The sequence below is a fragment of the Petromyzon marinus genome, chromosome 2, assembly GCF_048934315.1.
Source record: "Petromyzon marinus isolate PM22_M1 ecotype Great Lakes invasive population chromosome 2, UKy_Petmar_22M1.pri1.0, whole genome shotgun sequence".
Classification (NCBI taxonomy): Eukaryota; Metazoa; Chordata; class Hyperoartia; order Petromyzontiformes; family Petromyzontidae; genus Petromyzon; species Petromyzon marinus.
This window is the reverse complement of record NC_133668.1, coordinates 8,655,009-8,718,841: the sequence shown is the minus strand read 5'-3', so window position 1 is coordinate 8,718,841 and position 63,833 is coordinate 8,655,009. Positions and strand designations below refer to the sequence as shown.

The 63,833-nt window shown below is 49.1% G+C and overlaps 1 protein-coding gene across 3 annotated transcripts; it reads right to left on the bottom strand.

Annotated features, from left to right (window-relative positions):
* Positions 1-27,254: 27,254 nt before the first annotated feature.
* On the bottom strand, positions 27,255-57,687 carry ETV1 (ETS variant transcription factor 1). Of its 3 annotated transcripts, XM_076069293.1 has the most exons (14): positions 57,173-57,687; positions 55,060-55,118; positions 54,230-54,293; positions 54,048-54,095; positions 51,404-51,457; positions 46,426-46,555; positions 45,816-46,136; positions 44,824-45,137; positions 39,308-39,373; positions 37,840-37,908; positions 36,689-36,867; positions 35,295-35,396; positions 30,430-30,623; positions 27,255-29,726 (listed from the first exon to the last, which is right to left on the bottom strand). In XM_076069293.1, exons 2-14 carry the CDS (start codon positions 55,102-55,104, stop codon positions 29,699-29,701), a joined length of 1,614 nt encoding a protein of 537 aa, XP_075925408.1. In that variant the 5' UTR covers positions 55,105-55,118; positions 57,173-57,687; the 3' UTR covers positions 27,255-29,698. The 3 variants fall into 3 exon arrangements, with proteins under 3 accessions (XP_075925408.1, XP_032820757.1, XP_075925410.1); XM_032964866.2 differs by having other exon boundaries at positions 27,255-30,623; XM_076069295.1 differs by lacking the exons at positions 54,048-54,095; positions 54,230-54,293; positions 55,060-55,118; positions 57,173-57,687 and adding an exon at positions 52,122-52,413 and having other exon boundaries at positions 27,255-30,623.
* Between the last annotated feature and the right edge of the window lie 6,146 nt (positions 57,688-63,833).

Here is a 63,833-nt window from a genome sequence, read left to right as displayed (position 1 = left end):
TACCAGTATGCTTTGCAGTGTAACTTGCAAATTAACCTTGAACAGACACAAGTAAGGCCATTATACTCACGTTGTCCGAACAACGCACCTCGGAAAATGTGATAGACAGGTGGCTCATAGCAGCCATGCGGCAATGCAGACCATTGCGCCGACATGCCATCCTCTTCCACACGCGTCTCTTCTGCGACAGTGTTCATGGAGAAAGTGGAGTGTTTACCTTGATTTGAAGCGTTCGTGACTGCAGGAATCCATACTCTTTGGTTCTTTCGGTAAAGTCACGTAGGTATAAAATAAAATAAGTCACGACGTTTCGGGCGCAACACAAGCGTCCGTCATCACCCATTTCAACAGTCTGCTTTCCCACCTGATGATGGACGCTTGTGTTGCGCCCGAAACGTCGTGATTTATTTGATTTTATACCTACGTGACTTTACCGAAAGAACCAACGAGCATGGAGTGTATATTTATTAGTTTTTACATAAATTCATGCTCGTGCACCGGCGCCAACGCAGTCGCTTGAGTTTTGGTAAAATTGTGAGCTACATGGCACAGCTGAGATTCAGGGTTTGAATCTCAGCCGTAGATATGAAACTGGGTTCTCGAGTGTGGAGAGTTGATAATGGTCCCTACCATGACCGTTATAACAGATGGACGATGTTACCTTAATTCGAATTAATCGACCGAGGACTACATAGAATCGGTGTGAATGCCATACGAGGAATATAAAAATAACGCCAGGGCGGGTGAAAATGCGGCGGCAGAATTTCGCCTGTGATGTCATCTACCAGAAGCCGTACTCTAACACGGACAAATGTTAGAGAGCTTTCTATGAGAGCTCCACATCCACAGCTATCAGTCGTATGACATAATGTCGACAGTATACTTGGAGACTCAGTCAGTATTCTTTATTTTACCAGGAGATTAAATAAACCCATTGAGATGCATGGAACAAAAATGGCTCCTTTGCAAGGCCGACCTGGGTTACATCGAGACTCATGCTTTCCTTACGTACCTGTATTATAGGTTACCCGATCAGTGTTATCCAAGGCCGGCTTTAACGGTTAGTGACAACCAAAGTGATCAGTGCTTGCCCACTTCGGTCAGTGTTAAATCTACAAACGCTCAGTAATAACACAAGAATGGTAACTACCATGGCAGCTTTGTATCCAAAGTTGTCACAGCAGTCGCTGTTGCTCTGTATACCCTGTAACAACTATGCTGTACACTAACACGTACATGACACAACCCAATGGTCAGTGATAAGATGCACGTTAAAATAGGGCCCTGGGACTGTTATCTCTGGCGAAGCGAGCCTGTGGAACTGACGGTGGCGCCACACGTGATGACACCTTTGCGCATGTGAGCGGCCCTGTCACTGACTCAACATAGCCATGTGGAATGGCATGGCCTCGTACAATTATTTTCGTAGCCAGGCGCCTGGGAACCCTTCCGTCCCGTGGCCACCGGCGAAGTTGCACCGCCTGCACACTCACGAGTTTAGCCACTTACACGGGCACTTGTCTCCACGAACTTCCATTTGTTGCGGCGTGGCAGCCGCAAGCAATAACCACTGCAAGAGGCGATGTCGTTCATAACCTTTCCAGGTCTTGCTTGCAAAAGCAAGGCAGACCTTGCCGCTACCTCGTCTGGTATGCGAGAGGTCGATGGGTTCGATCCCGACCCTGACGCCTGCTGCTGTATATTTTGGAGTTTGCGTGTCTCTCTCCCCGTGGTCGCATGGATTTCTCTCCGGGCCCTCATATTTTCCCGCCATATTGAGAAGCATGCTTTTAGAGTATTTGGCTGCTATAAATATCCATATACGCCACTTCGTTGAGCTCATATTTGTGGCCAGGTCGCTTCTGAAAAAGAGTGTTATATCGGCTCAGTGGGCCTCAATTGGTAAAATAAAAAGTTTAGTTTTAGTTTTAAAAGCGGCATTGTTGTTTTCATCGTTTCTCAATGGGGTTATGTAACCTCCTAGTTAAATAAAGGATACGTGCGTACATATGGTGTGCCTTACCATGGAGGTAAGTAGGTCACTGTTAACGTGTGCGTGATTTATTTGGGTGTATTGTTAATGTATGTTTTCCGTCATGAAAAATGTTATTTTACGAATTACTATTTTATTAATTTGCGGATTAGTGTTTTGAGAGTAGATTAACAGCCTTTGTTTATCCTATCTTCCTTGATGCTTTACCACTGCATCTTCGTTTGCTGGTGACGGTGGAGAAACACGTGTTCGCCAAAAACAGGAGCGGTGGCGCAGCGATCAACGCACTACACTGCGAACCCGACGGGCCTGATTTGGATTCACAGCTGACGGTTCGGTGGTGAACGCGACCTGAACGGCTCCGAGAGGCGGGTCCAGACGGCTCTCGAAATCGTCGCGGAACTTCACCACCTGCTCGTGTGTGGACATCTCTGCTCGCAGAGACTCCGAATTGGAGCGAATGCTGCTCCATCTGGTCAGCGTGGGCATCAACGGTGGCGAGATGTTAACTACCTCGCCAGGTACACAGGTGACCGCGAGTTCTATCCGGACCCTGACGCCTGGATCTTTCTCCGGGTCCTCCGTTTTTTTTTTCCCTCCACATTTAGAAACACTCGTTGAGAGTATTTGGCTGCTCTAAATGTCAACCGAATAAGCCACTTCGTTGAGCTATCATTTGTGGCCATCTCGTTTCTGGAAAAAAGCTCTATAGCTCAGTGAGCTTTCTTCTCTGGTAAAATAAAAAAAATATTTGTATTTTATTTTTTAACCAATGAAATATCTACCCCCCCCCCCCCATTGCCGCTGTCCCCATTAACCATACCCGCCAGACCCCGTCATCAAGTTGTTCCCGTTCCCATAACAAAGCCCTTAAGAGCCCTGCTTTTGAGCTCTCGCCATCTCCGAGTGGCAACAATAAACGCATCTTCCCGGCGCATCACGAAAGGGTCACGTCCAGTTCAATGGCCACTGTATACCATTGTAGGAGTACCGTGTAAACAGTTCAGTTCATTTTCAGTTCAGTTCATTTATTAGGTATAGCCCTGTGAGCCATTCGGCTCTTGAATCGGGTGCAACCGCAACAAACAAAAACATGAACAGGAAACATCTTAAAGTGACTACGCGCAAACAGAAAAATCCAGGAAAAAACAGCAAAGCCTTCCAGAAAAAGCACTGTATATCAACGCTGTGTGCAAAAATCCCAGTGGGATGCAAGTCAAACAATAATAACCATAAGACAATTTAGATTAAAGATATCAGTCTAACTCTGTACAACAACAAACAAATATGGCTAATCCAAAACGTTTTCGAAATCACCAAAATAAAGCTATAACAACCTAATAGTGTATATTCTTAGTTTTTTCGGTAAAAACACGTTGAAGAGAAACAACAAAATAACAAAATATATTGTTTTATATATATCTTGTTATTTTGTTGTTTCTCTTCAACGTGACTTTACCGAAAAAACTAAGAATATGAATTACTGCAGTCACGAAAGCTTTAAATCAAAACCTAATAGTGATCATAGGAACTGTGATTCAAATTTAACATTAAACGATATATGTAACATGTACGACCAAACTTTGCAGCCATAGCTGGTAGCATGAGTCACTCCATAACAGCTGGAGTATCAGTAGGAGTATCAAAATGTTTCAATGCACCTTTAAAAATCAGCACACTATAACAAAAACACAAGATCATACTTTGCAGTGGTCATCCGGAGAGATACATTTGATTTCAGGCCATTCTGAATAGCAGTGGCAGCTAGGGGTGTACAACTCCTCCAGAGCAGTTTTGAGTGAAGATCTCACAGGTAGTGATTCAAGTTGCAGTTTATTGGCGATAGCATTCCAGACCCTGGGGGCATCAATAGCAAAGGCCCTTCCTCCACTATTTGTACGGCAATAAGGAATGTGAAGCTGGTAAATGAGCGAAAAGCTTAGGTCACATTTGTTCTTCGAAACAGTGAGGAGATCCAGCAGGTAGTCTGCGGATTTTTTTGTAAGTACATCGTGAATAAATAAGATCTGATGCACAAGCCGTCGATCATCAAGTTAAGTTTGACCCAATGTATAGATCGCAGTGGTGGGTCGTATATGGGCAATTCAATGCAAATCTTAAGGCCGAGTGATAAATTGAGTCAAGCTTCTTCAGTACAGTACTGGGGGCTGATTTATATACGATATCACAGTAATCAAGTAAAGGCAGTATGGTAGCTTTTATCAATTCCAAACGGAACAAAGGGGGGAAGCATTCCTTTCGTCGATACAGAAAACCAATTTTTATTTTTGTCTTTTTACCAACATAATCAATGTGATCTTGAAAATTCAGTTTTGTATCAAGGATGACCCCAAGATACAGCAGTAGCATGTCTGTCTTTTACAGCCATGAGCCACCTAGTGGATATTTCACAATCCTTATGCCTTGGACCACGATTTCCATAGTATGTTCGACATTCATGATAACTTGGGAAGCACTAATTTACAGGACCTTACATTTTTTACTCCAACATTGTCGCGATTCGGCACTAAATTCACGTAATACGTAAACTAATTATATGCTCTTCACAGTGTTTATCCTAGAGGACCCCGCAACTGGCAGACTGGCCCTGTAAACGGTACAAAATATTGAACCCTAAATTAATTATACTATGTCAGCCCTCTGTCAATATGCTGCTTGATGAATGCCTCCCTACGCCGTGTCAATCGTGGGGGGTTTTGTGACCATACTTCACCACCCACGGTCAGCGTGTATCGATGAAGCAGTCGGTAAGGGGAGGTCATCTCAAGAGTGGTTGGAGATATCACTCACTCACCCCAGTGATGTTTGGCCAGTGTGGGCACCCACGGTGGAGAGATGTTAACTACCTCGCCAGGTACACAGGTGGTCGTGAATTCGATCCGAGCCCTGACGCCTGGATCTTTCTCCGGGTCCTCCGTTTCCCCCCCCCCCCTCCACATTTAGAGACACTTGTTGAGAGTATTTGGCTGCTCTAAATGTCCACCGACAAGCCACTTCGTTGAGCTATCATTTGTGGCCATCTCGCTTCTGGAAAAGAGCTCTATAGCTCAGTGAGCCTTCTTCCCCGGTGATGTTTACCGTGGTGTGGCGGCCGGACATGGAACTCAGATCGCCGGGGTCACCACAGTTCACGCAGATCCTTAAGCCCCGCGCACCTCCCACTTCATCCCCGATTAGCGCACGCACGCACGCACGCGCACCTCCCACAACCTGGCACGATATGGAAACCCTCGCTCGCGATCAGATGCGAGTCCCCTACCCTCTGCCAGCTGACTTTCCCACATCATTGACTCTCTCGTCTCCGAGGCAACCCCAGTGCCGTGACTGGACAGTCGCAGCCGCTGCAATGCATCCTCACGCACTCACACGATTTCGGGTACATGGCCGTGGGGTCTTTTTTTTAACGGGCTGCTACGAGGTTACATTAGACGCGGCGACGTTGCCTCCGTCTCTTTCTGTACACACGGAAATAAACCCGTCGTGAGCGGTGGCAATTCGGGGTTCGAGGGGGCACGCGTTAATCAGGGGGCAATATAGTGGGGCCACCACCTGGACGTTGCGGGCGGGGGCGTTCGTAAGCCACACTCTGCTGTCTGTGAGTGCTAGCGCCGCTAGTGGCTGCAACAACCAAAAAGTAACGTTGACCGTTAACAAATACAAATCGACGCGATCCCATGGATGTAGCTTGAGCTTCAGTGTCGATATGTTAATACCGGTAGGAACCTCCTGGTTACACCAGCAGCCCACAGGGGATTATTGTGTCCGTCCGTCGGAAATCCAAATATGGGAGGGGAGGGGCTGGGTGGAGAGGGTGGGGCTGGGTGGGGCTTGGTGGAGAGGGGCTGGGTGGGGAGGGTGGGGCTGGGTGGGGGGTGGGAGGGGTGTGGCTCGGTGGGGAGGGGCTGGTCACCCCGTGGTGCCCTTATAAAACTCAACGTTTAACCTACTCACGCCGGCTTGTGCCCGCCTTCACAGTCGGGCATATTTGCGGAATACACCACGTGGGGCCGCCGTTGACTCTGGCCATTGACCGAGCAACCCAACGTTCCTACCAGCTCCCTCCGCAGGAGAATCTGCTTGAGGAATACATTCGTTGTTCCACCCGTTATTTACAAGTAGAGAGACGAGAACTACATTTTAAGTCCATCGGCGAACACAGCCAAGCTCGCTTGCAAACAGCGAACCTTGCTTCAAGTCAAACGGCCCTATGTCCGCTCGTCTCTGCACATTAAAAATGCAACGTGTTTAGCCCATGAGCCCAAGGGCTTTGCAGACCAACCTTATAGAGCAAGTAAACTCTGCTCCGGTCTCGATAGCCATGATAATTATGATACCCTTTAGCCAGTAAAGAGCCTCAATGAGTGTCTCTTTCAAGAGTGTACTGCCTTCAACCGTCAAGTAGACATATATCACGTGTGTTTTCTCGCCAGATTGAGGGGTGGATATATACAGTTATTTAGTAAATCCATTTCTGGACTAGGGCCTCCCCACGCTGTGCGGGTCGACAGGTTATTTGATCATACTTTACTCTGCTTGTTGGTGAAGGGGGTGGGGGGGCATAGACACGGAAGCATAGAAAGTACAGCACAACAATGGATGTTTCTGCACCGCCCATCACATAGCCCATCCAAGCACTATCCAGGCAGAAACCTGTTTAGCTTCAGAGATCGGGAGAATTCCGTGTGATTTTATAATAATCGGTAGAATTGGGGTTAGGTAGACGTCGAAATAAAACAACACAGGTTAAGGCCGAGCGCTTCAGATTCGGTCATCCCCGGACACCCAGCCAAAACGCCTTGACTCCGGGTGTCCCCAACTCCAGCCCTTGCTACCTCACACCTGCACGCTACCAACGTGCGCCCCGATCGAAGCACGAATGAGCTCGTTCCACGCGGCACACGCCCGATGATTGTTAAACACCTCAATTTTGGTGTTGTCCTCCCACCACCCCCGACTAGTACGATAGGCTGCGTACGGTGCGAAAGAAGTTCAACATACATCCATACATTCACTTACAGTCAATGCACACGTTATTAAAATGTGTTTACCCCGAGAAAAGGGGTGGTGGGCGGAGTTTGACTTCTCGATTTGTGGGAGGTGGAGGGGCAGGGATTCGCTTTGTCCCTCGCATTACGAATCGCCGGTGCATATAATTTATTTATTTTTAACCTTAATTGTAAACTACTAAAAATAAATTAATAAAGGTGTCCCGTTTGGGGAGGTATTGCCACCACCCCCCATCCCCCCCCCCCAAACTCCACCCATGGCGGCGATTATTGATATGTACATTTCAATTTGATGAAGTTGCGAGTAATTTTTCAAATATTGCCTCCTTTTGGAGCCGTGACGCCGGCAAACAGTGGCCGGCTCTCGACGTCACGGGATCACCGACGTCCCAATGTGAAGCAAACAACGCGTGTATTCGTGTTTTTTTCGTTGCGGTGAATTTCAACCACGCCGCAGTGTTAATCGGGGGCGGACGCTGGACACGAACGGTGAACCTCAGCAAACACAGCGAGAGGCGAACGCGCTGGGTGTGCACGCCACCCGTGGCATCGTCTCACGCCGGCGGCACCTGCCGTCGTATTTAATTAAACGCGGCGGTGATGTGCGTGACCCTCGCGCTTTGCGGGAACAAACAGACGCGATATTCAAGCGTATGCCCCTGCGATCGTGAGATTATTAGCGGCGTTTAAATCCGACTCCGGGGCGGGGTTATGAGTTGTGTGCGTGCGCGTGAGCGTTTGTGTGTATGTGTGTTCAGTGCTCGCTAACAGCACTCGCCCCAATGCAATACGGAGGGACGGGGCGGGGAATCGTTGTCTTGATGGGGAGCGGCAGTGTATTGGTTAGTGCAGTGGTTAGCGCACTATCCGGGCACCCGAATTCGAGTGCCACTGACGGCCAACACCATGTGGCGATCATTATCTGAACCAGTACTGGGCCTCCCCGAGGAGCCCACGTGGCTTCGCGAGCGGCGCCCGCCGTGCCCTCGTGACGAACCGCGTCGATGCTAACCGCGTCACGCTCAAATTAAGCTCGTTCCGTGTCAGATGCCAAATAATGTAAGTGTGGATTCGGTGTCGCACAGTAATGTATTTGGACCCTATTTGTTTTAAGGTTAATCTTTGCCGGCGTGGCGAAGCCTCGTCGTACGAGTGCGAGACTATGTGTAGTCGCATGATAGTAAAAAGAATACGTCCATAGGGATAACAATACTACATCCACGCGAGTTCCGTGGCTTTTTCAAGAGGGTACTTGGATATTTGGGCAATTGCACTTCTGGGTAGTTTATCTATTTAAAACATTATTTACGCAAATAAATACGTTATTCCATTTAACTATTTGCGTGTACGGTATATATGAAGTCGTTAATTATATTGTATTTTTAAAAAAAGCCTCACTGAGCCTCAATATTCTTTCTGCAGGAGGATCCTGTTCGGTTATTCTCAGTCAGGGAGCAACAATCGCTGCGTGTTTCCAAATTAAGTAATTTGCGAATCACGTGTCCAATTGTGCAAAATGTGGACCATCACGGTGCACGATGGACGACTTCTCCGTGGGATGACGTCACAGGATCTTGGACGTCCACTTGTAAACCAGATGGCGCGTTTTTTGTATTGTTCAAACACCCATATTATTAACCAGCTGGATTTGAACCGAAGACCTCGACAAAAAACACTGCCGCTGGGCCATGTCACCGCCCCCCAATGGTCACAATGGATAATTTTGGTGTCTAGAAACCGCGCTTTTGCGTGTATATAACTGCTCACAATAAGAATCCTTAGCCATTGAGCTCATCCCAACACGCGTTTGGCAGGGAGAGAGACAGCGAGACAGACATATCTGATGTCGTTGGCATGACAGACTGGGTTATGGTTATGGTACTCTGATGACATGCTATATTCACAATCATAATGCACAATCTTTGTCATAACGAGAGATTGACAGAGAGACTGGATGTTGACATTAGCACAACCGTTATACTAAACATGAACAATCACTGACGCATTCCTAACATTCAGATAAAAATACAAAAAAAACATCACAGTGGTACACAAAACATGGGCAGCACGCAAAATGTGTCGCAATACCTATGTTTCCCGCCTAGATATTCATAATAATGTTAAATACATCATTTTCACTTTCAAATGATACGTCGTGGAAAGAGGTAATGCCACGTGGTAGAGACTAGTGACGGAGTAACAGCCAAATGAGGGAACACGCGCGGAGGAGGAGGAGGGGGAGTCGGCATCCACAATTGTAGCTATGCAATGAGTTATTGTGCCGTTGCTGGGTGGATCGTTGACACCGCAGCGCCATGCGGGATGGTGCCGGCTTGGGGACGCCTGCCATCCAGCAGTGGATTGATCATGGCCGATGATGATAAAAAAAAATGTTGTATCATTGAACGCTTTTACGCGTCACTTGCGCACAGTTAAGAGCACCAGATACACAAGACGCGCAACGAATTAATTAATTACGTAAATACATCCGCATGTCGATGTTATGTTGCGAGTGGACGTCAGCCCACGTAGCCACAGAGCCATGCGACAGCCTCTCCCTACTACAGCACGTGCAGGGCAACAACAACAACAACCAGCACCACCCGATATGCCCTGACGGACTTCGCAGCCGGAGACGAAGTGCACCATGGTCTCCTGGCTAACCCGCATTCACGTAGCGGGCTGATGACATATGACGATGGCAACACAGAGTACGGCTTGACCTCTTCGCCCTGGACGCACTGATTATTATTCTTATTATTTGTACGCTTATCTATTGGACCCCCTTTTTTGCATTGCAAATAGGTGTCTTGTTTTTGTTGTTGTAATAAAAGTGTTTTTGGGTTAGATCGTGCAAATATATAAATGCGTCGTTAGACCCGCCACCACCCGACACAGCCGATTAGTAAGGTTTGTCACGTCAACAAAACATGCCAATGAGTTACTAGTACAGCACACCGGTGTGTTGGAGAGTAAACTCACAACATTTACAATTCGAGTACGACGTATCGCCAGTAATAACAATTACAACTCGCATCATCAGTCGACAGCATCATCTGGATGATGCTAGTTGCAATTACTGGCGAAATGTCGTATTCGAATTGTAAATGTTGCGGGTTTACTCTCCAACACACCGGTGTGCTGTACTAACAACTATTTAGCACGTCCTGTTCACGTGACACAACATTGCTCATTGGCTGTGTCGGGTGGAGGCGTGTTTAACGACACATTTAGATTTACGCGATCTAACCCTAGACACCTTAATTATGGATAATATTGGTAGCGAAAGGCTACGTAATAAACTTGTTTTTTGGTGTTTCAACATCTTAACGTCTGTATTTATGCCAGAAACACAGCGTTTATTGTGCCATTCAGTTAGTTTGCCCAGGGACGTCTCACAGAGTCTCTTGGCCCTTTCTCAGTATGGTCTTGCCATGTTTTTATCTTACAGTAGGAGCCGGGAGGGGGGGTTGTGTAATAATTGCTATATGTACATCGCAGTTGAGTAATTCTCACATCCGCCACGCTCGGCGTGAAGATGAATGATTAATTACACGGGCGTAAAACGTGTAAATACGCACTCGTGACAGCAAATATACTTCGCTGTCACTCGGAACAACCGCGCGTGACAGTCAGCAAAGCTCATATATATAGAGTCACGTGTAAATCGTGCTCGGCATGACTCTAACAATGATTGACAAGAGGAGGAACAGTTGGATTATAGAACATCGGCGAGCTGAATACGGCGCATTTGGGAACCTTGGATGAGATGCGCCTTACAAATGTAAATGATTATATACCCCGCATATATAGCTTGTTAATAAAAGTAGCGGGGGGGGGGGGGGTGTACGGGACACGTCGCTCGAACGTATGATGAACGGTGGTCAAGTATTAGTGGTAGCAAAAAAATGGAACTCGTTCCAGAGGATGTCAACAGAGGAGATGGAGCGATGACATTAGTTCGTTTGTAACATCGCAGGATCGATCGCTAGAGGTGGCAGCTATGGGGAAGCGTCATCCAGCAGTGAATAAGACAATGGCTGATTATTGATGGCAATTACACATCAGTCATCATCAACCATGATCGATCCACTCGCTGGATGAAGGCATCCCCCAAACCATCACCATCACACCCGGTCCTGTGATGTGACAATCCACCTAGCACCTGTAGTGGTGCCGATTCCATCGTTCCATCTTCGCGAAATTTGTCCTTTTGGACTCGTTCAATTGCTTGGCATCCAACGCGGTCATTATTCCTTTATCAGTACACCATAATAATAATAATTAGCATTTATTACTTTTTGGTTCTTTCGGTAAAGTCACGTAGGTATAAAATAAAATAAATTAAATCACGACGTTTCGTGCGCAACACAAGCGTCCGTCATCAGGTGGGACAACCACAGCAAGAAACTTCAGCAATTGTTTTTTGCTGTGGTTGCCCCACCTGATGACGGACGCTTGTGTTGCGCCCGAAACGTCGTGATTTCATTTATTTTATACCTACGTGACTTTACCGAAAGAACCAAAGAGTATGGATCCCTGCAGTCACGAAAACTTCAAATCTAGATGAGTATTTATTATTATTATTACATAATCCAATCGCTTCTCGGTTGTAATTTTAACAACGGGACAGACAATATATATGATTAGACGACGTAACGTTAAAGTTGCTGGGGCTGTACGATGGGCACAGTCCGCGTGGGCTGGGTCCACGTTGAAATGGTCGAGGTTAATGAGTCTTCCCCGCAAGAAATCCCAACAGAGAGAGAGAGAGAGAGCGCCGGTCGGCTGGCTGCTGCGATGCTTTGCAGTCGCATGCGGCAGCTCAACGCATCTGATCATTAGCAATTACCCTGATCCTACCAGCAGCCGATCGCACTCACTGAGGGTGCCCTGCACGTGCGCTGTGTTCTCCCAGGTTATGGCTAAATCAATATTGAAGCGTCCTGACTGCGAGTGAGTCATTATTCCATTAGACTCGCAATGGTGGTCATTAACGCTTAAAGCGTGCGCGCAGAGCGAGCGACGCCGCGGGGTTATGGCCTGTGGCTGGCCGGCAGGGCTGGCATACGAGGAGGTAATACCATGGTATCGTCCATCTCCGAGCACGGCAGTTGAAACAATGGACAAGTTTATATCCCCCCCCCCCCACACACCCGCCTTTGTGTATTCAACAGTATTAACATCAATACTGAATGTGGGCTATTGTGTGTGCCGAGGTCGAACCTCCGTTCAATGGGTTGTCTGGGGCCCTTTTCTCGTGTTGTTCCAAAGTTGTGGAATTGACTTCCATCGAATATTCGATATTATGAGTCCCTCGGTTTAATTAAATCCCGCCTTAAGACATTTTTTTTAACTTAAAGGCCCTTTTCTCCTAATTAATTTGGTTATGTGTTTTGGGAGCGTGGAGGGGGGGTATTTGTGTCTGTGGTTAAACAATGAGCCTGCATGCTTATATTAGGCTTTGGAATTGCGTGAGTTATTTACTTACTTGCTTTTAGCTCTGTGCAGCGCCTTGCCACCTCTAGGTAAAACGCCCTTTATAAGTGTAAATTATTTTTACATCTCGTGCTTAATTCCAGCCGAAAGCGTCTGGAACATTATTCCGGGAATAATTTTGCCACCCAACCAAATCCATCGCACATTTGTTCCTCCACCTTGCACTTCGTTTGCTCGTTTCTCAGCTTACTTGTCTCAGTGAGGGTCCCGGCGGCAGCACGTTGAGTAGGGCGGTCCAGACCCCCCTTTCCCTGGCGACAAACTCTCGCTCTTCCTCATTGGATTTTTTCGGTAAAGTCACGTATGTAGAAATACCATAAAATTTTATCAAAATAAATCAATCACGACGTTTCGACCGCAACACAAGCGATCTTCATCAGGTGTAAAAAAAACAAATAGCGAGGGAGCATATAGGATGACATCAACGCAACACATAGAGAGCGTTAAACTGCACGGAGGTAAATACAACAAGAAGATGAGAGACGAGAATTCAACAAACCTAAGAAAAAATTACTTGATGCAAAACCAGTCAGGCCAACAACACAGTTAGACACTTGCCTGGCGGACCACGAATTTCACAAGAGTGCTAAATTTCGTGTTCATCCTCTGGGTTGAACATACCAGCATAGACAGAGTGAACAAATACGAGGTACAAGGCTCTTCCTGTGGAATTCCCAGGCGTTCCCAGGCAACCCGAGCGACATCATCCCGCCAGCGTGTCCTGCGCGGTAGAGTTTCAGGGGGAGTCTTCCCAGGGGCCATCCTTACCAGGCGCCCGAACCACCTCAACTGGCTCCTCTCGATCCGGAGGAGCAGCGGTTCGACTTTGAAGCTCTCCCAGATTACCGAGCTCTTCACCCGATCACGAAGAGTGAGCCCGGCAACCCTGTGGAGAAACCTCATTTCGGCCCCTTGTATCCGCGATCTCATAATTTCGGCCATTACCCAAAGCTCATAGCCATAGGTTGAGGGTGGGAATGTATATCGACCTGTAAACCGAGAGCTTTGTCGAGGAACTCAGCTCCCACTTCACTACCACGGAATGGTATAGTGATCGCAACACTGCGGACGTTGCACCGATCCGCTGGCCGATCTCCCGCATCACACTTACCATCACTCGCGAAAGAGATCCCGAGGTACTTAGACTCCTTCACTAAGGGCAGCTGTTCCCCTCTCACCTGGAGAGAACAATCCACCGTCTCCAGGGAGTGAACCGTGACCTCAGATTTGGAGGCGCTGATCCTCATCCCAGCCACTTCACACTCGGCATCAAAGCGCTCAAGTGAACGCTGGAGATCACAGGCTGACGAGGCAAAGAGGACGTCATCTCAAAAAGCGGCGACGCCACCTTCATGCCACCGGACTGGATACTTTCCATACCTCGGCTACGCCTTGATATCCTATCCATGAAAATTACAAGCAGGAGTCCAACATCCACAGTGAACGACGTTGATTTGACACCAAGAATACGGACACAGTTCACACTCCGGGAATAGAGGGACTGGATAGCGCACAAAAGCGTCACCAATACAGCATGCTCCCGCAGCACCACCCACAAGACATTGCGGGGAACACGGTCATATGCTTTCTCCACGTCTACAAAGCAGAGATAGACCGGAGAAGCATACTCCCATGACCCCTTAAATATCTGTGAGACGGAAAAGAGCTGGTCCATTGTTCCACTTCCAAGACAGAATCTCCATTGTTCCTCCTGAATCTGAGGCTCGAACACCGGGCGGAGCATCCTCTCCAGCACTCTGGCATAAGCCTGGGACGCTGAGGAGCGTGATTCCTCTGTAGTTGGAGCACACCCTCTGGTCCCCTTTTAAGCAATGTGAACCACGACCCCAGGGAACCGTTCGTGGGCACCCTCTTCACCAACTCATATTGGCCATCGCAGTGCAGGATGGATCAAACAACTCACATCACCAGCAGTTGATTGTTAAATGGCTGTAAGATTATTTTATCTATATTCTTAGCAACCTCCCAAATGGCTCTTCCGTCCTCAGTCTTGACGTTCCTGACATCATCCCTTCCAGCGGCTTGTCCTGTCCAAGCCCCCACTTGCCTTTCTTCGCAGTAAATAGGGTGTCTCCAACGTGCTGCGTTCTCTTATCAAAATGCTGCTCTTTCGGTCTCTGGGTACAGCAGTTCCAAGAATGCATCACGTCTACAATCTTTCTGTGCACTATTTTTCAGCTTTTGTTTCATTTGCATCACGTCCACGTTTCTCGTGTGCATGAGCCAGGTGACAGATTGTCGCTTCACAGGACGGCGAGGGATGGCAACAACTTCGGCGAGGTCTGCATCCAGCAGTGGATAGAGTTATGGCTGCTGCTGATGACTTTTTTACCCCCTGCCTCATTGGAAATCAATGCCCCCTAATGACGCGAGGCAAGCGCGTTCATAAACCATGCTGCTCCTTCGCAGCACTTAAAGCGCATAATTAGTAGTCCCGTTCTTCCATCTGTGACAATGATGCCTGCACCTCTGCAATTACTGCATTCAACACCCGGAATTAAAAATCGTGCATAATTGTATTTTTGTGTGTGCAGTACTTTGCATTGTTGCTTCCAGCGCCTGGCCAAATCACTCTGAATGCGCCCGAGTGATTTGGCTAAGCGAAGCGGCGCTGCGCCTGAGTCGTGCTTGGACGGGTGGGTGAGTGATCAGCGTGCATGAAACAGGTGGTCAGCGATTGTTGTCAGCTTCGGGGGCTACGCGTTCGGATAGCCAGAAGAGGGCGGTGCAGAAAAATCAATCGTTGTACTGCACTACCATACTCGCACATCCGTGCTGCCCGCCTTCATCAACCAGCACTGACTAACGTGAAGCGCAGTCAACCTGATTTAATACCAAACAATGTACTTGTATGAGAAAGCCATGGTTTCAGGACTATTTTAGCAGCGTTCTGCATTGATGTGTTCGGCCAAAGACCTCTTTCTGCAGCGAGTGTACTGAATCTGAAGAAAAATGAGTACCCGGGGAAAACCCACCACGCGAATGGGGGGAGTGGGCGGTGGGGGCGGGGGTGGGGGGTAATGTTCATAGGCCACCACAGACTGATTCACGAACCTACTTTCTGCACTACCTCGCAGTTCAAGCGGGATTGGGAGTTCTTACAAAACCGCATGATTCATCAACCCTCGCCTCCAAAGGCGTGTGTCATAATTTCCCGATAAGTCATGCAACGTATCGGCAACACACCGACCCAGCAGGAACACGGGCAGTTCGTATAAAGAAATCGATGACTTAACCATGAATAACCACTCCACACACTTGTCCATAATTGAGGCTCGGAGAGAGATGGAATCAGAATAAGTATACTGGAGGAATCCGATGGGCTATAGAGCTTATTTTCAGAGCTGCCCCGTCGTACACGATGCACAGCGGGTGCCCCCCAATATAATTCCGTGTACAGGGACCCATGCCGTCCACTGGCTAACCGCAAACAAAACACACTTACCTTGCACCTGGCGAATGCACTGGTACGGTACTACCCCACGATTTGAACCCGGCGCACTGAGGTCAATTCTCACCGTTCACATCAGTGGCCAGTGATATGTGAACCATCGGTCCTGCACATACGCGCCACCCCCCACCCACCCACCCCAATCTTCTACCGCGGTGTCAACCCGCAGTGACCAACGTGGCGAAGTGGATGGACCACCTGTGACAATGACCGGAGATGCAGTTGCATTCGACGCTATATCGCATGATGCCGGAATTTCCTTTGAGTCACAGTCATGATGGCTAACATTTGACATACTTCACCGGCGTGATGATCTTGCATCAAAGCAAACCGCTCCGAACGGCAGAGCTGGGAGAGGAGGCCTTAATCCAGCAGTGGAAAAAATGTCTACCATGGTTGTTTGATAACACGCCGTGACAAATTTCGATTTAAAGCTTTCGTGACTGCAAGGATTCATCTTCTTTGGTTCTTTCGGTAAAGTCACGTAGAATGAGGATAAAATAATAAATTAATCAAATTTAAATAAAATAAAAGTTGACGCGCTTGCGTACGCGCCCACGCGGCAGGAAACACATTTACACATTTCCAGTTTTCGTAACTGGGGGAAGGGGGGGGGGATTAAAGCCGGCAAGGGTGAGGCAAGATGCCTACTCCTGCGTCTTCGTCATCATCATCATTAGCAGGCATGATCAATCCACTGCTGGACACTTAACAACAACAAAACATCATTTCAACACACTCGCCAACAACGTTAACTTTCAAGAAAGCATATAATCGACGACGCTTCGGGTCATGGACCTTCTTCATCGCATACTGCAAGGCGAAGACTTCCCCAAAGCCGTCGCCTTCTCACACGATCCTGCGAATGTTGGTAATGGACATCTGTGAAAAAGAGTTTTATGGCTCATCCAGTATGAATACATATTCTGATAATCCACCCAGCACCTGCACATGAGCCGATTTCATCGCTCCACCTCCTCGGTGGACGACTTCTCTGGGACGTGCTCCATGCGTTGCCTACCACTCCGTCATTATTCTCGACCATCCTTTGTCTACGACGTGTCCTGTCCAAGCCCACTGACTTGTATTAACAGTTTGAATGAGCATATTCTCTGCATGTCCTGTACGTTTAACTTTTTTTTCGCACCGTACGTAGCCAACCGTGCTAATCGAAGGTGCGGGGCAAGGACAACAAATGAAGCACAAAAAGCAGTTTTAAAGAAATTAGTTTGTCAAATCTAGATGATTTAAAAGTGCATAGCTCCAGTGGCTTCCTAATATCGGAAGGAAGAGCGTTCCAGACGGCCGCAGAAAGCGCATGTGAAAGCGCGCGATGCGGTGACCACCGTCTTTGTCCGATGATTCGCCAATCGCCGCAGCTGCGAGGATGGTTCATGCTCCTTGACAAGATCAGCAAGGTACTGTGGTAAATTTGTGGCAGGTCCTTTGTGTGAAATCTCTGGATTATAAGACGCTCCGGGAAGTAAGGCGTACCCTAACCGCGTTCCCGGTGTCCATAAAGTTAACGATGTATGTGTCACACGCACGCACGCACGAACACCGACCGAAAATAAGACGCATCCCCAGATGGTTCGAACGCACAGGCGAAAAAGCGCGTCATAATTCGGAGAATTTGCTACCTTATTCACCAGGGTATGTTCTCTAATCCGCGTGTTCCTCCTTTATATAAAACACATCGTTCACAGCATGCATATCTCCACGCGTTTTTGCGCGCTTTTCAGCTCCTGGTCCATCATTTTTTGGGTTAACGACCACGTTTATGAACCATGATGTTTACCATGACTCGCTCGATCATCCACGCTGTGCGTACGCGTGTCTTCCTTTTTTTGCAGCAGCAGCAGCAGAAGGCGGCGCGAGCTTTAGTAATTGCTCCTTCTGCAGCAACGGCAGCTGCCGTGTGGCCCGCCTGCCCGCCTGGGCCCTGCACTCAGGGAGCTCCCGGCGGGGGAACGGTGACATCAGAGCGCTCGTGAAAACGCACTCCGATGATGATGATGCAGGCGGGAGGTAGAGAGGTGATGATCGTGACGATGACGACATCAGCGCCCGCCTGCACGATCCAACCGAACTACAGCGTTAGTCACATCTGGTGCCGCATAGTGTGTATGTTTTTTTTTTACAGAAACCATATGTATGTTGAACTTCTTTCGCACCGTACGTAGCCAACTGTGCGAATCGGAGATGCGGGGGAAGGACAACAAACTGCTTTTTGTGTTTAGTTTGTTGTACATCTATGAACACACAACATTTACAATTCGAATTGTAAACAATTGTAAACAATTCGAATTGTAAATGTTGTGTATTTGAATTGTAAATGTGAATTTTTATGGTAAATATTGTGGATTTACTCTCCAACACACCGGTGGGCTGACGTAGTAACTAATTGGCGCGTTGTTTACGTGACAAACCTTACTGGCTGTGTCGGGTGGTGGACGGTTACGACACATTTATACTTACGCGATCTAACCTAAAAACCTTTATTATTAATTATAACTTATCTTTGCCAATCCACAGCTGGATGAAGGCTTCACCACGCCGAGTCGGTCACGGCCAGTGGTCGGCAAACAAAATAACAAGAGACATTTTTTTCGAATTCGGTCAACCTCCAAACCCCACCCCCCCTCAATATTTCAAGAGTCGCCATGCAATTTCATAACGAGACGGTGGTGGTGGGTCCTTAATAAACAACGTCAGTAAAGAGCAGCGTGCCGCTCCGGAGTCGAAGTTTGCCGGCCCATAACTTCACCACGCTGGTCATTGCATGTTGGTGATTGGGGGACAGCCAAGACCGGTTTAGTCAGACACCTCTGATGTTAGCCGTAGCCGGAAAATCAATCGCGGCTGCAGGATTCGTGGCGCACAGTGTGTTAACGACTGCGCCATCGCTCCACTCGGTCGTATACAGTATACGTAAACGTTGCTGCTAAGTCCAAGTCCACGCGTATATTTTTGGCTAAAGGTGACGGGCAGCATTGCATACTGTGCCTCGGAGCTTCTCATTGGCTGAGGACTAATTTCCCAATTCCATTACTCACGCGTCACACAGCCCAGTGGCAGCACAACACTGACAAGAGAAGACACGAAGTTAGGTGACCCCCGCACCTCGCCAGCCCTCGCCTCGTCCTTGAGCCAGACCCCCACCACACCCCCTCCTCTCGGCATATCTGGTGGAATCATTGCTTCGTCAACGTTACTTGCAGCAGTAGGAGCAAGCTATCCATTATGCACTCATCATCATCATCGTCGTCATAACAGCCCACTACGACCTCGTCAGCCGGAGGAAGCGTTAACGTCTGCTGGCATTACGCACGCGTCCTGCGGGCTACGTGGTGGTTCCGTTTACAGTTTTTGTTTAATGCATGAACAGGCTGTCAGGGAAGTTGTGCTTGACAGTGAAGAAGATGGGATTTGTGCGTGTTTGTCCGTGTGTTTTTATTGTAGTTCCAGATGGACTTTGGTTGCTCCAGGTGGACTTTTCATCAAGTGCAGAAATGCCCAGATATGAAACGCGAGGAGTCTAAATTTCAGATGCGGAAGTCACATCGCCAAACCAGTGGCGTATGGAGCAGGTTGGCACGGGCCCTGGTGCAAGGAATGAAATTCCAATCACCCGGTCCAATTTTCTCTGCTCTCTGTAACCCGGCGCCTGGGTGCCTCCGAGCCGTGGACCTCCGTGCAGTTGCACTATCGATAGCTGATGCCACTGCACCACCGAACGCTGCGAATGGTGACAAGAGGCACTTAATATATATAAAAGTCTTAAGGGGCGAGAATTGGTGATTGCGTTTTCAGGGTAGGCATTGAACAACAAAATACTGTTAAATTCTAATCAACTTAAGATGGCTGCCAGATGGCTGGTTGCTTTTGAAAATACGTGGTCAACCAGCTTTAGTGTCTAACTGTATTGTTGGCCGACTGGGTTGCATCGCATTGTATTTCTAAGGTTTGCTGAGTTCGCGTCTCCCATCTTCTTGATGTATTTGCCTCTGTGCAGTTTCTAGTTCTCTGTGTGCTCTGTGTGTGATGTCCCTCTGTGTGCTCTGTGTGCGATGTCCCTCTGTGTGCTCTGTGTGTGATGTCCCTCTGTGTGCTCTGAGTGTGATGTCCCTCTGTGTGCTCTGTGTGTGATGTCCCTCTGTGTGCTCTGTGTGTGATGTCCCTCTGTGTGCTCTGTGTGTGATGTCCCTCTGTGTGCTCTGTGTGTGATGTCCCTCTGTGTGTGATGTCCCTCTGTGTGCTCTGTGTGCGATGTCCCTCTGTGTGCTCTGTGTGTGATGTCCCTCTGTGTGCTCTGTGTGTGATGTCCCTCTGTGTGCTCTGAGTGTGATGTCCCTCTGTGTGCTCTGTGTGTGATGTCCCTCTGTGTGTGATGTCCCTCTGTGTGCTCTGTGTGCGATGTCCCTCTGTGTGCTCTGTGTGTGATGTCCCTCTGTGTGCACTGTGTGTGATGTCCCTCTGTGTGCTCTGTGTGTGATGTCCCTCTGTGTGTGATGTCCCTCCGTGTGCTCTGTGTGTGATGTCCCTCTGTGTGCTCTGTGTGTGATGTCCCTCTGTGTGCTCTGTGTGTGATGTCCCTCTGTGTGCTCTGTGTGTGATGTCCCTCTGTGTGCTCTGTGTGCGATGTCCCTCTGTGTGCTCTGTGTGTGATGTCCCTCTGTGTGCTCTGAGTGTGATGTCCCTCTGTGTGCTCTGTGTGTGATGTCCCTCTGTGTGCTCTGTGTGTGATGTCCCTCTGTGTGCTCTGTGTGTGATGTCCCTCTGTGTGCTCTGAGTGTGATGTCCCTCTGTGTGCTCTGTGTGTGATGTCCCTCTGTGTGCTCTGTGTGTGATGTCCCTCTGTGTGCACTGTGTGTGATGTCCCTCTGTGTGTGATGTCCCTCTGTGTGCTCTGTGTGTGATGTCCCTCTGTGTGTTCCCTCGCTGTGTGGTTTACGACATTTTCACCTGAGGACGAGCGATTGTGTTGCGTTCGAAACGTCGTGATCTATTTTAATTTGATTTTATTTCTACATACGTGACTTTACCGAAAGAACCAATGAGCGTTGTAATTCATGCAGTCACGAAAGCTTAAATCCTATATGAACTTAAGAGTTATTTATGAGTCTTAATAGGTGCTCGCTAACAGGATTGGCCCGTTAAGTCTACACAATGCAATAACACGAATATTGTATCTCACTGCGAATACTATTTGGCTTAACAAATATCAATAAATTGCAGTCCTTTGTGGAAAGCCCCAGATCATGTATCTCTCGCCACTAATTCTAATCCCACTGGGATTCATTGCACGGTGCGCCAACCACTGTGCCACCACTCGCCTGTAAACATGATCATAACAATACTCTCACTCGTAATAAAAAATATACTGAGAAATGCCTCGATTATACATAACAGTCTACTTCTGGAGGGTCCTGCATTTGTGTAGTGACATAGAATTAGCTATGTAGCAGCATAGTGCTGGCTGCTGGCAGGGAAGGGGATCTGCGGCTTACAGCAGCCCTGACGTCAGCAGGCCACGTGATACACCAGAGGAGGATATCTGGGGGAACCCGCTAGTAGGTTCTAGAGAGGGGGCGTGGCCGGGGCGGAGCGATGCCACGCTGAGAGCATAAAAGGGGGCCCTGAGCGAGAGCTCGGGGCTGTCGTTTGGAGTGGGATCCTCGTTGTGCTGTTGAAGATCGTCACCATCGTCGCTGTGGTCTTCACTCGACATTGCGCTGCTAGACGGTAGTTGGCTGTCTCGGTGCAGCGCCGTCAGTGTTAGACGGCTCGTGTTGTGTGTAGGCGAGCAACAGTAGTAGTGTGTACCCACGTAGTGTTGTGTGTAGGCGAGCAACAGTAATAGTGTGTACCCACGTAGTGTTGTGTGTAGGCCAGCAACAGTAATAGTGTGTACCCACGTAGTGTTGTGTGTAGGCGAGCAACAGTAATAGTGTGTACCCACGTAGTGTTGTGTATAGGCGAGCAACAGTAATAGTGTGTACCCACGTAGTGTTGTGTATAGGCGAGCAACAGTAATAGTGTGTACCCACGTAGTGTTGTGTGTAGGCGAGCAACAGTAATAGTGTGTACCCACGTAGTGTTGTGTGTAGGCGAGCAACCCACGTCGAGTTGTGTATAAGCGAGCGACAGAAGAGTGTGGACCAGCGCAGGGTGTGTGTTGTGCAAAGGGCGCTCGGTTAAACAAAATAAGTGCCTCCAAGTCTTAGCGTCTCCGAGTAAGTCGCTACATTTGTATATATATATTTTTAAAAAAACCCACAATACAAACGAAATGGTAAACAGGGAAGAAAAACTATGCACACGCACGACATCTGTAACGCTCTCCAGCATGCGTTTATCCTCGGAAGGATTTTCCTTAATAATCAATGCGTATTCGATCAGAAACAGGAGGACATATCGAAGACTCTGGGGGCTTTGCCACGTGATGGCCAGCAGAGGACAGCGATGTACATTGTTGTTGTGTACTTCTGCACTCCCCCGCCTTCACAAAACCCCACTTGACCAGCGTTGGTGCAGTTTGGTCGAACACCTGCCCCACGTCACGCACTGCGCGTGAAGGCCCTTATCCAGAAATGGATTCGGGCAAACATGACAGTTCCACGTAGACGCACTGTACTCGCCAGTACAAATGCAAAGATCCCCCGTATAGATTTAACCGACCCTGTTGACAAGTGCTGCTGGCGAGCAACTACAAATGGATCGGTGGCCAGTAACCACGCCCGGCCTCCTCTCCCTCCCGAGTGGCAATAATTCACACATCGCATCAGGTATTCATCTGAGGCTGATTCGACCGAGGAGGGAGGCTCGGGACCGGTTCACGTAAGCGTCACTGGTGTTGTGCGTGAGCGAGAATCGAACTCTGGTCGCCGGCTTCGTAGGGCAGCGAACTGACCGCGACAAACAACCCCTCGCCAGGCACTCGCCAGTTCACACACACACACGCGCGCGCGCACGTTCACATCAGGGCTTGTCGCCCGTTCGTTTGGGAGCTCGTGTTGACGTGCGATTGAGCTGCCCCCGGCTGACAAACATTACAAACGAGCGAGCCGCAAGGGGGAAGAGAGGAATGTTATCTAATCACAAATCCTTGTCGCCCATCATAACAAACAGTGAGCCAATTCACCCGCTCGGGGTGAGGGTTGGAGGGAAGTTACGGCTGGGGGGTGGGGAAGGTTGCGTGGCAAGAATTGAAAAACAAATAACAATCTCTCCGATGTGTTTTCAGGTTGTACTGCGTGTTGTTTGGCATAATGTACGACGTTTTGCTCCACGAGCCTTCTGGAATTCTGTCCCTACAGTTCTTCAGAAACTGAACTTCGCCAAAATGCTGAGGCTTATTTCTTCCCGAACAAGCTTCCCAGCACGTGGAGCGAAACGTCGAATGTAGTGCCGAAAACAACGCACAGTGGTACAACCTCTAAAACACACCGGAGAAGCTTTGCAGCACAATGCGAAAACACCGACGCACTAAAAAGTGCAATTATTTCACCCTAAACGAGTGAACGAAAGCGTTACAAATGCAATAAGAATATCATTATTGCGGATTGCACCACCTTCACCGGTGTTTTTTGCTGGCCGCTTGGGCGGCTTTTGTGCGTTGATTTTTATACCCAGTCACGGCAAGCACGTTGCGCAGTTACGCCCGCTGTGAGTACGCGCACGTGTCCGCTCGACTCTATACAACAACAAAGAAAGCCACGGCGAGAAGAAGACTTCCTCTCCATCCCTTTGACTTGCTAATGAGCCATCGCGGCCGAAGAGATGCGGCGCCGCTCTCCCCAGTCTCATGCTAATAGCTGGAGACAACAAGATCCCTTTCCTGTCGCATTCGCTCGCCCATCACCCACGGGGAAACGGGCGCGGGGAACAACTCCGAGCCACCGCGGGGGGTCCCCGCCGGGTTGGCCGCCGTGCCGCCGGGGAGAGGAGGCTTCCAAACGCATCTTGTTCGCTGCACCTTCCTCGCTGCTTGCTCGTCGTGTGGCCGACGTTGTACGCAGAGCAACAGCTGCGACTTTGCACGGTGGTTCTTTTTCGTGGCGCGTATGATGGCGATGCGTTCCAGGAGCTGCCAATTGTCACGAGGTCTGCTAATTGACGACGAGAGGGCTGCAGGAAGGAGAGATGGTTCGTGTCTTGGTTGCTGTTCCTGCCTCCGCTGAAGGAGCGCCACGCTCCAGTGGTTTACTCGATGGTGCACGGCCACTAGTCGCACTACTGTCGCCTGTTTCTTTCATTTTGAATTCATGAAGGAGATGCGCTCATCGGGCTGTTGATGTTCTGAGGCATTGAGGTGCTCAAGCCAGATAATTGCGTCAGCAGTCGTGGAGGGAATCGCTGTGATGCCGCCTCACTTTCGTATTTGTGAATCGGGCATCGAGTCGTATGTCCCATTGTCTGGTCTGGATATCCACAGTCGCACACCGGAGAATAAATAATTAATCGTAATTAAAATCAGTATTGCATTTATAATATTAATAAATGTTAGACACATTCGTCAATAACACTGCTGCCTTCAAAGGGAAAAAAATATATTTATCCAATGTTTCTACCAAATGGTCCTTCATAGCACGTAAATTAATCACGTGCTATGAAGTGTCATTGTGCGAAACGTCGCCTATTATAGCTTGTTCCTTTTCAAGGCTAAAGTGTTGACAAAATGTGTTGAATTTTGATTTAAAGCTTTCGTGACTGCAGTAATTCATATTCTTAGTTTTTTCGGTAAAGTCACGTTGAAGAGAAACAACAAAATAACAAAATATATATAAAACAATCAAAAATTCTCACGACGTTTCGACCATAACTCAAACGGTCATCATCAGGTGTGTCGGTTTGCAAACCGACACACCTGATGTGTCAGGTGTGTCGGTTTGCAAACCGACACACCTGATGTGTCGGTTTGCAAACCGACACACCTGATGATGACCGTTTGAGTTATGGTCGAAACGTCGTGAGAATTTTTTATTGTTTTATATATATTTTGTTATTTTGTTGTTTCTCTTCAACGTGACTTTACCGAAAAAACTAAGAAAATTCAGTGGAGAGACAGGGAGAGACAGGGAAGGCGGTTTGCAAACCGACACACCTGATGATGACCGTTTGAGTTATGGTCGAAACGTCGTGAGAATTTTTTATTGTTTTATATATATTTTGTTATTTTGTTGTTTCTCTTCAACGTGACTTTACCGAAAAAACTAAGAAAATGTGTTGAGTTTTTATTATTTGTACTTGTGCACCACTGCTAAACGCAGTACCACCAAACACTGCAATCCACAAATAAAATGTAATTAGTCGGACGAGAGATACCGACTGTCAAAACCAGGCCAGAGTTTAAGTTGAAGCGATGCGACTAATATTGTTTGCGCACTCCCAGGAGGCCGTAATGCTGATGTGTGTAAAAAAAAGATTCCAGTGGAGAGACAGGGAAGGCGGTCTGTTGTTTGCTTTTTTAGGCATTCATAATTTACAACTGTGCTGTGCACTTTTTGTTCACTCTCAGAGAGAGAGGGGGGGGGGGGTACGGGAGGTGGACAAGCGGACCGGCTCCAAGCAGCGTATTGGGGATCCAGATTAATTAAAAACGGGGGTGCATACAATACTAACATTCTAACCGCTAATAAACTAACAAAAAAACTATAATTAAAAACAAAACTATCAACATAACATGAAAATTATTCTGTCTTGTCATCTCACGACATCTCTACTACGTATGCTAGTATCCTATTTCAATACATCTATGGCTCTTGTCTATGGCCTTTCATTAAGATTCTATTAAATGTAACGGCGAGGGGTGGGGGGCAGGGCGGGACGGCACGTGATAAGGCGACTTTGTTGAGCTATCATTTGTGGCCAGCCGCTTCTGAAACATAAGTTAACACCTCAGTGGGCTTTGCTTGGTAGGATGGAGATGGTTTCGTTGTATGTCTGTGTTTTTGGGTGATTTGTGTGCCTTGCCTGTACGTTGCACTACGATCGTGTTGTTGTACTGTTTGTTATTGTACCGTTCTTACCCGCCCCTACTATGTGAAAAGAGCTTTATAGCTCATCGCATTCCTCCTGCATGATAAATATTCGGATTCTGAAAACACAATTATGCCGAGTACCCGTTCCACAATAGCCTATTATTATAGCACCTCACTGATACAGCCCTGCAAGTCACGACCAATGGGTTTCCCTATTGGTGCCTAATCCATTGGGCCAAACGTTGGCTTATCATCGGTAACCAAGTGGGGTGGGGCAAAAGCTATCGGCAAGTTTTCTTAAAGCACTATCTCCAGATCACGAATGTGCCATGGAAAGGTCACCCGTGGTGTTTGATACCGAATATGGTCATGGAAATGATAAAAAAAACGCGATATGAAACATCTACTTAATTTAAAAATAAATATCAAACGTGCATAACATAAAAAAGCGGGTATACACGCGAAGCTTTCCGCTCATGAGTGGATACTTGCCCATGGTGGATACAGGGAGCATTTGCCACCGCAGGTGGTAACAACAAAGCCTCCTTGGCTCGTGGGTGGCACAAGCAGAACTCGGCACTTAATAATCATGCCCCCCGCCTCGGTTGTTTCCAGGCGCTGCCGTTGCGTTGGTCGCCTGTCAGCGCGCGCGCCCCAAATCGACGTCGAACATCGTGTCCGTTCACTAAAACTGGCGTTGTTCCCTCTGAAGCGACCGCTCCTGGCGTCGCGTGTGTCGATTCGCGCGTTGTTTTCACGATTCGAAGCATCTGCGATCGGAATGCATGAGATCTGTCACGTGCGGCTTCATTGAAATGTAATTTGTTGCATCCTTAAATTTACGCCACAGAATATACAATACGTGTACAGAGTTTGGACCGATGGACCAAAACAAAAATGAAATTTTATTTTCAAAACAAACAAACCCCGAATCAGGTGTTTATTTTATTTTGGTACTGCATTATCCAGTTAGACACACATTTCTCTGTTTTTAAAAAAACATTGGGGGGCAGAGGGTGGGGGGTCTTTATAATCCATTCGCCGTGTGTGATACCATCTGTATAACTTTATTGACACCGGGCACAAGTTTGGGTGGGTGCGTCTTATTTTCCAGTCGACTGAAATCCTGGAAAATACGGCAACTCACGATTTCTCCACGTCAAACGGTTTCCGTTAGTTCTTTCAATGGCAATTGGGGAAAAAAGCCCGTGCGAGGAAGAGAGGAGAGGGCCTCGCCCCGATCACAAAGCGCAACCAATAAAACCACAGAGACGATTCGCTTCTGCGTAACTCATACTTTTTTTTTACTGTAAAACAAATGTACGGAATGAACAACAGATGTACCCAAGGCTACAACACAACAGAAACGATACAACGCACTCGCATGTAATGCTGAGTGTCTGTTAATCATGTATGTACAGAATACAAAACAAGCACTATCAGTAGCATCATTATGGAATATGGTCAGAGTAAATATAACATAACGCGTACATACATGAAGGCCATAATGCCGCTGGTTATGATTATGCTGTTAATACGCAAAAGCCAAGGAAACGCAAGCGGAACAGATATCAACGTCGCGGATTTATGCGCTGTATTATCTGTTGAAAACAGGACAGCTATGAATTTGGTAATTATACGCTGTTGTAGTCATTATACGTATGAACTTGATACAATATCGATGAAAAGCGATGGCGTAGGTGTATACAAAATTACGAAACGTTATGTTATATATAAAAATTAGAAAACAGTACAAATATTTCAAACATTCCAACGTACCTGAAAACGAATTACACTTTTTTTAAAACGTCGGGCAATAGTGTAAACAATCGAAATAAATGCGGAAAGTATACACACACCACCCCACAATGCTGCGGACAACCGCATCTGCCCGACTCCTCACCCTAAAAGTCCATAAAACCCAGGGAAGCTTTAAGTGAATGTTGGTCTCACACTCGGCGAGGCAACTTGGCCGTGTTTTTGTTTGGCCCAAATCCCACAGATGAAATTTATGCCATACACCAAATGTGTGTGGGGGTAGAGTGATCACACAGTGGCGAGCACACCGTGCTACAAATAGTTCGGTTAGATTCCTGGCCCACGGCTAACAGCGGAGAGTAATATCTTAACCGATTCTGGGTCAGGCCCCAACTTTCCTCCCTCCTAACTTGACCAACCCACATAGACCAACCATCGTCGAGAATGGTCATACAGATCCATGACCGACACAGTGCGGGAGAATGCCTTCGACCCACGGTGGATTGACGGTTCAACGTTATTCGGATGATTTAGTTTCACAGGGCTCTTGCAATTGTTTGTGAATTACATTTCCAAGGTTGGCAAGTTACAATGAAAAAATGTTAATTAAAAGGTTGTTTCGCAAATTCACTTTATTGTGGTTTTAATGGCCATATTAAGGAATAGGTATCATGGGACCTTAGTGCCAGAATCAAAGTATGAAAAATAATAGATTTTACCCTTTATGGCAATAAAACAAGTGTTAAGATGGTCAAACATCGAGGGTAAAAGCGATTCTAATTTTTCATACTTTAATACTGGCAAAAAGGTTCCATGATATAGCTACTCACCTTAGCTATAAATGCTCTGATACGTGCATTGTCTTTGTGCTGTTTGTCTTTGTGCTGTTCGCCTTTTGGCGTTCTCTGGTCTGACACTGCTGAGGCTGAGCCCTAAAGAAGACTGTTTCTGGTGTAGGCCAATCAGTTTCAAATACAATGCATATATTATCAGTTTGTTTGCATGTTCACCACAAGTACGTGTGATTCATACTTGATTCCTTGATAAAGGAATAGGTATCACCACTAAATCATTACCAGTTCAGGTGGTACCAATCTCTGCTCTATCCAAAGCCCTAAGCCCGGTGCGTTAAATCTCTTAAAAACATTGGCAAATATCAAACCAAGTTCTGATCTCCAGTTTCAACGTTGAAACAAATGCTGCTGGTTAAGTCTGGAAGGCCAAAGCCTGGATGGCCAAGAAGACCGCGAGATAATCAATATGCGGAGACACGGGAAGGCAAATATATTACCCAGAATGCGTAGGTGTTTTAAAATATTCCGCAGGGCTGTTCTATCTTCATCATCGCAACTGTGAGGATACATGCCGACAGAGCTGTCCATGTCCAAGGGGTAGCAAAAACAACAACAAAGCTATTAAGTGGGCAAACGCCAACTTAATTTAGCGACTAAAAAAAACCCAAAACTAAACGTTTATATAGATTTTTTTTTTGGGGGGGGGGGGGGGGGGGGGCGGTGGGTAGGAAATGTGACAATTTATCCAACCGTAAAAAAAAACCCGTGTTTAATAGCTACTTGAACTAAATTACAAACACTTTCTTCCTGTTCTTCGGCGAAGGCTGCGGCACAGTTCCGCCTGCTCGCTCCTCAGGAGCTTCTCGTCACGGCGGCCATGACGACGACGACGACGACGACGACGACGTACAAAACGGGCGGGACTACAAAGTTCGCTTTACGTTACATGCGGTATACAAAACAAACATTTTGCTCAGCAAATTATGCAACAGATTGTCGTTAGCTTTTATTGTATTTGCAGCCTGTGCGCAAACGCACACTCATTCAGTTGGCAGAGAGAGCCAGAGAGAGCGAGAGAGAGAGAGCAAGTTCGTCCTCGCGTCTAAACCCATCCATCCCGTCACGGGGCGTGATGAGTTGAGGGGACCACGACGCACGACTGGGTTGGGGGTTTATTTCAGCGGGCGCCTGAAGACAACACTGCAAGCCGTGTGGTGAGAGAGGGCAGGGTGCGCCGCATTAGCCAAGACACGCGTTCAGTTTATGAGCAATATATTTATTTATTCGGACGGCCGTCCCTCCCCCCCCCCCGCTTCACCCCCTCCTTCCCCCTCCTCGTCATCCTCTTCGGTGGGCTAGGCATATCGCTCCGCTAACCGTGGTTCCAGCGGTCACGTGAAGCACCGCGAGAAAACTCCATCGACGCGGGCGACCGCGTGACCGTGCTGTCTCCCCGCCGTGCCCCCCCCCCCCCCCCCCACCAGCAGTAGGGAGAAACCCTCTTTCGCCTACGTGAGTGGACGGGGCCGTAGGAGATAGACCAGTCAGGTGGCTGAGGGGTCGGGGGGGGGAAGGACCCACGGAGGGACCTACAGACCGAGCGGTTTAACGGAATTTGACGTGGGCCCCGATGCGAGGAACCAAATGGGGCCTTCCTCCCTACTGTCCAATATCCCCGAATCTTCATATCCTGGCACCTGGCCCCCCCCCCCCCCCCACCACCCCGGGCCCAGGGGGCTGCAGCGCGGCACGACGCGCCGCCTGCACCGCTCGAGAGGGCGACACCACCGAGTGTACGGAAGAACCTACGGACGGAGAGACCCACGGAGGGGAGCCCCTGAGCGCACGTCAGTAGCTGTAGGCATCTGCGTAGGTGGCGGCGCTCGCCAACTCCCCGACGTACGTGGGGGGGGGCGGCGGCGCCGTGGTGGTGGTGGTGGTGGAGTCGTCGAAGTGCGACAGCGGCACGGTGGTGCCGTCGCTGGGCGCTCTGCGGCACTCCGACTTCACGAGAGGCCGCTGGCCGTCCAGGAAGGCCTGCGAGAAGACCACCTCCGGGTCGCACACGAACTTGTAGACATACCGCTCGCCCGCCACCTGCAATGGTGGGGTCGGAGGGGGGTGGGGCGGGGGGGGGGGGGCTTTAGGGGCTGCAGTACAGGTCCTTGGAATTTCAGAATCAGAATCTTTATTTAGGCAGGAGGAATTTGATGAGCTATGGAAGCTCTTTTTTTTTTTAATAGATGCCCAGTATGGGACTGCACCCCTCCACACCTACAAAATGTGTGTGTGTATATATATACTGCTTAAGAATGGTTGAAATATAATGGAGCCCCCGTAATAGATCCTATTGGTAATTCGCGACGCTATGGCTCTATGTGTAATGTTACCAGTTATACAGTGAAATGTAATCGTTTGTTATTTCAATGTTGACTTAGTCTTACCATTCACGTAACCAAGGTCACTTCATAATTATTAGTGTTTGTTTAGTCACAGAAAGCGTCATGGAAAGCATCATGATTCTTATTTCAGGAGGGTGTTGTGGATTAATCGTGCACCTGAGATTTTGACAAATTAATAACTCATGAATTTTTCCCTTAAGCCCAAATTAATAATCTAAAAACAGTCATACATTCATTGTTATTCTTGGAAATGCTTATTACAAGTTACGTGCTTCGAACCGAACAAATGAGCTCTGGTTAATCCGAAATCCACGTGATCGCCTCTATAGTACAGTAGTTACATATCTTTACAACAGTGGGTGGAGATTGATTGATGTTGATTGGAGTGGCTCTTCTATAATACACTTCGTGGGCCGAGTCTTCTGCGTGGGAGGAGCAGGAAAGTCTTATCGCTGAGCACGCGCATCATAGACCGGTCGATCGTTCGCATTCGTTCTCAATCGAAAGAGTACAAATCGAAATCGTCAGTTGTGCTTCATTTTGAGTCATTTATCCGACCAAGTTTAAAATTCACCAAGATGTGCGATGGCAGAGAAAAGTAAATACTATTGATACCTACATGGGGAATTTGGCATACATTGATATTTTTGGATTGTTCGCAATTTTTTTATTATTCACGGCAGTCCTCCTCGTCATTTGTGTGGATAATCGAGTCGACTGCACTAATTAAGCACAGTCTCTATTATTTAACCAGGAGAGGAAATAAACCCTTTGAGACACGCGGAGCAGCAGCAGGATCTGCAAGGGAGCGAGATCCTGGGTCAAGACATTTTAAGTACAGGAAAGTACTTACAAACGTCTTAAATGTAACCAAGCTAGCCCAAGTGTTGACAATAATCTCATACACAATTTTAACAAGGCAAAGTAAAGAAGGAGCCAACAGCACTTTAATATTATAAAGAATGGAAGGCAACTTGTGGAAAGGAAAGTGACTCGATGGGACAATTAGGAGACAGTGCCATTTTAAGAAGGTTCTGAATCTACAAAGAGACCATCCCTAAAACGGTAACACCCATGCCCCCCCCCTTCTCCACCCACCCTTCCCCCCCCCTCCAAAAAAAGTAACATGGCCCAGTGTGCAGGCACGACGCGTTTGAGCAGTAATCTCGCGGGAACTTTCCAATTACGAACACGTGCAACAAAAACATTTAAGCTGAGAATTACAAAAAAAATGTATTGAAAATCGACATTTTTGCACGAGATGAAAAGGCGCCGAAACAACTTTTAATTAGTGATAAAAACTTAACCAAATCACAATAGAATTATCATTATCGTCGTTATTATTCTTTATGCAAGTGTCAGCGGCAGAAAAATAGCGGAATGCCTCTGGTGTCGCCGTCAAGACGCACTGGGGGGGGTGGGGGGTTCGTATTCTCACCGAATATATTCTGGGTCGCTAACATTCCAGGTGGCAGGTGACTAATAACACCGGTGTACAATTTTTTTAGACGTCGTCTGCTTCAGAGATGCAATGTGCTGTTTATTATGGATTTTGATGTGCTGAATTCAAATGTGACAATTAAAACAACTGATTAGCTACTGTTCCCAAGATATTTAAGTTTTTACATTTTACGTGTATGTATAGTGTAGATAGTAAGAGTTTCTCATAAATTCAGTTTAACACGTAGGCTTTCGTGACCAATATTATTCATAATAAAGGTTCTTGGGTTAAATCGCGTTATTTATAAATGTGTCGTAACCCTCCACCACCCGACATGGCCAAACAGTCAAAAATGTGTCACGTTTAAGTTTTCTCATAAATTGTAAACCTTTTCATGTGTTTATGGTTGCTTTACATGACAACGTGTCACGTGTCCTGTTCATGTAACACTTTAAACATCAGCAAAGGGGTTGTAGAGATAAAATGTATTATTAAACAAAAGGCAACAAACTATGACGTGTCTATAAGTACATAGTTTAGTCCTTAGTCAGTGTCTACTCGGAGCTTCTTGGCCTGTCTCTTGTATTCATTACATGGGGCATCTCTTGTCACTGTCCAGCAATGGTCTGCAAGCATTGATGGGCTCCGTTTGCCCTGAGAGCGTTTCTCCATTGTCGCAATGTCCTGGTGAAATCGCTCGCCATGCTCGTCGCTCACTGCTCCGCAGTTCGGTGGGAAAAAATCTAGATGAGAGTGCAAAAAATTTATCTTTCGTGACATGTTAAAAATGTATCTTTCGAGACATGTTAAAAATGTATCTTTAGTGACATGTTGAAACCAAGGCTTTTGTATGCCTTGAGGAGGTTTTCCACCAACTCCCTGCAGTTGTCTGCCTTGTTGTTTCCGAGAAAAAATGTTGCCACTAACTGGAAGGCTTTCCATGCCGTCTTTTCCTTGCCATGCAGTGCACTGTCAAATGCATCATCTCGAAGTTCACGAATCTTAGGACCAACAAAGACACCATCCTTTATCCGAGCTTCACTTAACCTTGGAACTTTTCAATGGAGGTACTTGAAAGCTACTTGTGTTTTGTCCATGGCTTTGACAAAGTTCTTCATCAGACCCAGCTTGATATGTAAGGTTGGCAATAAAATCTTCCTTGATTCAACAAGTGGTGGATGCTGAACACTTTTCCTCCCAGACTCCAATGACTTTCAGAGTGGCCAATCTATCTTGATATAGTGAGAATCTCTCGCACGACTATCCCATTCGCAGAGAAAACAGCAGCGGTACTTTGTGCATCCAGTCTGCAGACCAAGCAAGAGAGCAACAACCTTCAAATCGCCACAAAGCTGCCACTGATTTTGGTCAATTTATGCACCTCAAAAGTTGTTTCATGTTGTCATATGTTTCCTTCATATGGACTGCATGACCAACTGGAAATGATGGCAAAACTTTGCCATTATGCAGCAAAATAGCTTTAAGACGCATCTTCGATTAATCAGTGAACAGTCTCCACTCATCTGGATCATGAACGATGCTGAGGGCTGCCATCACGCCATCGATGTTGTTGCAGGCTACAAGATCACCTTCCATGAAGAAGAATGGGACAAGATCCTTTTGACGGTCACGGAACATGGAAATCCTAACATCACCTGCCAGGAGATTCCACTGCTGCAGTCTGGAGCCCAACAGCTCTGCCTTACTCTTGGGTAGTTCCAAATCCCTGACAAGGTCTTTCATTTCACATTGTGTTATGAGGTGTGGTTCAGAGGAGGAGGAATGGGAGAAAATCTGGGTCATGTGACCTTGATGGTTCAGGACCAGAAGTTTAATCCCTCTTCCTCGTCTGACTCAGGTGAGAATGATTCTGGTGCATCAGGAACGGGCAGTCCTTCTCCGTGGGGTACTGGGCGTATGGTTGATGGAATGTTTGGATAATGCACAGTCCACTTTTTCTTCTTTGACACCTTTCCCAACTGGAGGTGCCATGCAAAGTAACAATTGTTGAAATGATATGTTGACCCTCTCCAAATCATTGGCACTGCAAAAGGCATATATTTCCTTTTCCAGTTCAACCACTGGCGAAGATTTATTGCACAAGTGTTGCACAGCATGTGTGGGGCCCACATCTTGTCCTGATCTCCAATTTTTCAGCCAAAATAAAGGTGATAGGCTTTCTTCACCATAGTGGTTTTCCTGCACTTTTGTGATGAGAACGTCACTTCACCACAAACATAGCAGAAGTGATCTGCTTTGGTCACACAAGTACGAGGCATCTCTGCTCACTTTGGCTCAACAGAAATGTGTCCCTTTGCAAAATCAAACACTGACAAATAAGAGAGCACGACACTGTATGATTTCTAGAGCTGATATAGGGCAATTTGTTCAGCAGAGGGATGTAAGCCTAGTTATGATTGTATCATCCATGACTTCGAGGAATAACATGATGCAATTCATATCATGTATGACACAATACCAGGTTCAGATTGCATCATTCATTGTTTTGCTCAAAAAGCAAGTACTGTCATAGATTTATTCATAGATCCAGTCAAAGATATATTTGAGTCATTTCTGGTTTAAATTGAGATCCCTTCACTTTATAACTCACGTATCCATACTCTCACGTATCCTCCGCCATTTCCAAGTCAAGTGTCGTATATCCTGACCCAGTAGCATATCTTGAAAACTAGAGCCAACCAACAATTTTAAGCATCATTTTCATTCTTAGCGACTCAGAATGAGTAAAGTTGGACTACATTTATTTCGGAAGCATTTTGGCTGTAGACCAGTGCAAGTAATGGGCGTAGCGCGATAAATGCGCTGGATGACGTGTGGTGGGTGCGTAAATATTCTCCGGGTTCCCGAACCCCGCTGAAATTAATCTCTTTGATGAGGACGCGTGTCGCCTGTGCTTGCACGTGCCTTCTGCATGATGCCCTTCTCGTAGTAGTACCGCAGGGAACGGCTCAGCTTGTCGTAGTTCATGGCTGGCCGATTCTTCTGGATGCCCCACAGCCGAGCGACCTGTGCAGGATGAAGCCGTGTTTAATTAACTGGTCACCAAGCATTCAAGGGGAGATACTAACATCTGGAAAAAAATTGCTGCGTTTAGTAAGTCTCTCCTTGCTTTTATCGATTCTTTGTCAATACTCCGACCGCTCCCTTCGTCGAAAAACAAATTCCTTCCAAAAAATTAAGCACGCAACAACGAACTTCACCACGCACGAGCTGCCCGGGAGACCGCTAAAGCTTGTGTGTGCGTGCGCGCCCGGGCCAAAAGAGAAAGCGGCAAAGTTGACGAGAAGAACAAAACAATTCACATCTGGACCACTAATTTAAATATGCCACCATCTGAAGAAATAAAGAGCTTATTGAAATGGCTCGTAATTACAGTGAATGTTTCAGTTGTTTTTGGTTACATCAATTCTTAACACGAGCAAGTGTTGCTAGAAATAAATTAATAACTACTCCTGAAAGGAAGTCAGTGGTTCCGTGGTGGATTATTTTTTATTTTAACCGACTTGAGTCTAGGGGCCGGAATTCGCCCACGGTTGTCTCGGAGACTGTGGGTAACACCCAGTGGAAGGCATTGGCAACAATGTTACCAGCAATCCGCTCATAATTGGGATCAGAAATTGTTATGGGCATAGTTGTGGGGGCAGAGGTAAAATATTTTGTATTCAATCTAATTCATGGTCAAGAGCGCAATGAGAATTAGCCAATTTTGTGGTCAATGTTTTACTGTCAGTCTTGCTGGATGTGAAACAAAATCAATTCAGCCAGCAGCCAGGACAGTGGCAGCCCCCTTTGCACTCGTGGTGCTGTAAGTAAATTCAGCTTCACAAAGCCACAATCAAGGCTCCAACCGTGGAGTTTGCCAAACAACCCAACATAGGGCCCACAGAGCTTGGGCAATTGTTGGTGCCGGTTCTGTGGGTTCCCGCACATCTGTGCGAAAAGTGCACGCATTACAAAATTCTGCAGAATTTGGAGATGCAATTGTTGCTATTGAAATGTATATTGATAAGATGCATTTTTGCTTATACATTTTGAAGGAGCAATACTAGTTACTCGTAATAGATATATGAAAAGATAAAATATGTACATATATGAAAAGCGGTAGACAATAGATCTTGCAAATGAAAGAGACGTTTATGAGGATAGATGTTTTTTTTACGAGGTGGAGCGGTCGCGTAGTGGATAGTGCATTGCGTGTGCACTGTGATCTGTCTGGGAAATAGATCCGGGTGTGTATCTATTTCCCAGACGGACCCGGCTGAAATGAAAAAACCCGTGACAGCGCTAGTAGCAGTTACCTCCTCCGGGTCGAGCAGCTTGAACTCCATGCCGCGCCCAGTCCACACGATGGTGCCGGCATGGGCCGGGTCCTCCAGCAGCGCCACCAGGAACTGCCAGAGTTGCAGCGAGCCACGGCGTGGGTACACGGGCGGCAGGCTCTCGCGGAACCCACAAACCTCGGGCTTCACGTCCCCACCTGCCACGCCACAGCACCAGCAAGATTTAGACTGGCGCGCTTTAGGCCACAGCCCTGTAGGCCAGAGCCCTTCACGCCAGCGTGCACATCAAAACATCTACACGCTGCGTCTTTCCATGACCCGCAGAGAATGCGAAGGACTGCCCTCTGACCAGACTGCATGGAGGACTGAGAGCTCTGAACACTGCCTATGACGATGATGCTGGGTTGCCTGGCCAGGCCAAGTAAGTACGTGAGAGAAGAAGACTGTTCTACTTCTGGAGTCCATGGGCCCGAACAGAATTTGGTACCCAAATTCGGTAACTCTAGAGGTGTCAAATGATTGAGTGACGCCAGTTTGTTTATGTGGCTAATTAATGTGGATTAATTTGCTTGCTTAATTGTTCCATAAAAAGTGTTTTCATAATTCAAAGAAGTTGGTACGACTTAAGCTTTGCCATCGCAGGTAATACTAAGTGAACTATTTGGTATGGGCCCATGTGGACTGACACGACAGCGCAGGTCCTCGCGTTCGTGCCATACGGCTCCCCCGGATGTGGTTCCCGGTTGTGTTGCATTGCTCTTGTTGTTCGGCACGACGTCTGACGTTTGGCTACTGGGAGCTTCTTCGATCGAGTTCGTGAACAAGCGCCAAGCCCGTGGAGCAAAGCGTTGGAGATCGTGCCAAAACAACATGCAGCACAACCCCAAAACTACAACAATGAATATCCCCCACGTTTTAAGAATCTACGTAGACACGCATGCACGCACGCACGCACGCGGAGAGTTAAAGGCAAAAAAATAAATTTGCCCCAGGAGTCTACAATCGGGGACCTTTGTTTTTGTATGCCGAGCACATTGTGGGTATTGCGCATGTGAAAGCCAGCACAGCTCGTGAGCGGTGGTCGTCCTGTGTACTTGAATCTGTTTTCACTTTGCATTTTGAAAGCTAATCTAGAATTGAAAACACGAAATACGATGCCATGAACGCACCCTCAAACCGGTCTGGTACGACACAGGCATCGTCATAGTACGACCTCCCTTCCTTCTCGTACATGAACGCTGCACGCAGACACACACAACAGTAAGTGGAGGAGACAGGGTTAGACGCGTCACCAAGTGAGCACAAAACAAAGGCAAAGTTCCCCCGTATAGCCTTAACATACTGTTGGGGCAAGTGCTGTTAGCAAGTAGCACCTATGAAGGCCAGAATGGTACACGAGGGGGTGGGTGGCCAGCGCCACGCCCGACCGCCTTTGTCTCCCCAGTGGCGATTTTTACACACCAGGTACTCATTTGCGGCTGAGGCGACCTATGGGAGGCCCAGGACCGGTTCAGATAATCATCACTGGTGTTGGCCGTGAGCGGGAATCGAACCCCGGGTCGCCGGGTTCGTAGCGCAGTGCGCTAACCGCTAAACTACCGCTCCCCACGTTAGTGTAGCACACACACACTCACACACTCCTCCTCTACACAGACAACAATTACGAGCACACTGGATGGCTTGAGAATTGCTCGAGCGGGGAGTGGGGGGGGGGCGGCCCAAACGATCACCGATTCCAATTAGCCGTGTTGCGAGCGAGCCTCAGATGCGCCGCCGCCGCCGGCCGGAGTTGTCGCACAAGACACCGCTATCTGCCGCCGCACCGAAGCGCTTCATTCCCAAGTGTCAACAACCGCACTAGAGTGGGGGACCGCGGAGGGGGGGGGGGGGGGTTTCGAGGCACCGCTTTTCTGGTCACCCAATCCGGCGGTCAAACACGCGGCGTGGGTTCTGCACATTTAATACGACGACGTAAAGCACCCCCCCCACCCCCATCAAAGCGGGGGCTCTAAAAATAACCTGCCGACTCACTGACGCCGGTGAGTCATTCGTTTAGAACGATGACTCAAGAGCCACGACGACGAGGGCGCGAGTATTTTTCAAGAGCGGCCACCTACGCCACCGCCAGAGGCATAGCCCGGCGCAGCCTTCGGCGGTCATGCTGGGTTGGACCGCGCATTACTCGGCAAGGCGGAGACGCCTCCCGGCACGGGCAGCGAAACGTCGGGCATCGTGCTGAACAACACGCAGCGGTACCGTCCCAAAAAAAAACGTCGGAGGCAGCTGCCACTGTTAACACTCCTACCTGTCTTGCTGTGAACAAGGCACCATTGCCCAAAAATGTCACCGGTGACATACATTTAAGGCAGCGTTATTGCCGAATGTATGGTAGGCCAACGCTTTAATTAGCAATTTATTATTACCACTTCCCATTGTGGGCACGGGTGCAAATCTTGATGCCCGTCGCCGCAATCAACGGTGCCGACGGAGATTAACAAAGGCAGCAACTATCGTGAATTGGAAGCCAAGGAGCTGTGGGTGGGCGGGGGGGGGCAGGGGTTGGGGGTGGTGTGGGGGAGGGGTACTGGGTGGTTGACAGGGGAAGGGGTGAGCAGCAGCTCATTGCCGCCGACCGACCTTCGCTGTGTTTGGAGTTGGTGAAGCCGTCCCCACCCATGTACATCGGTGGGCAGCTGGGCATGTCTGTGCAATTGGAAGGGGTGGCAGGGAGAAACACACATCGTTATACGAGGTCGCAATCATCAAACGCAAAGTACGTGCCACGAATGAACCACAATACCTTGGCGGTCTCGTCAAGGAGCGTAAGCCACCACCACCACGCAAACTCCGGCCGTCATCCTCGCAGCAGCCGCTTTTTGCCTGACCATCGAACAAAGACGGTCACCGCATCGCGCGCATTCAGATGCGCTTCCGTGGCCATCTGGAATGCTCTTTCTTCCGATATTAAGAAGCCACCGAAGCTAGGCGCCTTTAACTCATCCAGATTGAAAGTTAATTTCGCTAGAACTGCTTTTATTGCGCTCGGTTTGTTGCCCTTCCGCCGCACCTCCGATTAGAACGGACGGCTACGTATCGTGCGAAAGAAGTTCAATGTGCATGCATCACGTGTCTGCAAGTCTGCACGTGCAAACACGTACAAACATGCGGGCAGCGGCAAGGCGGTGGTTAGCGTCCAACGCTCTGGGTCGACTCGTCTTAAATGTGGAGCTGTTGCGGCATGTCCACACGAGTGTTGGGCAGGCACAGGAGGCCGGGGCTAACAGCACTTACCTCAACAGTCCCTTCTGGTTTCAGGGGGAACGTTGGTCTCTGTCCTTTGTCTTTCTATATACAAAGTCAAAGATCCCCCGTATAGGCCTGTAACAGACTGTTGGGGCAAGTGCTGTTAGCGAGCACTATGAGGCCGGCATGGCACACGAGGGGGTGGGTGGCCAGCACCAAGCCCAGCCGCCTTTGTCTCCCTAGTGGCGATGTTTACACATCGCACCAGGTACTCATTTGAGGCCGGGTCGACCTATATATATATATACACACACACGCTGTAAACTGAAGTTGGATCCAGTCGTCGTTATAATAAACGCAGCAGCGATAAACGTCACAGAGGAGCGGGCACGCTGCCCAGCACGAGGACATCAAGAAAGTCACAGGCAAATCGACGATGCGCGCTGGTGACGCTACGACGCTTATCTCATGATCCGGAGATCGCCGAGTTCAAAGTTCAAAGTTCAAATCCACGGAGGAAAGGGGTCGGGGAGGGCGCGGTTTAAGGCGACCCATCACTCATCCAGGGTCAATAAAATGAGCACTAATTTGTAGGAATTCAACAGCTGTTGTTCTGTGGATGAAGCTGCCCCCCCCCCTCCACCATAGAAACGTGGAAGTGCCCAGGGTCGCCAACGGACACGATGCAGTGTCCCCGTGTTCATTTTCGCGCAGGAAGAATAACACAGAATCATCGCGAAGGTCACTCCTGACAGTCCCGAGTCGTCCACAAAGGCAGATGCAACGACTGGAATTGGAGGAGTCGAGCGTGCCGCCAACGGTGCCACACATCGTTACGATGGCTCCACGTTTCTCAAGTAGTGGCAGAAGGGTGGGGGGGGAGGAGGGTTAACGTGGCCTTTGGCTGGGGAGGGGCCGAGGGTTAAATTCTTTTAACCAAGGCGGAGGGAATGGGGGGTGGGGGGTATGAAAAAGACAGGGAACAAAATAAAAGGAGAAAGGAACAAGAGAACCACACCCATCTGACTCCGTCATTGTTCTCGACCGTCTGCCGTCCGTCGCCCCCGTTGTGCGATTCGTTTGCACAAAATCGCCAACGAGCAATTCTACGTGCCGCGAGCGTGAGGATCGATTTTTGTGAAATCGACGAGTTGCTTGCACGTGTTTCGGGCGCCGTGGTGGCGTGATGTTAACTCCCTCACCTGGAACGGCTGATAATGATGGTGCTAGCTGATGAAAGAACACTTGTTTGCTGTATTCGAAAAATCGACACACGATGCTGCCCATGGTGTCTGGACTTGCAATCGAGACGTCGCCGTTTTGATATCCCCAAGCGGCGGTTAAAACGACGGTGCAAGTTTCTCAAATCCCTTCGCCTCTGTCCACCCAGCAGCAACAGACATGGCTACGGCATAGCTAGTCACTGGGCAGGTTGCGTGTGGTGGGGTAAAGATTGTGGGTACTCACACCTATTCGATCCCGACCCTGACGACTGTCTATTTTTGAGTTTGAGCGTTCTCCTAGGGGGTCGTGTGGAGCTTTCTCTTGGCCCTCCAGTTTTTTTTCCCTTCCACATTTAGAATCAACAATAATTTAGGATATTTGGGAACAATAAAACACGTTTGCAGAGAGCGCTTTTGTTTCTGTGGCATTCATCCCAAGTTTTGGTGAACCGTTTGATCGATTTGGTCGGTTTTTGAGTGGCCAAGTCCCGAACAGGAATACCTTAACACTTTAAGTTTTGTTGATAATATCCCAGTCGCGGATCGTCTTTAGGAGAGTCATCGCGCAGCCTCACGCACACCCCATGCCGCATTATGCACCGATATCCAGACAGGGCTGAAACTCGGCGCACAAGTGTCATGATATCAAACGACAGCGGTCATCCACGAAGTTGATTTTCCAGGTAGGCAGCCTGCAGAGAGAAGTGTGCACAGAGGGACGTGGAGCTCTCCATTCTTAACAAGTGTCTTGGATTTAGAAATGTTCCGAACATCAGATGGAATAAGCTTAACGCACGAATGGAAATGCAACTCGGTGCCGCTGCCTTGTTCGGGAACAGATTCCCACGTCTTGGGCTGCTCTGCCAAGCGAACGCAGAAACCACAGCGGCGCGGTTTTTTCTTTCTCCAAAACTGCTGCCCCCCCCCCCCCACCACCTTAGGTTACATTTTTAAAAACGGCACGATTTTAAAATTAGCTCCACGAGGCTAGATAACGCACATCTCCCCCCCTCTATCCGCCATGTCCACGCAAGCGACTGCAATTTGTTTGGAAATCGGTGATCGCTAACGTTGTGCCAACCGCTCGTAAGTGGGAGTGCAGTCATCACGAGCTTCTTTCGCCCAGTGCCACTGGCAAGGCCAACCTCAGCCACGCACCTCCCCGCTTTGAAGCTAACGAGCTTGACGGCAAGGCGCCCCCCCCCTCCCCACCGCTCCCTTCCCCGGATACTTTTTTTTATTCAGCGAGACAAGGCGGATCAATAATACGCCCTTTTAGGACATTTGAGCGGTTTTGCCGGGGGAATCCGATATCCCATCAGCTAAGCACTGCGCCGTTTCATGCACTCGTGAGCAAGATGCATCTCAACCAATAGAATTGACCAAATATTGGGTGCGGCGGGGGGGGGGGGGGTGCTTAACGATGCCAGAGAAATCAGCGCAGCGGTCAAACCCATCCGGCCGCTCGCCATTCTGCGAGCCGCCAAGACAGCCAACGCCCGCCCGCTCGCCGATCAAACGAGGTGTGGACGGCTGACGGGAGGGGCCGAGGGGGGGGTAAGGGAAGCTGCGGGGGGGGGGGGGGGTGGTGGGATCGGTGGAGAGTGGACCCAGACATATGTAACCCACCGAGTAAAGTTCTGCACTGCAACTCTGCTCGAGGACACAGACATTCGATGCTCTGCTCTCCCCAGCACGACACGGGGCGGGAGTGGGGGGGGGGGGGGGGGGGTCGCGTCTCGATACGAGCAGCGATTTGCTGTTATCAATGTCGTTTGTTTTCACCCTCTCGTTCGTATCGTTTTCTCGCCATTCCTGTCCGTCAATGCAGTTTTGCTCGCTCCAAGAGCACAAACGTAACATTCGTGGGACGTTTGCATAAGCAGCAAGCGACCAATTCTTAAACGAGTGGTTCGACGCTTGTTATTCTGGACATAATATTCGATTTCGGTTGAAAAAATCTACCCGCCGTGACGTGGCCGCTCATTGCCATCACAGACGTCCCCTGGTGTGCTCCAGCCCGGTGGGGAGGGTGCTCGCATTGCTTGGGCGTGGTACTCAGCAGCCGTTGCCACGCATTCACCGTCACACAATCTATTACTATTTTTATTTGACCAGGTAGGGCCCAACGAGCTCAACTAAGTGGCTTATGACGTGGACATTAATAGCAGGCAGCCGAATACTTAAACGCAAAATTTAGAGGGAAAAAAAAACGGAAGATCCACACGACTAGGGTTAGGATCGAACCCACGACTTCCTGATATACCAGGGCGGGGTAGTTAACATCTCACCACCATGGCCCAATCCACCATGGTCGCACGACACTTTTCCCGTGGGCCCCATACAACCCACCGGTGGCTATTGTCTTGTTGCACTGTCAACCCCAGGCATTCGTTTTTGCCACTGGTAAAGGAATAAGGAAATAGGCAACCAATTATGATACAATTACAATAACTTATTTACCCTGGAGAGCCACAGAGATTCCAGAGACTCTTTTTCAGGAGGGTTCTGGATTGAGATGTTTGGCCAACACCAAATATAATTTATGTTTTCAGCTATGGGGAGGAAGCCAACGAATGCAGCGCAAACCCATGCAGAACAGGGCGAGAACATACAGACTCTCCCCGCAGAGAGGCGCCCGAGTCGGGAATCAAACCCAGGTCCCCCTTCTTGTTTGCGAGGCGCAAGTGTGTTACCGCTGCGCCACCGTGCCGCCCCCCATGGCTGCCATACGGCGCATGGCAAGTCGACGTTGGGTCCACGTCGAGTCGTATGTCGCCGTGCTAAGGGCTTGAGGGGAAAAATCTGCAGTTGCATGATTGACTATGTGGGTGAAAGATAAATGCTACAGAGGAAGTTGGCGATTGCAGAGTTCTTTTTTCTCCCTCCTCCCTCCTCCTCCTCCTCCTCAGTCAAATGGCGATTTGACTGAGGCAAACTCATTTATTCAAGATTGAAAACGCATTTCTTTCCAACTGATTTTTACGTTCAGTTTGTGGTCCTTTCCCTGTACCGTCGATTAGCACGGTTGGCTACGTGCGAAATTAATTCAACATGCATAACATAGAGTTGGAACATTTCGGCGAGCGGTGCACCGCCCTCTGCATGAGAGAAAGTCCCCCGCAAGATGACTACGACACGGGACTACTTCTGAGCTCACCTTCAAGGGGCGTCTCTCGCCACCCTATGAGGCGCACCGCCAAGACTTTTTGTCGCATGTTAAACTATTTCAGCCGTGAGAATATTTGCATTCATGAATTTAAGTGTAACTTACGCTTGTGAACATGGTTTAAATGCGCACGACCGAGTCATGAATAGGGGCTCGGCAAATCGTTCAATGTGTGAAGTCTGCCAAGTGGGTGGCTTTAGCGACGTTCATTTCCACCGGCCAAGTGAGGCGCTTTTATAACTGCAAACTCTTCACCAATGAAAGTGTCTATTTCCGCCTTGTTTAGGACCAAGTCACAAAACCACCTTCACGAATACAAGTAACAACGACATAAACTATAACGGCAGCCAACAACGGAAAAGCTGTTCTAAGCACGCACGGACAAACGGTCAAACCAAACCGGTTGCACAGCAGTAGCCCACCTCCTCCACGACGCTCACAGCCAATTACGGAGATGTTGTTAAACACCCGCGATCTCATTAGCGAAGCAGCTGTTAATAAGGCACACGCTCGCTCACCCATCTGGTAGGGGCACTCGTTCCTCTCCTGCTTGATGGAGACGGGAGGAGGTTGGAAAGGGGGGGGTGGCCCCCCCCCTAGTGTGTGGTGCGTGCGGCCGTGGGGGTGCTGGCGGGGAGGCCCGGGGTACAGCTCCTCCCCGGGATATCCCTGCGGCCCCACGTACTCCTGCTTGAGGCCGCCTGGGGGCCCCTGCGGGGGAAAGGGGCCCGCCGAGAGTGGCTCCGACGCCTGGCGGTGGAACTGCGGGCAGCCGGAGCGTGCCACGTGCAGCGGGAATGGAGGGCACGGATCCGACAGCTGTCGTTGCAGCCTTGGAGGTCGGGGGGGGGGGGGGGGGGTCAGAGAGGGGAGGTGGAAATCAACACCGAGGCATGAAATATGCGGATTTAATTACTTAACTTCTTTTCAACAGATGCTTGGGTAGTTCTGTAATAATATTATAATATCACCCATCTGCATTATTATGCGCTTCACTATTGACAGGTGTCGATGCGTAAATTACGCGTGTAACCTGCTGGCCGTTGGAACATGTGACCGTTGGGCCGTGGACAAGCACGGTTCCCCATAAATCATGATTCACCACTCCAGCGATTCGATTGTCATGATTACGGTTATGATAAAAAAAACACAATTATTGTCACTGATTTTCCCCATCTCTTGGTTTTGCTCCGTCTCTTTGCACAGAACTGGTCTCCATTAGCCTGAACGTAATATCAACAACTCATTTGCACATCGTCTGCAAAAATCGTAAATAATTACATTCTCACATGCTCAATTGGCCACACGTATCGTGAGCGAAGCGATGCATTTTTCATCGCCGAATATTCCAGCGTCAATACCTCGACGACACTCTAACCCCAAGTTCAACGAATCGCCACGGCGGATCCTCGTTCTATCCACGCCGCGACTGCGCCCTGCAACCAGCATCCACTCACGACCCCTGACCCCCACCCTCTGCCCTCTGCCCCTTGTGGCGGGTGTGGCTCACCGGCCGTCCTGGTAGAAGGCGCTCTCGGCCGGGTTGGGCAGCGTCGCCGCCACGTTGCTGTAGCCCTGTGACGGTACCGACGAGGATGAGGAGGAGAAGGATGCGCCGGGCTTGGAGCGCGTGGGCGACGGAGACGGCGCCGCCCCCGCCGGCCCCGGGGGCCGGGACGGGGGCCCCGACACGGCCGCTAGCGCCACCGGCCCCGGGGCCGCCGCGACCGTTGCCGGCGACGGCTGCAGGGGAGACAGTGCGGGCGTGCAGGTCGGCGTCGGGGTCCCCCCGAGCTTCAAGCCTTCGGCACCGCCATTCTGCATGTAGGCGCTAATCGCGGTGGACACGTGGGGTGGGGAGGGGGGGGTTTGAAAGGGGAGCGAGTTTGGAGGAGGTGGCACGTTACTAATAGCCACAGCCGTGGCGAGAGATATGCTGTACGTTGTATGCTGGGTGCTGAAATAAATCAATATTTTCCGGATTCTTGACCCGCACGGACCAGGTGTGAATGCAGTGGTGGTGCAATGTATGTAGGTTGAACTTCTTTCGCACCGTACGTAGCCAACCGTGCTAATCGGAGGAGGTGCAGTGGGGTGCGGTGCGACACGACGCTCCTCACTTGGGACTGGCGAGGTTAGGCGAGGGATACGCGAGGCGCGGCGGTGGCTCCTGGCTGCAGGCGGACGCCGGCCCCAGGCACTGGCTGGGAGCCTCCTTCTTCACCTTCACGAACGGCGCGTGGAACGCCACTGGGCGGGGGAGAGAGGGTCATGCGAATGGCACTCAGGGAAGGCGCCGCTGGCAAACAGGTACAGCGCAAATGGTGGGGGGGCGGGGGGCGCGGGAGTGGCGGGGAGCCCCCCACAATCGTGAGGAATCTCGGTTTGCCTTACTCAGTTGTTTTTTTTTATCCGCCGTGAAGAAAAAGGGATTTATTTTTGTAGAAACAAAAACATGCTTAAAATAGTTTTTTTTTAAAAACTATATTTCTCTGGATGTAATGACAAAAAAACATTGCAAAGACAAGCCAGCGTGGCAACGTGTAATTGAGTCGTTTCACATTTGTCACTCAGTCATTGCCACGTTTTTATTCTCTCAAAAGAAATCCATTAAACTGCATCGCTTGACAACGAGCAGTTTCAAGCTCAAAAAATATGCCACGGCGTTTTTGTGACTTGCAAGAAATGCTTCGGTGCATGAGCGATCAACTTTTCCGCAGGCATCAAAACAATCGCTCAGTGAGAAACATTAATTTCGATAAAAAAAACCCAATGAAACCTTATTTAACGGCACGAATTTCCAGACTTACAACAACAACAACAACTCTCCCCACGCATGAACGGACGCTCTGTGCCGACACCGCGGCTGCCGTCGCAGCTCCCTCGCACGGGAAGGGGAGGTGTGCGCGCTTGCCGACTGACGTCGAGAGAGATCGCTGGTGGCTAGCCACCTGCGCGGATGAGCCAACTGCGCAAACATTCTGCGCGGTGTGGCACACAATGCCGCGCACACGCACCCAGCGACCGCGCCGCCTGCTCGTGCTCGCTCGTTCCCCACTCGTGCTCCGGTTACTTGGCAGGGGCCGTGTTTAATTTTGCATCACCGGCGTCAATCGCCGTCTCTGTGCGGCGCGTCGTGGCGGTGCACGGAACAGATGTTTGCCAGCCTGCGTTATTAATCCGTGACCCCCCCCCCTTCCACCCTCCCCCGTAAAACAAAACGAAATGGGGTGCGATAAACAGGGAAGTAGCATGGCAATTTGGCGAGGGGCCATGGCTGTAGGCATTCTGCACCATTACTCATTGCCTCGTTAGCTCTCCTCTAATCTGCGCTCTAATAACGCTCGTTAGGCCGTACAACGGGGTCCTGCTGCTCTGTGCAGACTCGCGGGACAGGAGCAGAAGCGCTTAGCCGTGGCCAGGTCTGGCAAAAGGCGAATGCATCCCATTATCTGTTGCGTGCGCAATCCATTATCTGTTGCGTACGCAATGCGTTGGAGGCCTATCTGAAGTGTGTCCAGTTCAGCATTTTTTTTTTCTCCCCCCCCCCACCCCACTGTGGAGATTACATTAAAGTTTGTGGGTTCCTTGCTACTCGATGTTAGGAATGGCACTCATTTGGCCATGGCATTCAGGGAGACGTAGTCGGGACAACACCACCAGACAGCGCTTTTATCCGAGAGCCTTTGCGAGCGCCATTATGATGCTGTTAAACGCAACCTGCTGCCACCCGATTTGTGTTATTTATAACGGAACATTTATAACGAAGCCATTGATCCTGGCCGACTTAAAAAAATTGCGTGAAAATGCCAAAGCTAATGTTTTTGTCCGTGTCTCACAGTCTCTCAAAACCGTGGCCATGTTTTTGGTTTTTATTTCGTAAGGTTTTTCAACTCTGAACACCGCACCACGCCGCGCCTACCGGCATGGCAACAAAGAACGACCGGCAGCAGCAGCAGCATCAGCGGCCGCAGCAGTGGCAAGGACCCAAGAGAGTCGGGCAGCAAACGGCACAAACATCACGTGCACCACATTGAACACGGCGGCAAAGTATGTCAATAGTACAGTGCCGCTAATCAATGTCATCTCTTACAAAAGAAAAATAAAACCCCTTCAAGGTCACACGGCATGTACCGATGATGCGGCTGTGCCAGGAGGACATCAGCAGCACGAGTTCCATAAATGGAGACGCGGTTCTCCGTATCTCCGATCTTAGCCGGCGGGCGATGACGCGCAGGATGTTTACAGACCCCCGTAACCGCAGCGTCAACACGGCGGGCTGACCTTTACGGGGCAGCAGCGACTGAGAGCTCGACCTTCAAACGCAACCCTCTCTCTCTCTCCCTCTCTGTTGGGCATTCTTCAAGCCCCAGCGCTGCCATCGCCATCGGATCCGTTCAACTTCAGCTGCTGCCACGACCGCCAACCGGTCTGTAACCATTTCATAAAAAATGCTACCGAACGGGTTGGAGCGGTGGGGTGCCACTGGCTATCGGGCTGCGCTACGAGGCCAGTGAGCAGGGTTAGATTCCAGGGCCACGGCTCACGTCGGTTGGCGAGCAATGTTTGAACAAGCCCTGGACACCTCCTTCTCTGGTCCCGTTCACCGACCGGCGCGTTGGAAAAAAAAAAGAAATGGTTTCCAATCCAAGAACGCTACGTTTTTGTTTTCGTTTAAATAATAAATGTTGCCGCACATTATCAGGACTAATTATACCCCCTCTCCCCATCTCGGCTGGTTGTGGAAATGTTCCATAATGTATTCCCTTTTGGGGAAACGCGCCTAAAAAAAAAAATAGTTTTACGACCTCCAGCCCAAGCCTGCAGTTTCTTCGGTTGACTGAAACCAGACACGTGAACCCCCCCCCACCACCCCGGCCACAAAGGACTTCATTCATAAAGTGGGCGCAGCGTGCAGCGGCAGGCTGCGAGCCTCCGCAGCCCAAAGTCCATTCACAAAAATCCCTCCACCCGCAAGCTCACTTCCCGTCCTCCTCCTCCTCCTCCCCACTCAAGCTGTCAGCAATCAAAAACCTCCTGGTGCTGCTGCTGCCCCCTCCGAAAACAAGCAGCGTCGGTGCGGCCCAGGCAGGCCTCGCTCACACACGTGGATGACAAGAAAACACGCGGGGGATGCGTGGCCCCGGCGCGTACGCGACAACGCTGGACGGCTGGATTTCTTTCAAACGTCGCACCGCGTACACAAGCACAGATGGAGAAGGGGATGTCGTGCGTGCATGTTGGGGTGCAGAGGCGCAGTGGTTAGCGCACCGCACTGCGAGCCCGGCTACCAGAGTTCGATTCCCACTCCGCAGCCAAGGGCAGTGATGATTATCTGAACCAGTCCTGGGTCTCTAAGTGTGACTCGGCCTCAAACGAGTACCTGCAGCGGTGCGTAAATATCACCTTTGGGGGGAAATTGATGAAAACGATGAAATGCTGTTCATGTTTAAGTGAATTGAGGGAACAAGAACCGCTCAAAACAAGAAGAAAATGTGAAATGATGCAATTAAGGTGGCAAAAAAATTATAACTGGACGCTCGCAATCGTGACATTCTGCTGAAGCGCTCACTGTTCAGGGTCGGGGCGGCGAGTCATTATGTGCCCCGAAATCAGTGAAATCCAACGGCACACAAACGACAATGTGGAATTTGCACCACTGGCAGACTGGTCGCTAATAGCGATGAGCAAGGCACTAACAACTAATTTAAGAAAGGAGACACTCGAACTTTTGGACTTTTCTTCTGCACTCAGAGATAGATGCATCCACACGCAAAATAAACGGGCACGTGTTGGTGGAGGAGAGATGGAGAAGATGCAACGGTGAAGAGAGCTGTGGAGATGCCACCGGTGAAGGGCAAGAAAAGTAAAGAGAGAGAGACGGGGGTGGGGGGGGATAAACGAGGTGGATGAACGAGGAAGAACAAAGAAGAGTAGCAGCACATTGGACAAAAAAAACATTCTGAAAACCTGCCCCCCCCCCCCACCCCAGAGACCGAGCGACCGCTCCCCCCCCCTTCTCGTGTCCCCCCTCCCCAATCGATGGTCTTGAATCGTCGTCACACACCTTGTTTCACGGTACGGTCCACACTCTCACCGCGCGTCCACTTCAAAGACTCGGGACGCCTTTGGACCAACGCACGATCGCAAAAGTGACAACGAGCGCGCGCGTTGCTCGAGGAGGTAGACATCCGCCTGGCAGCATTGGCAGTGGGGCCACGTGGGCAAAGGGACTGGGCGCTCGTCAATTGGCGACAGTGTCACGGACACGAGAGAATGGGCGATCGACAAGAACCCTCGACTGCTCGCACGTGGTCACTAAAAACAACGAGCACCAAGAGAATGGAGACGCAGCGGTAGGAATTGATGCGTGAACTTCGGATAGCAAAAAACAATAGAAAGTTTCCAAGGCAACCGACAATATCGTACACACGCCGGCGTGTGCCACGAGCTAATGCACGGCGTAGCTCGCGCATCTCCTTAACTAATGAGCATTGCACGTCGCCGCCTTGTAATACTTCAGCGACCACGGATTTGGAAAGGGGAAGTGGATATCAGTGTTTCTCAACCGCACCCTCCATCCCCCGACCCCCGTCAAACCCCTTTCCCAATCCCGCCAGGGTCCACGCTTTCACGATTGCCAAAATCGTTTCTGTTCACGTTCGTATTAGAGCAAGCCAGCGCACAGCATACGCCTTTGCCAGTTGGTAGTTGCGTAAATACGCGTGGAGGTGGTGTTGAGAAACACTGCCCTTAAAACGGCAGGGGTGCTAGGATGAGCCTCCGTGACGGCCGGGTTTAGGTGGCACTAAGCAATGAGTAAAGTCAATAAGGATGTCGCATGCAAGGCCACCGCACACAGCAACAATCTCACGTAGCGACGGTACGGCAGGTGAATTCGCGTGGCATAAAAAAAGAACCCACACGCAGCATCTGCGGATTTTTCCACGAGCGGTGTCCGCTAATTTTTTTTTTACTTTACAAAAAAAAGTATGGAATTAAATGGATGAATAACATTTTTAGGTGGGAGGAGAAGCTTCGGGAGTTGCACGGGGAAAAGGTGGTGCAAGTTAAAAAAAACGAATCTTGGAAACTTACGGTTCTCTGCTTGGAAGTCTGGCACAAACTGCTCATCCTCATCTGGGACTTTGGCTGCAAACGAGAAAACCCCAACGGTCACTTACATCATCAGTGCTAGCGGCGCGTAAGTCTGACACATTACCGTGCAATGAACATGTAATGCGCCACTTGTGAACACCGTCACCAAAGGATATAATGACAACAACAATGGAATCAACATTACCATTTCAAAGTATGTACATGTACAAAAAAAGTGCAGTGTTGAATATTGTGAAGATTTTGAAACAAAGTGCTTTGGTCAACCAACTTGACGAGCCATAAAAATCTTGGACTTCCCGAGCACAATAACAACAAAAATCCACTTCAATAAAAAAATCACCCAAATCCAGTCAATAGCAATAATCACTCGGTAAGCAAAGAAATAAAAAATATGCATTAATTTTGAAAGGGCGATTGATCAATTCGGCCTCATCGGAAGAACTGCCACGGCGGCAAAAAAATGATCAAAGTGGCCCCCAACATAGATGAATAATGAAGGAACGCGCGTCCGTAATAAATTCGCTGCTCGCCGGGAAAGGCGGGTCAATGCGAAATCGGGCGGCTCCAGAGACGAAACTCCCAGCAGGACGCGTGGGGCCGAGCGGTGGCGCCACGCTCCGGGCCAGTGTGCACCGTCACACGGGCACGCCCGCACGCGCACCGGCCACCCACCACCCCCTTCCCCCCGCAGGCTCACCGACAAAACCCTCCACGGGCACGGCCGCTGCCGTTGTTGCTGCCGTAGCTTCCGCTGGCGGCACTGCGGCCGCGGCCCGCTGCGAATGCCACGCGGTTCTGCTGCTAGCGCGGGTAGGTTGACTGCATCGGAGCCTCTATCCCACATCCCGCGCCCCGTGCGCCTGCCCGCCCCCCCCGCCGTCAGCCGAGGCGAGTGGCAGCGGGTGCGGCAGCCCGAGAGTAAAGCGCGCAACGGCACTGGCGCGGCGGTGATGACAACGACGATGATGATGATGATCGGTGTCATGCTGCTTTGCCTGCCTGCTGGCTTGCAGGCGGGAGAGCAGACTCCCACCTCACCCCACCCACTCCCCCTCCAACCCACATCCCCCTCCACAAACACCACCACCCATCCATCCATCCGTCACCGCCTCCCCCCCCCCCCCAATGAATGCGCAGTGCAGCCCTATAGCAGCGCGAAGCCGCGATCGTCATTCACGACGCGAAGAAATGATCAACATCGTCAGCGATGATTAATCTGCTGCTGGATGAAAACGTCAGGGCATCACCATCCGCCGTCCGTCAAGATGGTGGCACGATGACGGGGAGTGACAAGTAAACACCACGAGTGCTTGAGGGGGTGTTCTGGAAACACCCAATAAACCACAAAAGTTCGTCTCAGAAACAGTCGTTTTCGTTGAGAAGTAGATGAGGCAAATTAATGAAAGTGGATTACAGTATTTAGTTCGTTGGAATGGCAACTGTGGAGAGAGAATATATACTAAATGAGTGGACCAGAGTGTGTTCCAAAGGACCTAGCATGGCTTATGAAATACATCTGCGGGTTACCAAGATTATGCTTAAACACCTCTAAAATGGACCGGTTTACCATAACGACAGATTTACACAATATCTGAAGGAAGAGGACGCAAGCGATGTGTGCATACGAGTACAGCTCCACTGCACATTGTCTGGCCAAAACAATCAACACCGTGATACGGAGGGGGGGAAATCATAAAACTTAACTTTACAATGGAACGTTTTGAGAAGTCAAATTAAATGATACGGCAGAAAAACATGAAGACGCATTATTCGGGAGTTACAGGCCACACGGAGGAATTGTCTACGTGTCACCGTTAATGACCGAGCGGCTCAAGCGGCTGCTGAACACAAAGTTGCGTGTTCAGACCATTACGAGATTGTGGGACCAGATGTACACAAACACAAATCTGGGTTTCCAAGAAACAGCGGCCATCGAGTTCCCCTTTCTCAAAACGAAAACGGGACACACGGACGGGCAACTAACTGGCTGCCATGTTGCAGTGTCTCCACTGTCTTAGCCATCAGGCATTTTCTCCATAGCTGATCAGGCCTTCTTAAACTCTCTCCCGCTGCACATACGCAAAGCATCCAATCACCACCTGCCTTCAAAAAGCAGCTCAAGGCCCTCACCTGGCTCAGGCCCTCACCTGTTCAGGCAACAGTTCTGGCTCCGTGCCTCCGAGCTCTCGATCGAACAATGCGTCCGATTCGTAGAAAATTTACGTGTTCGAAATCGTGTTTATGATTATTTACTTTAAGTCAACGGAGAATAGTAAAAACAAAATCACATATTTTCATTGTACAAACAACAAGTGCCTATTCTTGAAATGGAAGTGCTCGCGCCAGCCGCGGAGGAAGCAGTTTGTCCAAATAGGGTAAAAGTTCCTGAGCTCAACAAAACATTATCAAGTTTTGTTCCAAGTGGGTCATCGATAGGAGCATTCTTAAACATTCCCCCCTCTACCTCCACCCCTGCATCACAGTCGAGAGACAGAGTTAATGCATTAACGGTGTTAACCTGAGCTTAAAAAAAAAAAGAATCCCGTGAAACAACAACAGCAGCAGCAGCAGCAGGTACCGCGACTGCACAGCTTGGAGACAGAATCGAGGATGAAACCCTCACCTTCTGCGAGCCAGGCCTCCTGAAGCTGACGGAGGTCTTGGAAAAGTTCTGCAAGAAACACAAAAACACGCCACTTTACAGCGATTTGGCGCGGTCACTGCGAACGTCAACGCCACAGGGAAGTCTCCCGGACGTTGCCGGTGAGACGCGAGGCTGGTGTTCGTATATCTTTCAGCCCATACCTTCAGACTCCTGTGCCAAACCCACAGCTCCATCCAATACGTGCTTGACCAAGCGATCTGGCGGCTGGAAAAACAAATCGCCAGCGAAGAAGAGAACAGGGGGTGAACGTTACGTAAACACGGCTCTCTCATTTGTACGTCAACTTAATCGCCGAAACATAATACGTATGAAAATACGTACGGAAATAATGGCAATAGTTTACCCGTGCAAAGCCAGACTCTTTCTAAGGCGGGTCCTTGCACCATTGCGATGTTTTTTCCCACTTACAGTCATTGAGTGTTTGGCTTCCCACGGGAGGAAACGGAAGTACCCGGAGAACACCCCACCCCTGCATGCGATGTTGCGGCACTATCTTGGCGAAGCCATCTCCTGGCTAACCTCGTGAGACCCCACAACCTACCACACCTTGGCGAGCCCTGGCGGCGGTCACCCATAGAAGAGACACCCGGGCACAACCTTTGCCTTACGTCCGAGATTCAACAAAATTGGGTGCGTGTTCGTGGAGATTTTTTTTTCATCTCGTCGGAACGGATTCTATTGACCGAGGTTCTGTTGAATGTGAAAATCGCCAAGATTTGAACATTGCGAGCACAGCGAATGAGAAGGTTCACGCTCGCTAAAGCAGAACCGGCTAAAGATTGTGATGTGGAAGGCAGGAACCCTCCTGAAAATATGTGTAGAGACTCCAGGTGAGGGTTAACATTTACTCTTCATGTTACACACACACACGCGCCACTCGTGCACCAGTGCACAGCACACACTCGCTCGCACGTTCACCAAATGACACATTCGAATGTGAGCACTGCATATCTATGTAAATAATACTCACGCCACTGGCCGTGTAAGGCACTTCTTGGTCGTAAAATCCGTCCATCACAGCTGTCGGTTCTGCCGGCAACAAAACAATAAAATGTCACACATCCTCAATCACAGGTTCGTCCTCGTGTCACTAACGTACTATGCAGTTGTCACGGTGGCGCTTATAATCTATGGGATAGCGCCTGTCTTCGGCCCTTTAAGTTATCTGTACGTGCGTGCGCCTCGGTTTTTATGAATGGAATCAGGCGGCGCGGGCTGAGCTCCATTCACAAACCCCCCACCACATCCCACCATCAACTACAGCAGCTTCAGCAACTGCAGGAGGAACACCCCCACCCACCCTCTCCAATACTGCCCGTGGGTGTGGGGGAGGGTAAAGCGGAGTTCGCCTCGACACACTTCTCGGACAACCCTGACTGGTCCTATAGCTATGGCTAGGGTCCTGGCTATACAGTCCTCCCAGCACTGGACTAGCACCAACAACAAGACTCAGAATCTTTATTTAGACTGGAAGAATCCGATGAGCTATGAAGATATTTTTTTTTTACAGATATCCAGTATGGGCGGGTTACCAAGTGACAACTTACCAGCCTCATCAGGCCACACTACGAGAACCGTAAGCCATAAGCCCCGGTGGTATTGAGTCCTAAACGTCCCTAGTAGATAGTCCTAAAGCAAACCCAGCCTGACACTCGCCCTTAGTCCAAAACCATGAAGCTCACAACACTACCCCCTAGAGTCTCAAGTCGTCCCATCACAACTTCATGTCCTAATAGTAAGTACAAGTAATTCACACGAACTATTATTCGAGAACTATAAACCCAGCCTAGACACCACCTCTTAAATATATCCCTCCCTCATGCCCCCCAGATCCACCAGTCCCTAGGCCAGTCTTCTTTAAGTTGTAAGTCCTATGGCTTTTGGTCTGTAGATTGGTGCTGTTTGATGTCAAATTAGGATAAAATTCCACCGATTGTTTAATGCCACCGGGCCAACGAACCCTACCTCATCACTCTCATATATTAGTATATTCTTAAAACTCAGCCTATACCACAGCTGTAGTACAAAAACCCAGCTTACGCCACACCTCTAGTACTAAACCCAGCCTATTCCTAAACCCAGCCTATTCCTAAACCCAGCCTATTCCTAAACCCAGCCAATAACACACACGTCCTAAAACCTATCCGACACCTCATGACTAGTCATGAACCCCAGCTTACCTTCACGAATGTAGTCCAATAGATCTAAACCCAGCCTATTCCTAAACCCAGCCAATAACACACATGTCCTAAAACCTATCCGACACCTCATGACTAGTCATAAACCCCAGCTTACCTTCACGAATGTAGTCCAATAGATCTAAACTCAGCGCACACCGCTCGCGTAACCAAAGCCCAGCATGCATTGCTCTATGGTCGATGAACCCAGTCACCACGCAGGGGTTATCATCCATCCACCGCGCATCCACCAGGAGCCCCCCCCCCCCAAAACTCAACACAACATCCCGTTCCTCTCTCCGTCACTCCCTCCACCACCCAACTCAAGGAGCGAACTCATCGCCCGAAGCATTCGTCGGTAGGATAATGGCGATTGTGAGTTGCGCGCATGCGGTCCCCCTGGACACCCAGAGGACGCGTCTCACCCGGGGTGGCAATTTCATCCCCACGCGTGGCCAACTGAGCTCCGCTCGGCCCGTCCCGTCACGGTGTCGTCCACCTGTTATCCGTGCGTTTGTGCGTGTGTCCCATCCGCGTCCGCCTGTCTGTTCCGTGTGTCCATGTGACCGACCGTTCGCATGCGTCTAATGCGTCCTCCACACGCATGGCATGTCCTTGTCCCGTCCGGGTATCCATGCGTCTGTTCCAACTGTCCTTGTATCCGCACGGCGTAAGTCTGTCCGTAAACGCACTTGTGCCTGTGTGTGTGTGTGCTCCGCGCGCGCGCGCGTGCGTTCGTCCACGTGTTTATCCATGCCGGCCGTCCGTGCGACTATCCGCGTCGATCAAAAAAATATAACCCGCGCGTCGGTGTGTCCATGTGTGGGACCGTCCCATCGCCGGAGCGTGGTGGGACAGGAGGGCCAGGCAAAGGCATGAAGACAAATCCCTCGCTCGCTCACTCACCTCTCGTCTTTGTATCAAATCACACGGAGCCACCCAGCGCCGTGTCCGCTCGCGATCACGTGGGCCCAGAGCATTTGCTTCGCTTGGAGCAGCACCATCAACAAACACCGCTTGTCACGACTGCGGCAGCCCTTCGCCACACTTCTTCTTGTTCTGCTATCACTGCGTCCGTAGTTAATTATTTTCCGTCGGGATCGTCGAGGTCCAATGCTGTTTTCCAGCAACAACAGCAGCCCGCTGTGCCGGCAAACGCTGTAGCGTGGTGAGTGTGCGCGGCCGTGAACGTGGACGAATTAAAAAAAGGGGCTGAGCGACTGCGCTGGTGTCGGATCAGGGACAGCAGCGGCTACAGCGGCTACAGCTACAGCAGCAGCGGCTACAGCTACAGCAGCGACAGCAGCAATGTCCGAGTGTTTGTGTGCCTCCCACCTCCCCGAGGCTCCCTCCCGGCACCCCACATCGCCTCATTGGGCCCGGGGTTTGACGGGTGGGGGGGGGGGGAAGTGAGCGAGTCGAGGGGAGGAGGGAGAGAAGGGGGAGAGAGGGAGGGGCGGTGGGGGAAGTGAGAGAAGAGGGGTGGGGGTAGAGTGGAGGAAGAAAGAGAGGAGATGGGGGGGGGTCTAGAGGCGGGAGGGGGGGGGCAGAGATGGGAAGGGAGACAGGACGCAGGTAGATTGGAGTGAGCGATAGAGAAGGGGTGGGGGGGGGACAGAGAGGGCGGGCGAGACGCGAGCGGGTGGGGGTGGTGGAGCGTGAGGGGGGTGGAGAGGAAGAGGCGGGGCGTCGCTGCGCCACAGCCGCTGCGGGTGATTGACGGCGCGAGGGGTTCATTCATAAAAAAATAGGGGGGAGGGGGAGGGGGGATAGGGGGAGGGGAGGGATAGGGGGATGGGGGGGATAGGGGGATAGGGGAGAGAGGGGGGGGATAGGGGGAGGGGGATAGGGGGGAGGGGGATAGGGGGGAGGGGGATAGGGGAGGGGGAGAGGGGGGGATAGGGAGGAGGGGGAGAGGGGGGATAGGGGGATAGGGGGGAGGGGGCTAGGGAGGAGGGGGATGGGGGGAGGGGGATGGGGGGTGCGCATCGGCCTGGCCGAGTTAATCGCCCGGTCGACCGACCCCGACCCTTATGTGAGCGGCCCGGCCAAAGCCGCGAATCGCCGCCGTTCACCAAAGCCATTGTGTGTCTCTGTGTGTGTGTCTGTGTGTGTGTCTGTGTGTCTGTGTGTGTCTCTGTGTGTGTCTCTGTGTGTGTGTGTCTGTGTGTGTGTCTGTGCGTCTTCGTTTTGCTTGGTAGCGCCTCAAGCGGCGGCTGAAGGCAGTCCGCGGCGAACGCCGCAACACTCGGCCGATAGGGCTGAACGATGAATGGATTTCAAATCGAAATCGCAATTTGGAACAATGCGATTAGCAAATCGCAAAGGCTGCGATTTTTTTTGCGATTTGAAAAGTCCTATTACTTTCTTATTGGAAATGTTTTATTATAACTTTCTTTATTTAACTTAACAATTCTTCTATGTTTAATTGTTCTATTTAAATTAACACATTTTAATAAATACATGTTGGAAGCAATTCATGTCTTTTAAGTTGTCATCCTCGCATTAGAATATATAGAGCAGTTCATATTTTGACGGTATCACGTGGTAATGCTCCACCACGTGTTTTAAATCTATTACACAGTGAATATTGAACTGAAGCTTGACTTAAACATTTTTTTTAAATCGCAAATCAAATCGCAATATCTGTAAAAAAAAAAATCGCAATTAGATCTTTCCCCCAAATGGTTCAGCCCTCCTCCGCACGGGATGCTCGAGTCGCCGACAGCGCAAATGGAAGAGAAACTGTTCTGACACATCCCGTTCTGGCGTTGCACGTTTCGTGATTTTTAACACTTCCATTCTAATGCGACGCAATCGACGTCTCCGCTCCACACGTGTTCGCCGCTCCACACGTGTAACGCCGCTACGCTGTTAATCTTTTCAAGCAGTGGTTCTTATCACCTGTTACCGCAGCCTTGCACGCCTTTAATTCTCGATCGTAATAAAACATGTTTATGACAACATATGTTTATAATGAAACAAAGTAGCTGTGTGTTTAACACGTAGTAGGCTTTCGCGACCAATATTATTCATAATAAAGGTTTTTGGGTTAGATCGCGTTATTTATAAATGTGTCGTAACCCTCCACCACCCGACACGGCCAATCAGCAAAAAAAGTGTCACGTTGACAAAAGACAAATAATTCACTACTTTAGCCCACCGGTGTGTTGAAGAGTGAAAAATAGCTGTGTACTTATTGTGCGCCCCAGGTTAAGGGACCCCGCGTTTCAAGTGTGGGTGACGTGCACCACTGGCGGTGTATACATTACACACTGCCTGGAACTCTAGAACTGGATAATAGAACTCGAATGAGACCCTTTATTCAATGTAATCATTAGCCTCGCTGTGGAAAATATTTATCACAAAGAATTTGCGATATATCAGGAGTCAAAGCAATATGTCTTCTACGTATAATACTCTACACGTAAAAAGGTATTTCTTCCACGACAATAATAAAGAAGACGAAAATACGAATATGATGATAATAATATACCGTTGGCTATAACCTATGTATTATGTTGAACTTCTTTCGCACCGTATGTAGCCAACCGTGCTAATGGGATACCCATTTACTAAAGTAAACGATTTATTCTATCGATTACTCAATGAATCGGATAACACGTGTCACCTCTGTTCCCACGTGCGCCGCTAGACGGGAGGTGAGGGGTATGGCTTCATGACGTCATCGGCATGAGGCGCTTGTGGAGGCCGCTGTCACTGTTAAAGGGGCCCCGAGTAATTGACCACAAAGTGATCGATTATGATTGTTATCGACGAATCGTCCACCCGTTTCTGTTCTGCCATAGCGTTCACGTGACCCGTCCAGCTACGAGAGGCGTTCACCCACGATGCCGGTCTTGAATTAAATAGCCATCCGAAGCCCTTATTCGATTACAATCGAATCGGTAAACTGCAGGTAAATACTCGAGTCCACAGACTCACAGTGCATAGGTGCCGGCCTTTTACAAGACACATGACCAGAATGGACCTTTGACCACTTGCTACTACGGACGCTGGCAATACCCCTAACCAGGGTATATTGTATCACGGCTTGACGGGTCGGTGGTATACTGGAGTTCAGCACGCGTGACTTGTAGCCACAACCATGTCGAGAGAGAGAGGTATTCTAGATGTGTCATGTCACGTTTCATCATCATGATTCCAAATGTTACGTTTAATTTCTCGGGTTCGGCTATCCGTAAACCATTGTTTTCGGTCTGGCTCTTTACACTGCCCCATTGCCTCCGAACCGAACCAGACCAGCCACACATTGGAGCCAGTTTGGCCACTTGGACCAATTTGAAGAGTCGCGGTCTTGCATCACTGCACTGCACATAATGAGCGAATCGCGTGGAATGCTCCAGATCATGTCACGCATTTCGTGAAGCTAAGCAGAGTTGAGCGTGGACAGTGCTTGGATGGGTGACCAATCAGTGACCACCACATCGTACAAACAGGTTGTCATAGGATTGCTTATATAGGTAGGGTTGGAATGTATGCTCCTCGTAGCCTGGGTTTCGGTTACCAGCCACTGGTGACACATGCATTAAGCGGTATCCAAACTTTTCCTGGACATCGCTTAGGTCGAGACCTCCGATTAGCACGGCTGACACCGTACAGTGCAAAAGAAGTGCAACATACATACAACAAAGTATGAAAACATTAGGATACGGTTTTCTCTTTCTGGCAATAAAACGGGTGTTTAGATGTTCAAACGCCAAATACAAACCCTTTTTCAAGAAATAAAGTTCGCATTAACCGCACGTACTTGTGGTGAACATGCAAAAAAACATGCTCTGATAATATATGCATTGTCTTTGAAACTGATAGGGCCTAGCCTCACCCAGTGTCAGACCAGGGAACGCCAAAAGGTGAACAGTTCAAAGACAATGCCACTATCGGAACATTTGTAGCTCGGGGTGAGCAGCTACAAAATGGGAACCTTTTGTGCCGGTATAAAAGTATGAAAAAAGAAGACTAGGTTTTACTCTTTCTGGAAATAAAAAATATAAGGTTCCATTTTATACATACGACACATCGGTGTGTGTGGTGTGTGTGAGAGACAAACGCGACCCAGGTGTGCTGCTGGCCATATCATTTGTGTACCATTCCGGTCTTAATATAGCTACTTGCTAACAACACTTGTTCCGGGAATGAGTACGGCTTGACGGTTTGCAGATGATAACATCGTCTGTTGGGGGGTAATCGCTGTTATCGAACAGTGATTAAGGCCATTCACGGTGCATGGTGGGGTGATTCCATCAGCACCAATATTTTACGTACTACACCAGTGACTCATATATGGCTGAGTCGACCTAGGGAATGCTTGGGACCGGTTTGGATATTACTTGCCAGGAACCTTAGCAGCGGCCGGGAATTAACTTATATTTTTGTCAGTTTAACACGTAGGCTTTCGTGACCAATATCATCCATAATATAGGTTTTTTTGGGTTAGATCGCGTAAATATAAATGTGTCGTTAAACCCGCCACCACCCCACACAGCCAATTAGTAAGGTTTGCCACGTAAACAGAACATCCCAATTCGTCACTAGTACAGCACACCTGTGTGTTGGAGAACAAATTCACAACATTTACAACCTGAGTACGACGTTTCGCCAGTAATTACAACTAGCAGCCAGATTTCTGGAAAACAAATCTATTATGGATTATATTTTCGTGTTCATAGCGCAGCGCATAAACCTCTGCGCCACCGCTCCCCACACGCACAGGCTCTGTGTCAATGTACCACCACGGCGATGATGATGATAATCATGAGAGCATGAATGTTTGTTGTTGCTGCACTTTTAAGCAACCGTAGACCAAGGATTTCTTGTTACGCTTCCGATTTGTGCAATCGCTTGCACACAGATGGGGCATCGATTTCCGATAAATGGCAAGGGCATATTGCAGAGAAGTTCCAGGACGCTCTTTTATCTCCAGAAAGTCCACGGGCGTCTTACAGGAAGCGATGGGGGATTCCTTGTGCAAGAGGGCAGTGGTTACCCAACGACACTCATGCCCACACCGACGTAACGCTTTTTCGAAGCTCACTCTGCGTGCCCCACATTCTGCGGTCTGACACAAGACACTGCAATAGGCAAATTAGATGGCAGGGTACACACGACGTAGCGAATCTCTGTGTGAGCTAGAATCCTGGGCCACAAAAGACAGGTTTCTAAAACGCTATGGCATTGGCATGGCGACAATCTTCTGTCACGGTTTTTATTGACCTACTTTAAAAATGCCATTAGTTGTATACATACTCTTTGGTGATTTAAAGCTTTTGTGACTGCAGGGATTCATATTCTTGATTCTTTCGGTTAAGTCGCGTAGAAGGGAAACAATAAAATAATAAAAATATAAAATAATAAAATTCTCACGACGTTTCGACTGCAACACAAGCAATCATCATCAGGTGTGAAAACCACAGCAAGAAAATTGGAAAATGTTTGAAAACCACAACAAGAAAATTTGAAAAGTTTTCTCGTTGTGGTTTTCACACCTGATGATGATTGCTTGTGTTGCAGTCGAAACGTCGTGAGAATTTTATTGTTTTACATTTTTATTATTGTATTGTTTCCCTTCTACGTGACTTTACCGAAAGAACCAAGAATATACTCTTTGGTGCTTTCGGTAAAGTCACGTAGGTAAAAAAAATCAAATAAAAAGTAATGTATCACAGCTCTCTCGCTGGTTCAGCAGCACCACTGCTGGATTATTATTTTTTTCTTCCTGAGGACGACCGCTTGTGTTGCGATCGAAACGTCGTGATATATTTATTTTATTTTGGCTACCTACGTGATGACTTTACCGAAAGAACCAAAGAGTATGGATTCCTGCAGTCACGAAAGCTTCAAATCTAGTTGTATACAATTAGTTCATCATCATTGCCGTCCGTCAATGGTTACTTTAGATTTGTATTGAACACCGATTTGACTCGATGAATATTTCTCATGTTGTGACTCACAGATGCACAAATATATTTTCACGTAATTTAGTTTCCACAAAACCCTATATGTGTGTGTTTCAGTCAAGAAGTATCCGTGCTTGTGAGTGCTGATTCAGCGTTGCAAATTACACATTCGTATGGCTGGGACCATAGCATTTACAGTACTATTTGTATTCGGGTTCCACTCGAAATTATCTTGGCTATCTTTGTAATCTTAACCTGGTCCCAAGTGATGACACAAAAAGGAGGCATTGCACTGCTTCAGTAACACATGGGGCAATGTACTGCCTCACTCACACAAGGGGGCGTGTACTGCTTCAGTCACACAGGGGGCAATGTACTGCCTCACTCACACAAGGGGGCATGTACTGCTTCAGTAACACAGGGGGTAATGTACTGCGTCACTCACACAAGGGGGCATGTACTGCTTCAGTAACACATGGGGCAATGTACTGCCTCACTCACACAAGGGGGCATGTACTGCTTCAGTAACACATGGGGCAATGTACTGCGTCACTCACACAAGGGGCATGTACTGCTTCAGTAACACATGGGGCAAAGTACTGCGTCACTCACACAAGGGGGCATGTACTGCTTCAGTAACACATGGGGCA

Coding starts and splice junctions, on each gene's coding strand:
- ETV1 (XM_032964866.2), bottom strand. CDS start 55,104: ATGGACGGATTTTACGACCAAGAAGTGCCTTACACGGCCAGTGGC. Junction 51,458..54,047: donor GGAGGCCTGGCTCGCAGAAG/GTGAGGGTTTCA, acceptor TCTCGTTTGCAG/CCAAAGTCCCAGATGAGGAT. Junction 46,556..51,403: donor AGACTTCCAAGCAGAGAACC/GTAAGTTTCCAA, acceptor TCCCCCGCCCAG/TGGCGTTCCACGCGCCGTTC.